This window comes from Ziziphus jujuba, chromosome 10, assembly GCF_031755915.1.
Source record: "Ziziphus jujuba cultivar Dongzao chromosome 10, ASM3175591v1".
NCBI classification, from domain to species: domain Eukaryota; kingdom Viridiplantae; phylum Streptophyta; class Magnoliopsida; order Rosales; family Rhamnaceae; genus Ziziphus; species Ziziphus jujuba.
The window spans coordinates 20,286,318-20,356,428 of record NC_083388.1 but is presented as its reverse complement, the minus strand read 5'-3'; the positions used below and the strand labels follow the sequence as shown (position 1 = coordinate 20,356,428).

General features: G+C 31.5%; 9 protein-coding genes across 11 annotated transcripts; 4 read left to right on the top strand and 5 right to left on the bottom strand.

Moving 5' to 3' along the window:
- Positions 1–1,274: 1,274 nt before the first annotated feature.
- On the bottom strand, positions 1,275–6,089 carry LOC107411770 (pyrophosphate-energized vacuolar membrane proton pump 1). Its single transcript, XM_016019424.4, has 8 exons — positions 5,600–6,089; positions 3,805–4,379; positions 3,226–3,605; positions 3,036–3,122; positions 2,599–2,929; positions 2,048–2,458; positions 1,831–1,890; positions 1,275–1,709 (listed from the first exon to the last, which is right to left on the bottom strand). Exons 1-8 carry the CDS (start codon positions 5,823–5,825, stop codon positions 1,503–1,505), a joined length of 2,277 nt encoding a protein of 758 aa, XP_015874910.1. The 5' UTR covers positions 5,826–6,089; the 3' UTR covers positions 1,275–1,502.
- A 2,350-nt stretch (positions 6,090–8,439) lies between these two features.
- On the bottom strand, positions 8,440–11,013 carry LOC107411778 (RNA pseudouridine synthase 1). Its single transcript, XM_016019435.4, has 2 exons — positions 10,554–11,013; positions 8,440–9,620 (listed from the first exon to the last, which is right to left on the bottom strand). The coding sequence occupies exons 1-2, from the start codon at positions 11,011–11,013 to the stop codon at positions 8,953–8,955; spliced, it is 1,128 nt and encodes a 375-aa protein (XP_015874921.4). The 3' UTR covers positions 8,440–8,952.
- Positions 11,014–11,230: 217 nt separating this feature from the next.
- LOC107411777 (peptide chain release factor PrfB2, chloroplastic) lies at positions 11,231–14,804 on the top strand. Its single transcript, XM_016019434.4, has 7 exons — positions 11,231–11,793; positions 12,099–12,311; positions 12,883–12,984; positions 13,228–13,365; positions 13,702–14,006; positions 14,102–14,255; positions 14,349–14,804. Exons 1-7 carry the CDS (start codon positions 11,251–11,253, stop codon positions 14,478–14,480), a joined length of 1,587 nt encoding a protein of 528 aa, XP_015874920.1. The 5' UTR covers positions 11,231–11,250; the 3' UTR covers positions 14,481–14,804.
- Positions 14,805–15,271: 467 nt separating this feature from the next.
- On the top strand, positions 15,272–18,154 carry LOC107411758 (uncharacterized). 3 transcript variants are annotated; one of them, XM_016019413.4, is made up of 4 exons: positions 15,272–15,430; positions 15,972–16,177; positions 16,864–16,979; positions 17,512–18,154. In XM_016019413.4, exons 2-4 carry the CDS (start codon positions 16,070–16,072, stop codon positions 17,873–17,875), a joined length of 588 nt encoding a protein of 195 aa, XP_015874899.3. In that variant the 5' UTR covers positions 15,272–15,430; positions 15,972–16,069; the 3' UTR covers positions 17,876–18,154. The 3 variants fall into 3 exon arrangements, with proteins under 3 accessions (XP_015874899.3, XP_048325266.2, XP_048325265.2); XM_048469309.2 differs by lacking the exon at positions 15,272–15,430 and adding an exon at positions 15,520–15,543; XM_048469308.2 differs by lacking the exon at positions 15,272–15,430 and adding an exon at positions 15,711–15,733.
- A 1,396-nt stretch (positions 18,155–19,550) lies between these two features.
- Positions 19,551–21,968, bottom strand: LOC112490647 (uncharacterized). Its single transcript, XM_025070845.3, has 6 exons — positions 21,636–21,968; positions 21,318–21,494; positions 21,010–21,183; positions 20,779–20,885; positions 20,350–20,660; positions 19,551–20,234 (listed from the first exon to the last, which is right to left on the bottom strand). Exons 1-6 carry the CDS (start codon positions 21,810–21,812, stop codon positions 19,705–19,707), a joined length of 1,476 nt encoding a protein of 491 aa, XP_024926613.3. The 5' UTR covers positions 21,813–21,968; the 3' UTR covers positions 19,551–19,704.
- Positions 21,969–39,486: 17,518 nt separating this feature from the next.
- On the bottom strand, positions 39,487–48,251 carry LOC107407834 (lon protease homolog 1, mitochondrial). The gene is made up of 20 exons (XM_048468574.2): positions 47,748–48,251; positions 47,206–47,271; positions 46,796–46,987; positions 46,631–46,696; positions 46,475–46,516; positions 46,228–46,350; positions 44,968–45,066; positions 44,702–44,767; positions 44,485–44,571; positions 44,296–44,335; positions 43,786–43,957; positions 43,234–43,358; positions 42,993–43,123; positions 42,791–42,895; positions 42,554–42,667; positions 41,879–42,046; positions 41,627–41,728; positions 41,247–41,495; positions 40,276–40,794; positions 39,487–39,949 (listed from the first exon to the last, which is right to left on the bottom strand). Exons 1-20 carry the CDS (start codon positions 48,045–48,047, stop codon positions 39,764–39,766), a joined length of 2,952 nt encoding a protein of 983 aa, XP_048324531.2. The 5' UTR covers positions 48,048–48,251; the 3' UTR covers positions 39,487–39,763.
- Positions 48,252–49,286: 1,035 nt separating this feature from the next.
- On the bottom strand, positions 49,287–51,370 carry LOC107407411 (uncharacterized). Its single transcript, XM_016014695.4, has 2 exons — positions 50,964–51,370; positions 49,287–50,224 (listed from the first exon to the last, which is right to left on the bottom strand). Exons 1-2 carry the CDS (start codon positions 51,031–51,033, stop codon positions 49,602–49,604), a joined length of 693 nt encoding a protein of 230 aa, XP_015870181.2. The 5' UTR covers positions 51,034–51,370; the 3' UTR covers positions 49,287–49,601.
- Positions 51,371–53,567: 2,197 nt separating this feature from the next.
- Positions 53,568–57,258, top strand: LOC107407413 (pentatricopeptide repeat-containing protein At1g09820). Its single transcript, XM_048468969.2, has 3 exons — positions 53,568–54,060; positions 54,550–54,589; positions 55,310–57,258. Exons 1-3 carry the CDS (start codon positions 53,770–53,772, stop codon positions 57,043–57,045), a joined length of 2,067 nt encoding a protein of 688 aa, XP_048324926.2. The 5' UTR covers positions 53,568–53,769; the 3' UTR covers positions 57,046–57,258.
- Positions 57,259–63,054: 5,796 nt separating this feature from the next.
- LOC125421187 (nicotianamine synthase) lies at positions 63,055–64,472 on the top strand. Its single transcript, XM_048469276.2, has one exon. The coding sequence runs from the start codon at positions 63,172–63,174 to the stop codon at positions 64,138–64,140; it is 969 nt and encodes a 322-aa protein (XP_048325233.2). The 5' UTR covers positions 63,055–63,171; the 3' UTR covers positions 64,141–64,472.
- Positions 64,473–70,111: the final 5,639 nt, after the last annotated feature.

The following is a 70,111-nucleotide window of genomic DNA, read 5'->3' as shown; positions in this document are numbered from 1 at the left end:
CTTAATTATTTCGTTTTGCAATATTGGTTGTATGCAACTATGCATGATAGCAGGCATCAAGTGTGTATATATATATATACATATATATATATTTGCTTAATGCAATATTCTCTTTTGTGGCCAAAAATAAATATATATTATTTTTTCCCAAAATATATATATATATATATATATTATTTATTTAACACACACACACAAGGGAATTTCATTTTGAAGTAACCAAAGATTTTAAGGGGATAGAAAACAAACAAACAAAGACTAGGAGCCATTAAAGTATTTATAGGAATATGCTATCACCATCTATGTTGATGCCGGGCCATAGAATAAGGACAAAATTTAGAACTTTCATATATAATTTTGAATTTTCACAATAACCACACAAATGTAGTAGTGAACTATTTCAATCCCTATTTCATTTATGGGTTTAGTATAAAAAAAAATTATATTTTCACCATTCGACTTAATTGCTCTTAAAAGTAACTTTATATATATATACAAAGATGAGTTGTTATTTAACAAATATAACTTCTTCAAATATATATATATATATATATATATATAACCTCCAACATTCAAGTGAGCCGGATAAATGAAATTCGATTGAAACGGATAAATACTATCCTTATTGATAATTATGCTTAATTAAAAAGCAAAATCTGTTAAAAGCAATTTTATTTTTTATTTTTTTAACTACAAAAAGATTAAAGTAAAATGGGATTTTGGCCCCATCCATTGCTAACCGATAATAAAGATAAGTGTACGAATATCATATTCTTAGGACGAAAACGAATAAAAAATAAAAAAATAAAAAAGCACTTCACTCCATGATAAAAAGATAAAATTGAGGTAGGGTCAAGTATTTGAAATCTCCAAGGTAGGCCGGCACGTATTTCCAATTTCTGCTTGTGATGCTTAGATTGAAAGCCACTCAAAAGCTCTCATTAAAGCAATTGGCAAAGGGCAACCTTGCCTCTTCACATGTCTCTTCAATGCTTCTTCATTATGTTTTTCACCTAATACTATTTTGTAATTATCCCCTTCCACATTACCGTTAGGGCTATTTTTTTTTTTTTTTTTTCCAATGACATTATTGTCAGGGTTGGCATGGTTTTTAAAAGGTTGAAACCGTCAAACTTTATACTTGAAATTTAAATGGGTTTGGATAACTTTGATGATAAATTATGTAACATGTTTTATGGTTCTTGTAACAAGGTCCCAAACATAAAAACTTTTGGGGTCCCATTGCACTGCAATGAAAAAGTACCAGCTCTATGTCACGGGAAGGATTATATATAATGATAGTGAACAAAGTCAAAAGTACATGAAATTTACATGATATTTGCATTACATTATTTAGCCTCATATATATATATATATATATATAGTAAAAATGGTAATTAGCAAAAGCCACGAGGTTCTTCTCTCTGAATGTTGAAATTACTTAGTACAGCAAAAAAACAGACATACAACCCAAGTTAAACGGGCTTATTATTGGCTTAAATTCAAAGCAGTTTGAAGAGTAGGCCTCCATGAGTTGCAAAGAACGGAGCAAAGACCAAGGACTCAACAGCCATGAGCTTGATAAGGATATTGAGTGAAGGACCAGAAGTGTCTTTGAGTGGATCCCCAATTGTATCTCCAATCACAGCTGCTTTATGAGCATCTGACCCTTTAGGACCCAGTGCTTTGGCATGGTCAGAGACTCCAGCCTGCAAGGAAATTGTTGAAACACCAGATTTCAAAACGTCATAAGAAATTTTCTTAAAGCTTAATGACAAAGTAGGAACAAAAAATGTGCAAGAGCAAAAAAAAAAAAAAACAAAACTTTACCTCTATGTATTTCTTTGCATTATCCCATGCCCCACCTGTGTTAGAAGCTGATATGGCAACCTATGGAGAACAAATAAACCGATAGATTAATTGAAAGAAAAAGAAGAACACAACGTAATCTTGATGATGAAAACTAAAAGCTAGCAAAACCTTGTATCAAAGATAAGAATAGAATATGATTTTATTGTAGTTCAAAAAATGGAATTTCACAGCATACCTGCACACCAGAAACAAGTGATCCAGCAAGGACCCCGGCAAGAGTTGCAACGCCAAAGAAAGTGCCAGCAATTAGTGGTGTAAGCAAAACCAAAGCACCAGGTGGGATCATCTCTCTAAGTGAAGCATCAGTAGAAATCTTAACACACGTTGCATAGTCTGGTTTTGCTGTGCCTTCCAGGAGCCCTGGAATCGATTTGAACTGTCGACGGACTTCTTCAACCATTTTGAGAGCTGCACTCCCAACACTCTTCATTGTCATGGCTGAGAACCAGTATGGAAGCATGGCCCCAACAATCAACCCTATGAAAACTTTTGGTGTCAACACATCGACTGTTTCAATGCCTGCTCTGCTCACATAGGCACCAAATAGAGCAAGAGAAACAAGAGCAGCTGATCCAATCGCAAATCCCTGAAAGATTAGGAGGTACAAATGTTATAAATATTGGTTTATGCCCCTGATGTTCATCTTCGTATGTTCAATCTTATACAAGAAAATTCAACGTTCAACGATGTAAATGCAGATTTATAGATCAGAAGATGGATTCTCACCTTGCCAATAGCAGCGGTGGTATTTCCTGCAGCATCTAATGCATCCGTTCTTTCACGAATCTCATGGCTCAATCCAGCCATTTCCGCAATTCCACCGGCATTGTCACTTATTGGACCATAGGCATCAATTGCAAGACCAGTGGCAATGGTGCTTAGCATTCCCAGAGCGGCCACAGCAATTCCATACATAGCAGCAAAGCTAAAGCTCACATAAATAGCAATCGCAATTGCAAATATGGGAATGATGACAGATTTGTATCCCAAAGCCAAACCGAAAATTACATTTGTTGCTGCACCAGTCCTGCAAGAATCTGCCACATCCTGCACCGGGCTGCAATATGGATGTGTCGTTATGCATCAAAATTGTCACTTTAGGGTCACATCAAAGTAACATAATATATATATATATATATACAAGCATAAAAAAGAATATATACCTATAAGCGTTGCTAGTATAATACTCTGTAGTATATCCAATGGCAAGTCCTGCCCACAACCCAATTGAAACACAGAAGAAAAGATGCCTGCAGTCACATGTAATTCATATATAACAAGATTAAATATCTTGGGGAAACAAATCAACCATTCCTAGGGATAGAAGCTAGTGGGGGCTGTGGAAAAACTTACCAGTTCTTTACTGCTTTGTCGGTTCCAAAATTGAAGAGGGTGAATTCTGACGGCAAAGCAAAGAAGGTAACCACGGCGATCCCAACAGTCATCAAGATAGTTGAGATAAGTAGTTGTCGCTTTAAGGAGGGTTCAATCTCACTGACATTCTTGATCTCAAACAAATCGGTTGCAAAAAGAGTTGTTACCAAGCAAACCACAATCCCCATTGAGCTTATAATGAGAGGATAAGACATAGCTGAGTAGTCATGGCCGATACCAAAGGATGATATTGATGCAACAAACAATGCTGCACAAGTCGACTCCGCATAAGATCCAAAAAGGTCAGATCCCATACCTGCTATGTCTCCTACATTGTCACCTACATTGTCTGCAATAACCTGAAAAATAAATATATTACTTAGCCAATCAAACTCCATCACCCACAACATGTGTAAGAGAGACCAGTATATGAGTAAAAAGGAAACAGAAAACGAGTAAAAGTGAAAACAGAATTCTAAAATCAGTTTAGGAAAGAATTCCTTTTATGTGCCATTGATAAAAGCTAAAGAATAAGAATTAAGAAAAGGAGGAAATTACAGCTGGGTTTCGTGGATCATCTTCGGGGATATTTTGTTCAACCTTTCCTACAAGATCAGCACCAACATCAGCTGCTTTAGTGTATATACCTCCCCCAACTCTTCCAAAGAGTGCCATTGAAGAACCTCCAAGTCCATAACCAGTAATTGATTCATAAAGTCCCTCCCAGTCATCTCCATAATACAGCTTAAACAAATTGATGGAAACGTACAGAACTAAAAGTCCATTAGCAGCAAGAAGGAATCCCATCACAGAACCAGACCGGAAAGCTGTAATGAAAGCCTTCCCAACACCCTTCCTTGCTTCAAGAGTGGTTCTAGCATTGGCATAGGTTGCAATCTTCATGCCAAGGAAACCCGAGAGGACGGAGGTAATAGCACCAAGCAAAAAGGCAATCGTAGTAAAGATTGCATTTGCTAAGGCTGGTTTACAAATATTGCCTGTGTTATAGGTGCATGGTTCACTTTTGGTACTAAAGCCATTTACTGAACCAAGGAAGAGGAAAATGATGCCACCAAATACTCCCATGAATATAGTGAGGTATTTATACTCAGTAAACAGAAAAGAGGTTGCCCCTGGAAACAAATCCAGATCAAAGTAAGATAAAATAAAGGTACCATTAATTATGCAAACAAATTTACATTATCAGGTTGAACAAAATCCAATTCAATGCAGTTCTCTACACTGAAGCAAGTTTCTATCACGGCTAAAGTACATCATTTATGATGCATGAAGGTGAAACTGCAGAATTAGATTCATGTACATTAGCACAAGGAGGGTCCAAACTCCAGAGTACACCATAACACAGCAGAGAAAGTTACAAAAGCGAATGAACATCTGGTATAGAATCATAAATTCCTTCTGAATCATAAATAGACTTCTAATGCATATTTCTCATGACCATATAACAAGGAGATGAGAGAAGCCATCAAAATCTGTATGTAACAAGGAAAAAACTTTGTACAACCATTGTTTTTGGAATCATAGACGCTGCGATAAGAGACAAAATAGTGAAGTTTCCTCCTCCTCGTACTGGTTCTAGAAGTTGATAGATCCTCTTTTAAACACTAGATAAGGTAAAAAGGAAAAGCAAAGCCTAGCGAAATTATTCTCTCTTCCAGCCGGGAGAGCAATATTCCAAAGACAAAAAGGTGATGTCTGGAGTCTATCTTCAAAAATAATAACGAAAAATGGTTGAAAAGGAAATTTTGCAAGCGGCTTAACCTTTAAGGTTTAATTACATTAAAAAAAAAAAAAAAGTTTGTGTATATATACACTATATGTTCTTTTAAATTGTGTATATACACACTATATGTTCTTTAAAATCTTAGCTAAAGGGGTCTAAGAGTCATATCCCATGATTTTTTTCAGCTACACAGTGGTGGTTGCATAAACAATTATTGAGGAAGCCTAGCGAAGCATTTTTGTACAGAAAAAAAATAAAATAAGAAAAAGAAGTAAAAAAACAAACATGTAGAAATATAAATTAAACAAAAAACAAGGATTAATAAAAATACAAATAAACATCAAAAGATAACTGCCAAAAAAAAATAAATATACAAAAAGTGAGTAATTATCATTATTATGAATTCCTAATACTCTTTGTTGCGTATGATCACTGAGAACCAAAACCTGATGCTACTAAAAGTGGAAGATTTTACCATGAAAAACAGAACCAAAAGACAAGACCTTTTCAAACACCATCACAACAACAAAGGAAGAGTTCAAAATATGAACATCACAAGAGATCAAAAAAAAAAAAAAAAAAAAAAAAAAGGGAAGGCAGAAATCTCACCAACAGAAATGGCATTCTGAATTTCAGCACACTTTATGGTAACCTCAAGATTGTTAGCACCATCTTCTTCTTCAATCAACCTGTCGTTGTAGCCATTTGCATCACCAGAATCGTAAGACACCCTGACTCTTGAGACTATAAACCACTGAAGCAGAGCAAACCCGATGCCAACCAAGGCAGCAACAGGTATCAGAATCTGTGTTAGTCCCTCACTCAACAAACCCATTTTGCAAAATCTCAATATCCAAATGATTTCTTCAACTCTTAAGGTCAGAAAGCAGAGAAGCAACTTGTGGTTTTTAAATTAGGGGCTCTTTAACCAAAGAGAAATGCATTATCCAGAAGAAAGCTAATTAATAGCTTTGCATGGCCCCTAGAATCTATATTATCTATGAAAACCAGTTGGTTTGAAAGACAGGTTAGACCAGGGAAGATTCTTCTGAGCCTTTGATTTGAGCCAACCGGTTGTTTTGATCAGCTGGTGGGAGGTTTTTTCAGAAAAGTCCTTTTCCTGCTCCTATTGGGCTATTTAACATTTCTCATTGATTGATAAAAGTGGGTCTAATCAATTGGCTATTAGCCAAATGGATGATGACAAAACAAAATAATTACACTTTGTGAATCAAATTGGTGAAAATAAAACAAGAAAAAAGATAATCAAAATCCAAAGTTGCTCTAAAAAGTGGGATTGTATACAAAGTACAATGTATTACTGATACTGTATGATATATATATATACATATATATGTATTAAATAATTAAATGCTTTTTTTTTTCCCTTAATTTAATAATTAAATGCTTTTTTTTCCCTTAATTTAATAATTAAATGCTTTTCACTAATTCAAAAGAAGTATCTTACGTGTAGAGGAACATTATGGATAATTTATGTCTAGGATTTTAGAAAAGTAAGATGAAATTATTTTTTAAAGATAATAACATTAACATCTAAATATAGTCGTTTCTTCTTTTCATAAAAAATAACCCCCCCAAAAAAAAAAAAAGGCAACAACAAAAATTCTGGTTTTTATTTTTTTTTATTTTTTTATGTATATATTTTCCTTAATAATTAAGGAGAATTGCATTAGCCAAATTTTAAATAATAATATAAATCAAGTTGTTATTTTTGTTTGACTTTTAAAAAAAAGTTTAAATTATATTCTGGAGACCATGGAGTGCGGCTGTGGTTATTCAAAGTTCTAATCCTAACCGCGAGGAAGTTTTCAATCAGGCTAAGAAACAGTGTTTTTGTGAACAAATCAAAAAATAGGACCGCCATAACGCTCAACCCCTAGGGAGAAAAAAAAAATTAAAAAAAATAAATTATTATTTGTTAACATGTTCAATTTTTATTTATTTTTTATTAAGAATTGTGTATTTCACCTATTTTAATAGTTGTAAGTGTTAATTAATTGCAATTAAAATTTATTAGATATATTAATTAATTAAAAATGTGAAGAAAAGAAAAAAGAATTAAAACTAAAAGCCAACAAATTTTAGAATGTATTTTACCTTTTATTTATGTTTTTTTAGTTAATAATAAAGATGTTTAACCATAGTTAATTAATCTTAATAAACAAAAAAAATGAACATGTTTATTAAAAAAAAAAACTCATTATTTTTTTCCGTACTTTCCAGAATTTTGACCGCAAAGTTGCTGTAAGGAAAAAAAAAAAAAAAGCAGGAAAAAAAAAATTCAAATAAAACAAGTTGGTAACGTAGGCTAGAAAGGAAGAAATTCTAAATTTTCAATTCTAACATAAAATTAAAATACCATCCACAATTAACCTCTTGTATGATTTACGAATCCGGGATTCATAGTGGTAGGTTCATGTAAAAAGTAGAATATAGTTTATTATTTATTTATTTATTTATTCTAAAAACAATTAAAGAGTAAATACCAAGAAAGTTTAATAAAATGATGACCATTTCTTTTAGAGGTGCTGTTGAAAGAAACACAGAAACCAAAGACAATTTCATTGAGTGCCGTGGAGGTATCGTCCACTTAATTCTTTCTTTTCTATATTTTAAAACAATATCAGGACCATTAGCATTCTTCAATTCACGTGGAATCCAATTACAGTAGAGACTTACTTGACAAGGAAGGCAAACCCGAAAAAAGAGAAAGACCCAGAACAGTCAACATGATTTTCTTCGCAAAACTTAGCCTAGAAGGTTTGTATATTTATACACATATATATATATATATATATATATTAGCCTAGAAGGTTTATATATATATATATATATATATATCATTCAACTTGTAATGCAGTCAGCTTCAACCCTCAAGAATGTAACCCCGCCGTAGGAACATGATGGGCGATGAATATGAATTTGCATAAAATAAAAAAAAGAAAAAAAAATCATATCACCAATTATTGTACTATATTTAGCACTATGGTATATAGTTATTGATGATCATGATTGATGGTGTTGCTCTGATTAGGATAAGAGTTACATTTTTCACCGTAATTAAATTGTATTTAATTATATAGATTGTGATGTTTAAGGTATATTTTTTTTTCTAAACCACCTAGTTAGCAGCAGTTTTGGTCTAAATACAGTATACACCACCTTCAAAGTCTTTGCCTTTTTGGAAGCATATGCTAAAAGGAAAGCCAAATAAAATATGCAACCAAGATAAGATTTCAACGGCTTTCTTTCTCTTCTACATATTTCGAAAGGGCGTTTGAAGCTCAACTGCCACACCAACTGGTTAGAAAATGAATTCCAGTGTCAATGTGTCATTACGTTTTTGGTAGAATTCTTTTGTGAACAATATTTATAGTAAGGTGAAAGTGCAAACTTAACAAATGGATAATCACGGAAAACTTTTAACATTCTTCAAGATGAGGCTAGCTGTTTATCTTCACAATCATGAAATGATTATCCTTACATGAATAAAACAAAAAGTTTAAAATTGCTTGAGGAATTTTAAGCCAAATGACTTGGTTTTCCATAAATTTCTAACAATATATATTGATGTGTATGTTTCTGTCATGCCGTCTCGAAGGATCCCTGTATAATTCTCATTGGATTATAGTATGAAGCCAGTGGTTACAGTAGCTTCGACCAAATACATGATACCAATTTTTTGTGGCAACTTAGCACAAAGAAGCTGAAAGTTTGAAATAGGAACTTGAGGCCTTGGTTGCTCCTAGCATCACAGCTTCTTCAAGGCAATTTCATAACCATCTAAGTGGCAGAAATTTGAAAAGAACAACATCTAGCAACCTGGAGTGAATAACTAAAGCCCCACATAGTAAGGCACCTTGGGCCTGCAACCTGGCCATAGCTATGGCATGTATTGAAGTCCAACAACTATGGATCCAAATCAATTGACAAAACAGTGGCTACAGTTCCTGTTGAGCCCATATAGGCAGAGGTGCCTGAAGCATAAGTGGAAGACCAGTAACAGGGTGCTCTAACGACAAGCTCTCTGCATGAAGTTCATGGCCATCATAAGTTATACCTTTCCACTCATAGGCACCCTCATATTTGACATCCCCTCTTATTGAAATTCCAAGATACTGGCAATGCAATCGGATTTGATGCGTTCTTCCACTTCGAGGTTTAGCTCTTATCAAAATTTCGTCTTTCTTTCCCTCTCTATCTATTACAGCTTTATCTTCAACTACTATAATATTGTCTTCATCTTTTAAAAGTTTAGATGGCTTTTCGATAATCCTGTGTCCATTAATAGATAATACTTCAAATGACGTTTCCATGTCTCTCACTACTGACCCACCCGGAAGTGTCCTGCCCACATCTGAGGCAGCATACACTCGCCAGGCCCCAAACTTTGACCGACCATGACCTGATCTAATGGTGATCCTTTCCCACTTTGGAGCCGATCCTATGCAGAAGGCGACGTATGTTTTGGAAACCTTGTGATCTGTAAATGCCTTCACAAGCTTGGAAGCTACTTTATGTGACTTGGTTATAATCATCAGTCCACTGGTGTCACGATCAAGCCGATTTGCAAGATGGAGCTCTGGCAGGCTGGCTCCAGTCTCTGGAACTGGATATTCAAAATCAGGCAATATAAAGAAAGGCGTAAGTAGCCCCAGAAAAAAAGAAGAGAAAAGGGTTTCTTATTTATGCTCATTATAATGGTGTTAAAATTAATTGAAACCCACAAATATAATTGCATAATGAAACTATTAACTTGTTGCCAATTTGCTTCAACCACCAACCCAACCATTGTCATGATTAAAAAAAAAAAAAAAAAAAAAAGCACTCAACTATTGTCAATTAGTAGTCTTTCCTGCATCCACTGGTGTTCATCCTGATTTGGTTGCAGCCACTACAAGTAATTCAGTCAACACTAAACATCTCACCCTTCTTAATGTGTTTATCCTTCAAAAGGAAAAAAAAAAGAAAAAAAGAAAAAAAGAAAAGAATCATGTTTTTGGCTAAATATAAAATAAACTTTTTATCTGGTAGAAGATCCTTTATCTAGGTTCTCTGTACACTTGAAGTGTAAATTCATCTAATCTGTTAAACACCACCTACAGTTTCTTACATTAGTTACTCATTAGGCACAATTTATAAGTACAGTACAGCCAGCAAGCCCAGTAACACAATTTCTCACACACCAGCTGACAAGCTATCAACTTTGCAACATAAAAACATGTCAAGGGGCCATAGCATAATATTAATATGCGTAGCATTTATCACCAATGCTTAGTTAACAACAACATATAATGGATATACAATTATAAGAACAAAAACATCATTCAATTTTAAAAGCAGAAAAGTGGTGAAAAGGAAACTAAAATTTTCCTTTCGGCAAAATGTTAAACTTTAAACATGCTTAGTAAACAGGCGTTCAAAGTTTCCACCTTTACGGCTTTACCTGTTACTCATTCCCCAGAAGAAGCATATAAAGTAAAATAAAATAAAATAAAATAAAACTAATAAAGAACTAGAATATGGGCTTCACTGAGTTTACCTGGCGCGGGTGAGTCACAGATAACCTCGGGGACCGAGGCCAACACGCTCTCACAATACACTCCCTGAGGCTTGTTGACTGCAACGAGCCACTCATCCTCGTATATCAAGTCGCTTCTCGAGAGAGAAAAGAGGCTGGATCTTGAAGAGGCGGACATGGCTCTGCTGAGCTCTATTTGCTTTGAGATTGGGGGCAAAGGGGGAGACAACGGTACTGGGTAATTCTGAAGGTTCTGGAGGGCGTTTTGGGAAGTGGGTTTCGTTGGGTCAGTTTCGTCAGACATGGTGGAGGAGCAGTTGCACGAAGAATGGAACTTTTCGGGGCATTTAGTAATGGTTTTGGGGGTGAAGAAAAGGGTGGGCTGCGGAGGTAAAAGGAGGGGTCTTTGGCATCGCATTGCGTAATTTGCTCTAGGAAGCAAACGACACCCTTTTAAAATACTAAATTCTAGATACGACATATCCTTTTATTATACTGTCTCCTAACGACACCCTTTTTGGCCCGTTGAGGTAAACAATGCGCCGTTTTTTTTTAGCTTTGGAAAGTAGCTCCGTTAAACCCCAAAGCTAAACCCCCCACTACTCCAATGCACATAAACCATAAGAAAGGAAAACAGCACAATTTTCTTTTTTTTTCTTTTCCTTGCTGCTTTTAAATTTTCATTGATATTTCTCACTTTGCGAACCAGAAATTAAAAATGTCGTCTTTGATATCTAGAAAACGATCGGGAACAATTTTCTGGGTTCTCTCCCAGAATTCTGGGATCACAGCCCAAAGCGTTCCTTTTCTACCCTTTTCTTCTCTATCTGAACCCCAACCCGGAGATCAACAACCCTCCAGATCTTTCGATTTCACAAATCCAGTTCAAAATCACACGGTTCCAGAATCTGCGTTTCTTACAACTTCCCTTGAAACCTCAAAAACCCCATCTGGGTGTCACTGCTATCACACCCTTTCTAGCTGTTTTTCAGGTTCTGGCTCAAAACATGGCGTTTTAAGCTCTGGGCATTCTGTTTCGAGGATAAATATATCTGGGTCTGAACATGGTGGTCGTTTGCCTTTTAGCTTGTTCCGTCGATTTAGCACTGCGACAGCAATTGAGCCTTCAACCTCTGACGGGCTTACTGTCAGCGGAATCATTGCTCACGATTGGACCATTCTCGATGAGAGTGAGAATGATTGGAAGAGTCATGCTGCTGCAATTGCCCAGTCCATTCATGTAATTAAGAAAAGGTTACAGGTATTACTTTAATAAAATCACTTTACTATTCATTAAGTTGGAAGTTCAAAATTGATTTATCTTACGTAGTTAAAGTAAGTAATCACCTTGATCCTGTTTTCTTGTTTTTGCGTTTTATTTGTAATTATAATTTTGTTGCTTAAACTGGAAATAATTAATACTCATTGCATTTCGTCGGGGATATTGTGTTTATATTAAGGTTATTTCAGTACATTTTTGCTGAATGAATCTTTTTATTTTGAGCTCTGTATATGAGCTGTTTCAGCTTATCGTGAAGTATAATTTTATTATGTTAATGATGGCAGTGGAAGAAGATGATGGTTAGGTTGGATGTGTTATCGGCAGAGCTGAATAAGCCTGACCTTTGGAATGACCCTGTGCATGCGGGGAAGGTGAGCCGTGAGCATGGCTCCCTTATGGGTAAAATGAAAGGGGTCAAGGCATTTGAGCAAGAATTGCTCGAGCATATAGACATGATAAAGCTTGCTCGTGAAGAGAATGACCCAGAATTGGAATCGGTGGGCCCTCATATCTTCTTCTCCTAGGCATGTATTTCATTCTCTTTTATGCTCTATGTCATCTGTTTTTAACAATTAGCCTTAATACAATGTTGTTTTCTGATTATTACTGATACCTTTTCTTTGTAGTAATAAAGAACTGTACTTAAATATTTAGTAAATGCATTCATTTGATAAGTGACATTTAATTCAATGTGTTCACATTAGACAGCTCACTTTAACCATGTTTAATAGTGAGTAGTCCACATCTGGAGATTTGTCCTGTTGCCTTTACTAATGTACGAGTTGTTTACATGCATGTGCAAAAACTTATTAAATGTTTCGTGGTTGATTTTTTGTTTTTTTTTTTTTTTTCCCTTTACAGACGCTGCTTTGAGATTGATAACTGTTGGTGTCCATGTTAACCATTCTCTAATTTAACTAACTTTCGTGAAAATGGGCAGAGGTTCATTTTCATGTTGAATAATATTACACCCTTTTCTTTTGACATTTAAGGTATTATTTGGAGATGTTTTCATTTTAGTATGTGCAGTGCTACTTTAACACATGTCAACTATCCTTCCTTTTGCAGGAATCGTTGAAAGCTTTGCTTAAGATGAGAAGAAAATCAAAAGAAAAAGAGCTTGAAGCTTTGTTGTCTGGGGAGCAGGATCCTTGTTCATGTTACATAGAGGTTAGTTTGACATATTTTCCATTGTCACAACTGTCTTTTATTATGTTACAACTTTTTTCTGCATCATATATCCCTATATTCCTTAATTGTCAATTGATTGTCTGTAGATCATGTATCCCTCCATAGTTTACAGATTTATTATTTTTTGCATGCTATTAAAGGTGCTATGCATTAAATGGGAGTGAACCATAACTATATTTGTACTATGCAACCAAATCCATGATGCTTTGTTGCACGATATAGGTTCAAGCTGGAGCTGGGGGTACTGAGAGCATGGACTGGGCAGCGATGGTCATGCAGATGTATAAATTGTGGGCGCAACGACATGGCTATAAGATTACTGTGGTTGATGAAATGTCTGGTGAGATTGCAGGAATCAAGGTTTACCTTCTTACCATCCTCCATTGGTTCTTATCATCAATCCAATTATAGTCTGTAAGAGTTGGCTGATGAATTACGGAATCAGCATACAGAGTGAATGTGCAATGGCACCTTTTCTCAAACTTTATTCAATGGTTAAATGTGCTATAAACTGTCGTCCTTTTCTTCTTCTTCTTCTTTTCCTTTTTTTTTTTTTTTTTTGGGGTCTGAATTTTATTCCTATGAAGCCTCCTGAATCAGAATATGTTGTGCAACTAGCTTTTTGTGGCGTTTTAAGTTGTGGGTATCTTAAGGTTGACGACTAGTTTCCTGACCCTAAATTAATCTAATTTGCAGCGGGCAACAATAAAAGTGGATGGTGAATATGCTTTTGGGTATGCCAAAGCAGAAGTAGGTGTACACAGGCTAGTACGTATCTCTCCATTTGACAGTAATAAGCGCCGACATACTTCATTTGCTGCTGTTGCTGTAATTCCAATTCTGGGCGATGGATCTACCCGTGTACAAATCAATGAATCTGATCTTCGTATTGAACGTTTTCGTGCTGGGGGGGCTGGAGGTCAGCATGTAAATACAACTGAGAGTGCTGTGAGGATAGTTCACATTCCTACAGGAGTTACTGCCACTTGTCAAAATGAAAGGTACAAAGCCTAACACTGCTATGCCCCAATCTTCATCTTCTGCTTTTTCTGTATTTGGAGCTAACAATTCTCATTTTCACCGTTGAGTAATACAGATCTCAACACCAAAATAAGGCATCAGCAATGGCTGTCCTTCAGTCTCGATTAGACCAGCTTGAGATGGCACGGCAGGCTCAGATGAATGCACAGCATACACAATCTCTTACCGATATAACTTGGGGAAGCCAGATACGTAGTTACGTGCTGCATGTATGCTCTTGAACTATGCAACTTCCATTACTATCCTGAATACCATCAACAATCTAAAACCGTCACTAACTTCCATTACTATTTTCAATGCAGCCATATCGCATGGTGAAGGATCTTCGGACTAGTTATGAAGTTTCAGATCCTGATTCTGTGCTTGAGGGAGATTTAGATGGATTCATTATGAGTCATTTATCAGCTTCCTTGGATAAAGATGACAACCTATGAAATGAGTTCATAAGAATCTAAACCTCCACACAATATGAGATATGCCACAGCTGAGGCTGTCCTCATCATGCCCAGATCTCTAATTTGTGAGAAATTCCAGGCCTCTGGACAAGCAAAGCAATCAGCTGCAATGACTATGATTGTCAGGCAACAGCAATTTAGGAAGTGCAGTGCATTTGTATACTAAAGATTAAAGGATAAAGGATGTCAAGTTCTTTTAGTACAACATTCTTTGATATCAAGTTTTGATCACATATTGGTGTTATATAATGGAATGGTGATATAATGGTAATATCTGTATTCCAATTCTTAGTCCCTTGAGAACTTCTGTTGCATTGCTTTATGGCGAATTTGTGGATCTTGTCTGGTAGGTTTTAGGAAATACGATTAGGCAATGAAATTTTATGAAGCTTGACACACTCTAGTTTTCATGGGTCCATGGATGGTATATTACTTTTATAATTAAGATAAAATAAAAACCAAAACGATATATGCTTTCAAACGAAACTGAAACTTTGACCATATTTCTGGTAACATATTTTTTATACTCTTAATTATTGCTATGAAAATAATTTTAAAAAATAATTTAATATTTTTTGTTTCTAATTTTTAAAAATTAATTCTATAATTTCATTTTTTAATAGGTTTTATTTTTTAATAATATATATATATATATATATATTAGAGTATTTTAATATATAAATACGAATCGAATAAAAATAGATACTTTTTAAAAAAATATTAATTTTATTATGTACGCTGCATGCACAGCCGCAGAAAAACCGATGGTGCGGTCCTTGTGCGGCCGTAGAATACCCTATAGATTATATTAAAACCAGACGGTGTCGTTCCGAAACAAAACTTTTCTATTCGTATAAGTCGGTTTCAGACCCAGATTTCAGAATTATCTTTGGTTGTGAAGGCTAGGAGCGAGCTATTCATCGAAACAGGTAAACAAAAATTCTCCAATTTTTTTTTCCTTTTTTTTTTGGTTTCTTTTTCCATTTGGAAATAATAGACAAAGGTTTTTAGTCTGAGCTACTTGTAAATATTTTCTTTAATGGTCTGCCTTCTAAAACTTGTTTGTTTCTACGCATTATATATACCCTTGATTGATATTTGCGGAATCCAAAGCTTTCTTTCGCGCCGAGTACACCTCTCTTTCCTAGCGAATTTAGCTCTGCCCATCTTGGAGTTCGATTGTTTAACCCTATTTGTCAGAAAAATAAACGAATAAATATAAGATTTTTATAGTAAAGCTCACCTTTTTTTTTTTTTTTTTTTTTTTTTTTTTTTTTTTTGGTTTTTCTTTACCCGAAAGATCTTTTAAGCTGACAAATATTTTCTCTTCAAACAAATGGGTTTTATAATGTTCGTCATTGGGCATGTGGATTTCTTTTTTTTTTTTTAAAGGAATAATTTTTATTACGTTTGAACGCTGATTTTGCCAGAGGAACTGCAAACGCTAAAAAATCTGAACTTTTTTTGCAGGCGTAGAATTGAAAAATATTGTAGCTGGATTCCCAAGTTTTTGAACATTTGGAAGTGATAAGTTAGGAAAGTTGAGTTATTTCATTGGGTTGGAATTAATGGCGTCGTCTTCTGTGATAACCCCAGAAGATGTGTTGGAGTCGTTAATGAATGATGGTACCATCGATGCTCTTAGATTGAAGATCATCAACCAGCTTAAAGCTAATGTAAGTCTCTTCTCCAATGTCTTAAGTTTTTCGACTCAAAACAATTATGTTTTTAATCCATAGCTGTTAGCTGCATATTTATGTGGGTTTGGTGGGAGCCTGCATTAGATGATAAGCATTTTATTAGAAAAATATCTTTTTTCATCAAAAGCCAAATGAAGCATCTGTCCCTGTATTGGTGTTTGATTGGCTTTTTTCATATCTATGTTGCTTCTCGATGGGTATATCTTGGTTGGTACGAGTTACTTATTCGTTCTTTTTGGTCTTCAATTGGCTACCAATGCTGAAATTTATGCGGTCTGCATTTAACACTTTGTATGTTCTTTTCTTCTTTTTTAGTTTCTTAAATCTTTAATGGAATTAATAAGAACTGATTTAGTATTTGTTATTATGAAATTAAGTGGCTCGATTTGCATGCTTGTAGGTGAACTTTTGAAGTCTTATTGGTCAATTTGTAATGAAATGAATTTGATGCTACCTATTGAAGTTTTTTCTTAGAGTTTCTTGCCAAGTTCGATATGGAAGTTGCAAGTATAAGTGTGCTGAATAATTAGAAAACCAAAATGTAGAAGAAAAGAAACAATTGTACCTTGAGTATTTTAGCTAAGGATTGTGAAACCCTTAAATGCTTGAGGAATTGCAAATTAAAGAGTGAAATCTTATGTGTACGTTTTTTGTTGTTGCAGGAAGAGCTTAAAAACAATACAATTAAAATGGCAGAACAAAGTAAAGTTCTTAACACTCCTGGGGCAGAAAAACAGACCAAAAGGGAGCTTTTTGATGCGCTCCGGCAGGAACTTGAGTGAGTAATGTGCTTCTTAACTCCTTTAAATCTTCTTTCCAAAGTTGTGAGCGTGGTTATAAAGCATATTACATTTTAGTATTTGTTGCCCTCAAATGTATGTCAAAGTCAATCAATGATTGTGCATGAATTGTGACCTGATTTGGAAAAGCATGCATCCAATTGGTAATTTAGTGCACAGCAAGAGTCGTACAGATATTCTGTATATTGGGCACCCCCTCATCCAGCGAAGATGTTATCTGACCTTTTTTGTAGGTTGTGTAGCATGCATAAATATATCAAGAAATTTACTAGTTGTACTTTTTTCGCTGTCCTCTTTCCCCAGTGCACTTGCAAGCTGTCTTTTCTAAATTTTTTTAACTTATCAATCTGTACATTTTTTGAGAACGGAGCTGCCTAGACTGTTAGAATGTATACTTGTTATACTTTCAATTGAAGGTCAATCTAGTGTTAAAGAACAAATATTTTATGTCACTTATTGACAGGCATCTGGAAATTCAAGATTTTTTTAACATTTGTCATGTGACTGTAGGACTCCCGTGCTTGAGAAGGCGTCAAAGGCTGTCTGGGATTTAATTTTAGATGGTAATGTTCTGGGGAAGGAAATAAGTGATACAGTTGAAAGAGTATTTTGCCGATTGAGTGGCAGGGAACCTCCATTGTTTCCTCTTCCTAATGGTGAAACTCAACCTGGTGGAGAACTTGCTAATGATAAAGGCAAAGGAAAGGAGATTGATAATGAAAGTGAAAAGGATAAATCAAATTCTGCGGCAAAGAAGAGGAATTATACAGAAATGAACGCTGGAGAGGAAAATGAAGTTGCAAGCAAATCTGATGATCCTCCATCTATGCTGGAAGACTCTAGAAAATCACCTCTGACAAGTTCGAAGACTTGAGTTGCTATATCAAATGAGTTAGACACTTTGTATGATTAGGGCAAATGGTGCAAATTCTTTTTCTCATCAGAAAGATTTACCTGTGTAGAATTTTACTTTAAGAAGTTTTTGGCCACCATCTCACAAGTATTGTGAATGTACGTGTGAAGAGTGATTATCCAAGTTGGTTTCTTGTTTGAACTATCTCTCACTTATTGTTGGGTGGAAGATAAAAGAACTTCTTGTACTTGGCCATCTTTTGTGAAATAAATTAGTATGCTTGCAGTTTAGTATTTCTTATGTTCGCCATTTATTTGAACAGAGACCATCTCAGCCACGAACTTTAGAAACAGAAAAATGCTTCTTTTTTTGTATTTTTTTTTGGCTGGCTTGGATCAATGCTAAAGGATAAAATTATTTACTGATTGGAGACTTGTAATCCACTGTTCATAGTGCATCTTACGCAGCGGCCACTGCTTGATGAAATTATATATGCATTCACAAGTCAATCTCACAAGGAATTTCCAATGAAATTTTGAATGGCTTGAAAAGATTGAAAAATGTAAAAATCAACAATAGTAGAGTAACAGAGGAAATTGGGTGTGAACTGTGAACAGTGTTGGGGGTAACAAATCATAGACCAATCATGGCACATATTATAATATTATTATATTTGTTATTGAAAGATTTCATCTCGACTCCTTGGCGCAGTTTTGTGTGCTCTTTTCCACGCGTGGACTTCCCTTTTCACCACTTTCATTCTAAACAATGATAAAAATAAAATACTCTGTTATCTTATTTCATATTGGTTTTTCTTTTTCATTTATTTATTTTATTTTTTTGAGGTAAGATTCGTTTCGGAATTTTTTGTTTTTTTATCTTCATTTTTACTTTTTAATCTTATCTGAAAAATAAAGATTTGAATCCAATAAAATTTTTGTTAGATTTGTATTTTTATTTTTACTTTTTAATCTTATCTTGTATGAAAAATGAAGATTTGAATCCAACGAAATCCTTGTTAGATTTGTGTGCATGTGTTTTTTTTTTTCAGTGAAATCCTTGTTAGATGTTAGTTAAAAAAATGTGGGGAGAAACATAGATATGGTACATTTATTTGCTTAGCCATTAGATGTTAGATCATAAACGTCTTTTTCCTTTTTTTTATTTTTATTTCTTAAATCTTATATATAATAAATCCTTTGAATTGCAATTCAAATTAGGCAGATACTTATGACTAAAGCAGTGCAAATTTCTTTTTCATTAGAAAAATTGACCTGCCTAAAACAGAAAGATGTTCTAGTGTGAAAATTTTCTGTTATCAAAGTCATGAATTTGTTGCTTAGACCTTTTTTTTATTATTATTTTTTTGGGTGAATTGCTTGGACTTCCTTCTACTTGGCTGATACAAGCTTCTTTATGATGTGAGAAATTAATAATCTAGTTTCCATTTTATCTGAAAAAAACACTATCTGTTTAAGAATTTCAGCTTCATGTACTACTCTTGACATATAGCCAAAAACATATGTTTGATTTCAAGAAGAAATATCAGAAAACTTAAATGAATTCGTAAACCCTAGGAATTGCAAGAAAATTATGAAGGGGTCGTGAAAATCTAAAAGTGGAAAATCAACATAAGAAGAAAAGTGATTAACAATGTCACAAGTTTTTACCACCAACATGAACCAAAATGTGCTGAAGGACAATATTCTTTATACTTTATTCATCATTTATTGCTTCTGTTTTTCTCTTTACAAATTAATCTTCAAACTCTAGAAACTAAAAATTTTCAATTTGTTGTAAACAAAAAACCAAGAAAAACCAAAACAGCCCAAAACCCAAAAAAGGAAAAACTATCCAAAATGTGGCAGATTAGGAAAGTTTACATTCATGTCAGATAAATCCCAAACCTCTGCATCAGAAATTTGAGCTCCTTCCCAATTTTTGGACTCCTTATGGATGGGATTTATAGGGAAAGGTGGATATAATGGAATTCTCTCACCAATAGAAGGAATTTGGCTTGGCTGAGCCCAGTTAACGTGATGATCATGGTTAAATTCACTACTTCCAGTACATTCGACTTGCGACTCATTCAACAGCTCGTTTTCGATGTTACTTAGTACTTGACCTTCCGGATTTTGACTCCCTCCTCCTTGGTAAGTAATTAGATTATTATAGTTTTGATTCGAAACCATCGGATATTCTTGCTTTGGTTGATGAAGAGAAAGCTGTTGCTGCTGCTGCAGCCTTTGGATTTGATCTGTCTCTACTGCATGATCTGGAAATGCATTCATTCCTTGACCCCCCCATATTACCATACTTGAATTCTCAACTCCATGGCTGGAGCTTATAACATCATCCAAAGGTGAAGCAAATCCCATCACTATACCATGAAAAAAAAAAGCATTTCAGAAACTTTAGAATTAGTTCTATACTTCCAATGGCAGTGTGTTTTTATTATGAAAGATTAAGAAATTTGAGTGGAGCAAATAAAGTACCTGATGTTGGTGAAGTACTAGAGTAGATATTCATGTGTGGTTGGTTGTTTGGTTCATAAAATTGTGGAGTTGGAAAAGCAGGAGGTAGATTCTTTGTAATAACTTGATGATAATTAGGCAGTGGCAAAGCAGAGTTAATTTCCTGAAGATTTCCGTTAAAACCAAATGGGTATTCTCTAATCTGTGAGAAGAAGGGAGACTCTAATCTTGGGAATGGACTTTTGCTCAATTGATAGAACCGGTTTTCTCGTTGTAAGAGCTTCTCATAGTGTTTGTCTAGAACACCAGAAGGAAATTCAAGATAGTGCCTCCTGAGAATAACAAGAACATTAATAAGGGTCAGATTCTAAGTTAGTCCATACAAGCCACAATGAATTAAAAATCTTCCTATAATTCTCATAACTCTATAATAACGGTTATATAATAAACCTGTAAATGAGAGCTTGACCATCAGTAAAGTCCGGTGAGGCATTCCAAAGTGTGTGCTTTCTTGGTTGTGGATCACTCTCTTTGTAAAATGTTGGCGGTATACTTAACTGCATTAATTATCCCCACCATAAGATTGGACAAAATAAAATCTAGAATCCAAAATCTAAATCCCATCAATAAAAAAATTATGAACAATACGAGAGGAAAAAAAAAAAAAAATGAAAGAAAAACCTCAATTTCAAGAATTCCTGGTCGATTTTCTTCAAGAATAGCTCTCATTCCCACAACATCACTCCATTGTATTTCAATCTTGCTCTTCAATCCTTTTTCCAAGATTTCCCAAACCAATTTTCGTTTCGCATAATAACATTTTGCTACAAGATCTCCTTCATTTCTTGTTATTCTCTGAAATACACACACACATATATTTATATATATATATATATATATGTCAAGGAAATCTTTTTCATATGTCTATAAAAACCATATATTATAATATTCATGCGTACGTAGAGTAAAGTGGTATATAAACACACTACCTGCCATAAGCCAATTCTCAGCAAAGATGCACCAAAATTAACAGCCTTCAACTTTTCCTTCTCCACATCAGAAGCTTGAGGGAAAACCTGACTCTGTATCGTCTCCAATAAAGCTGGTGTTTGATGAAGTGCCAAACCAAGAGGAGGTAAATTCAGTAGGAGGTTTGCCATATTTACCTTTTTCAAATCCAAAAAAAGAAACAGAAAATTAAAAAAAAAAAAAAAAACATAAATAATAAAAACAAAATCCCACAAAATTATATACAACAAAGAACCAAGAAAACAAGAAACTGAAACAAAGAAAAGTTTGTAGTGAACCTGATCAGGATCACGGGGTGTTTGTCTGATCAATTCGTTTGCACCTTTATGAATGTCAGTAACAGAGAAGCTTTCAGGTTTGACAGAGTCGTATAGTGGGTTGTGAAACTGTTGCTTCTCTGGAGAGAAACCATTAAAACCACCATAGAACTCATTGTGGCCTAGTTCTTCAACCATAGCTAATCAAAACTAAGAAAACCCGCTTGGGGTTCAACTATGTGTACTGGTACAATGTGTAATATATATGGATATGGTCGTGTGTATATATATATATATATAGGTTGACTAACCGACCCTTTAAAGAGACATCAGAGAATCTGAAAGCAGAGTGAAAAAATGGGTGTGAAAGGCAATAAGGAAGACAATCGTAAGGCAATGATGGTATATAATTACACAAGGAGTTCTTCTTCACTCAGACTTGCTCGCCTCCTTTTTCTCGCACGTGGACCGCCTTTTTCCCCTTTTTTTAATTTCTTTATTTTTATTATTATTATTATTATTATTATTATTATTATTATTATTTTTTGTTTTTGTTTTTATATTAAACAAACAAAATCAGAACAAATACTCTGTTTTCTTATTTCAGTTTTTGAACAGAACAAATACTCTGTTTTTTTTTTTTTTTTTTGTTTGGGGTGGGAGGGAAGTATGGATGGGGTTCTGTCATTTCACTCATTCCCTCTTTCTTCTTCTATTTGTTGTTTTTGTTTTTTTTTTTAATTTTTCTTTATATTCTGCCAAAATTCAAGATTTGATTCAAACCAAATTCTTTAAGTTGTTAGATTTGTTAGAAGAAAGAAGCTAGATCTGTTAGGTTAAATAATCTAATGCTTTTCATTTTTTCAATATTTCGGTTAATACCTTTTTTTTCGGAGTCTAGTTTTTGGTATATAACTTAGTTAGTCGTACAATTAAAAACTGCTATTTCACGTTTCTCTCTCTTGTAATTTTGCCTTTATTGAAATTTGTAACATGTTATATATTTTTCATATAGTTGAATTGGAACATTATGCTAAGATTATATATATATATATATATGTGCACTCTTTTGAATAATGTTAGTATGATTAATTCATACTATTTTTCTTGACTACCATCAACATTTATTTATCTCACTTACAATGATAATTGTGTTGAAAGTTACATATTGTATTGTAAATTAAAGTTTAACAACCTTCTCTATAGTTTTTAGCTAGAGTTTTAGTAATAATAATAAAAAAAGATAATTTGAGTTTGCAATCAATTAAAATTCCTATAGAGAAGATATGGTTGCTTTCTAATCTAGGAGTTAAATATATATATATATATATATATTTTAACAACAAATCTAGGAGTTAGTTTTTCTAGTTGGTAGTCAAGTGGTCAGGCACTTGCTGAGAACTTCCGTGGAGAAGTTTTTGGATACTGAATTAGTTTTTGTTTTGTGAGTTCTTTGACCTCCAGTCTAACCCTAGAGAATTGGTTGGACGTTTTGTTTCCTCCATTAATTAAAAAACATATTCCTCCATTAATTAAAAAACATATAATAATATTTTCCTTTGGATAAATGTAATGTTTTCAAATTCAAAACCATATAACTGTCTATTTTAATAAAATTGGATTTATCCATATAAATAATGGAGAAATGAAATGATTTTCATTTTCTAAGTTTGCCCAATTAATTATTATATTTTTTCTCAAAAAATTAAAAAAAAACAATTATCAGTATCATATTCAGTTAGAGGATGATTGAAAAAAAAAATGATTAAGAGGTATATAGAAAGGATCCAAAAATAATAATAATAATAATAATAAAAGCAAAGAAAGGTTATCATATTTATATATCTCTAATATGTTCGTTTAGTTATATAAATTTATTTTGCAAATATAGATTTCAAAGGACCTCAGACACTCATATGGAAAACTCCAACACAATATTAGAACTAAGATACTTTTAATACAAGAAAAAAAAAACCTTGTTTATACAATTTTATAATTGTTGCTGTTATCCTTGTATATCATTTTTAGTAGTTCTGATATTTTATACTTATCACTATCATTATTATAATTTGGTTTATTATTATTATTTTTTTGTTGGATAAATCTAAAGTGACCAAATTTTTTTATCACAATTTTGATATTTATGATTTGGCAACTGTTAAATGATTTATCTACCTATATATATAAGACAATATCAATTTAACACTATTAAAAAACTACTATATAATTTATTATCAAAATTTTGATAAGAAAATTTAATACCTGTTTTTGTTATAGTTATTATTAGGGTAGGTGTGTAAAGTTGTAAAGGTAGCATGATGTTATTATATTAAGTGCGCTTTTTTATTTATTATTCTTTCAAATTTCATTTCAAAGTTAAAGTATGAATAATAAAGGAAACCAGGCATATATAGCATATTAAAGCTTATTAATCCACTTCCTAATAAGGAAAAATCTTGACTGTTATAATATATTTACATAGCAGTCTCAATTTAAAATAAAAGCACGCATCACTTTGGGTTGGGTCCCACAAAAGACTATTTTTTCTGTTTTGTATGGCTAAGCAGTGGCCCACTCAAACATCACATTGGATATTTTGTTGATTTCTAATTCTGCAATTAGAGACCATACACTTAGCTTCACCTTCATCAGCCACACCCTATAGGCTGCATTCATATTCTCTCCACTATCTTTCTAAATTCAAAAAGTTTTAATTTTTTTTTGAAATCATCAATTTACTATGATTATCCTAATACAATAATATTATGATTTGTCAAATGAAATTAACTATATTCTATGCAATCCATATTCATAAAGTAATAGATTCGAAACAAACCTATTTATTTTTATATTAGAAATTATTATAATAATTAACCAAAAAAAAATAATATTATGACTTCATAGGACTATATATATATATATATATATATGCATGAGAATATTTTGACTGAACATGTGGGCATTTGCCCTTGTGCCTGAGCATGCATGCACCCAAAAAATATTTGAATTAACAAAGAGGTTTATACACATGTTTAGGTAAGGAAACTTCACAAGATTTTGTATATTGATATGGTTTATATAATATTTAGGATTATTGCTTCATTATGTCAGCATAAAAGATGCAAGAGGATGCCTTCTTAATTTCATGTATTCTATCTCAATCTGCAATTCAAAAAATATATATATTCATGATTAACAATTGGAGTTACAACTAACTGGTGTGCCTAACTAGAATTGGGAATGGTTTTAATTAGCAATATAAAATATGATATGCCTACTTGTTTCTCGTGTTTTTTTTTAATTAATTAATTATTAGAAAGAAACAAAATGGAGCAATTTATTACATGTAAAATATAGAAAACAATTAGCAAGTTGACCTAGAAGAGGCTAGTGAGATTGCCATTATGATGCTAGTACAAAGGTTTTATAATTGAAATTTTATTTCAACTTGACGGTCTCAGCAACATTTGGGTTTTAGTGATTTATGCATCCGCAAATTTGATCTAATTAATTATATTGGATCCCATTTGTTTTGAGACACAAGAAAAATTATAAAAAAAAAAAAAAGCGTAAACAAAAACAATGCACTACAAATAAAAGACCAACTAATTTGAGACTATAAATAAGCTTAATTGTTTGGGAAAAAATTGAAAGTTTATTGATGGCCCAATCATGAGTTTTTTTTTTTTTTTTTTTTTTGGTAAAAATGGCTCGATCATGAGTTGCCAAGTTGGGGTGAAGAGGTAAATATTTCAGTGGTTCAGTGTGTTACGCACAAATACAAGTTGAATTGAAATGTGGTTTTGCTGCTATGATTGGAAGAAGAAGACCAAAGTTGACTTTTTTTTTTAGTGGGATGAGAATTCTAACTACAAATCCAATTGTGGATACAAGAAGCGTGACACTTTAATGTCAATAGCTTCTTTATTTTGTATTAATTTCAACAATTCTATGACATTATTAATGTTGGTAATTTACAATTATTAACATAGTGGACGCTATATAACCATATATATGCTAAGCTTACATAATTTATTTTTGCTACATAACTATATTGTATTTTCATAATTAGACAATCCTTTGTATATAATATGACATATATATCATTATGAGTAACTTAAATTGTTAGCATTATATTAATTATTTTAACAAATTCCCGGCTATTGGTTGTCACAGCTGACTGCTAATGTGATCTTATCAATAAGCATATGGTATTGTTCGACAAAATCTAAATATAAAAACACCTTCCAAAGCGGAATACGGAAAAGTAAAAAAGCTATTTGAAGATGATGTATATGTGATGTGGAAGATTTCATAATTTTCATTGGGGAAAAAAAAAAAAAAAAATAGGCACACATGTTTTTTGGATTGGTTGGCTGCTAAAAGTTTCTGATTGGATAATGGTAGTTAGGCGCCTGCTATTCCCGATTTTCTCACTTTTGTTTGGATTCCATGTAAACGATCCAATAATAATGGGAAGGAGTTTCTAATTTTAAAAAACAAAAGAGACCCTTTTTGACTATATATGCTCATGACCCAATCATGACATCTTCAAGCAGCACAAGTTTTTGATAGTGATTGTTCCATGCTTTTCCATCTAGTTTTCATTTTTTTGTTTTTTTTTTTTGGGTATTATTTCCAACTAGTTTTCATCTACTTGAAAGACCTTAACATTCTCCTGTAGGCTTCTTGGTGGAAAATAAGACCCACATAATACCCCACCCTTTCTCACTCTTATTTCTATCTAATCTGAAGGTTCATGCATAAAATCTCAAGTGGGTCCACCAAAATTGGCCTTTTTTTTGCCCCTTCTTGTAATTTATTTTATTGTATTTTATTATTATTTTTTCCAATGGGAGTCAAAAGAAGCTGGCTAAGAAGTGTAAATTTAGCATAAGAATTTGAAGACGAATCATAGTAATTAGTAATTATTAATATAGTTTTTAATCATATCAATGTATCATCAATCATATAAAGTTGATGTGCACGCGTGATGGTATATACATATGATGTGCAAAAGTATGATCAAATTATTAATACTAAAGATTAGAGAGGTTATAATATTAATTAGTAGTACTAAAGATTAGAGAGGTTATAATATTATATCTTCTTCTCTTTTTTTTCTTTTTTTTCCTTTTAGGCATAATATTATTTTCATAGTTTTGGAGGAACAAATTTAAGTTTCCTAATATGGGAGTTGATTTTCCTCCATGGATTTCCCTAATTATTATCCAATTGATGAAGGTGGCTAGACTGAGAAAAAGGAGGTCTTCTTAAGGACCCATTTCTTTGTGGATAAAAGAGTCAATGACAATGAATACAAGATGTGTCCACCAAAAAATGGCATTGTCATGTGTCACTCAGGAATTTAAAGAAGACTTGTGCGTAGAACTTTACAATATTATACCACTTTAACGGTTTTAGATTTTAGCACGTGTTACAAACTCTCACACTCATCTCTAACACCCCCAGAAAAATAAATAAACAAGAAAAAGATAGAAAACAAACAAAGATTCAGTTCTATATATTAAATAACGATGATGTACATGGCGGTTTTGGAACATATATTATAATTTATATTATATATGCTTATTTTTGTTATCTATATTCATGATTCCACAACATCCTTTTTAGCATCCGTATCAACATCTTTTTTAGCATCTATATCGTTCGTGGTTATCACTATGTTATGGTTAGATCACAAAAAAGATGAGAAAAAAAGAATATTAATTATTTAAATTAGAAAATTAATTAATTTTTTCAATTTTTAAATATTTCATTAATAAAATTTGAAAATCAATTTGAAAATTAAACTAATGTAAAACAAATTGTAAATTGATGATACAATATGAAATATTTTAAATTTAAAGATCCAATATATAATTTGATCAAAATATAAAGTACTAAAATGTAATTAATTCAATATTGGAAATATATATACTCATTAATATAATGGAAATATTTTCGATTTTCCAATTTCTCATTCCATTTTCGATCTGTTCAATAATTTTGCTTTCAAAGAACATGATTTTACATATGCAGATTAAAAGTGTAGAGTTTTCTTTTGCATCCATATATAGCTGAATTTTGATCAATTGGAAGACGCACTTGATGAGCAACCATATGTAGTCTGATTGTCCCTGGCGACCATTGTTTGGCTCCAATTCTTGCATATATGCTACTTTAGCTTCATTAGGCTTCACAGCTGCATGTTCATATCCACTATCCTTACATGCCGAAGGCCTACAATACATGAAGAAATTATTGTTGGATTTATGCTCTTAAAACAAGATAATCCATGATCAAGAGCCTTGATTAATAATGGATCGTAGGATTTCCAAACTAGCTTATTATATGACAAAACCTATTTAATTGATTATTAAAATATAAAAAAGAGCCCATTAAATAGTCCCAAGGTGTTATGCAATTCTAAAAGAATTAGGATTAGCAATCTTATTAAATGTCAGAACCCATTTAACTGATTATTAAATTATAAAAAAGAGTCCATTAAATAGGTCTACAATGTTATAAAATTCTAAAAGGATTACCGTTAGTAGTCTATAAATACAGGATTATGGCATTTAAATTGTGTCATTATTTTCTTAGATAGAAACTCAAAAACTGTGAGTTTCAATTCTTATTTATTTTGTGATCAAATGCACTCTGTCATTTAGAAAATAATTAATTTAATAGATAATAATATAATTTATTATATACTTTATTCAATATCGATCACGCTTCTGCTGTATATATGATTCTAACAATTATTTCTTGTCAAATAGAAAAATCATATATATATATATATATATATAATTCAAACTTGGAAAATATTGGTTATGCAATATGGAAACATATACCTTCCCTATGTGCTTCACTGAAATATATAATTTTGCACATAAGAGCATTCAGAGCTTCATTTCACTTCAAGCTGAAATAATATAGTAATTTCCACGGTTCAAAAACAAGTCAAATGAGATCTATCTGATGATGGGAAAGCACCAGCTGTGCTTGGTCAATTGTTAATATTAGAAGTTTAGAACCACATCATGAAGCACCAGTCGATGTCTGATCCCAACTCACTTTTTTGCCCTCTTTTTTTATTTTTTTTATTTTATACATCAAATAATGAACAAATTTGTCATAAAAAAATATAAGATAATGTACGTTTGAAAAAAAAATGGCACAAATAAGCAGTGAATTAGAAACAAAATATGCAAATGGAATGTTGGATGTCAATTTCCTTATTTCCAGAATTCACGAAAGAAAAGAAAAATCCAACTGCTTTTTAAGGATTTTAATAAACCCACTGTAATTGTCCAATCAATCGCTAATCGAACAAAAGGAGATGTGATATAAAAAGAAGATATCATGTCGACCGACATTTTTCTTTTGGATCAAAAGTGTCCAGGATAATTATTCAAAAAAAAAAAAAAAAAAAGTGTCAATGATAAAATTAAAGGGTAATTTCAATAGCTGCTCTTGAAATTCATCATAATTTAATTTTGGTTTTCTAATATTAAAAGTTGCAGTAGAAATTAATTCTATAAATTAATTAGAAATGTACAAGGTTTCTGTGAGAAAGTGACCTTGAATTTAAACTAAGATTTGCGCATGCAAAAGCACTCTACTCGATTTACATTTCTTGACGTGTTATAGGTTCCGCTTGTGACTTTAAAATCCAAAACTAATTTTTTTTCTATTTTAAAAGAGGGAATTAATTAAGATATACATGAAGCATCATGGTAGGATTTTGATTCCAATTTTGTTATCCATTCAAGAATTACATCCAAAACAAAAACCAAAAAAAAAAAAAAAAATGCTTAATGTACCAAATTTTCAGTAATTTTGTTGCGAATAATATTATATTTGTTATAAATAAGGGTTTTTTTTTTTCGTGTTACAAGAATCAAATAATAAAATGTTTCATTATATCTTGAACCCAAAATATATTTATCTCAGCTAAAATTCCAGCGTCCTGATCATTGTAATAAAAAACTAAGCATTGCTTCCTTAATTCTTGGCTTGACTTCAAATTAAGACAATAAAAATTAAAGTTACACAGAGATTAAAGTTGGGGCCAGAGTGGCCTATTTTTGTTTATCTTGTTCATAAGTGAAAGCTGAATCGAATTTCTCACCGTAGCTGTCTACAAAATGAACATCAAGTCCTTCTTCCACGTTAGGTGAGAGCTCATCATAATCCCTCCTGTTGGCTGAAGGAAATATGATGGTCTTCACTTCAATCCTCCATGCTGCTATAGTTTTCTCGTTCACCTGATTTTGTTCACAATGATGAAACTTCAATGAGTTCTAAGAAGACAACAAAGTAATTAACCCAAAAAACAGATTCTTATAAAATAGAAAACATTACTTAAAACAGAAATGTATGCCCCGGAATTTTATTTCTTCTTCTAAATTTCCAGTTTTTCACAGCATCTAAAGCCAAAGAATTTCAAGGAGGCTGGGAATATCGGGCAAAATTGTAATAAAAAAGAATAAGTATGCCATAACCGTAAGGCATGCGACATTGCATTTACAGATGCACAACATTTAATGAGTGAAGATGCAGGATGGTTATATGAAATACCTACCACCACAAGTATGCCTAATAGGTTAACACAACTAAGTGGAAACGATGAGATGCTCATGTCATTTGAATATGCATTTACTATTGAATGAAAACAACATATATTTAGTGATAAATATAAATTGTTGTCTATGTGACATAGAAATTAATATTGTCTAAATTTATATTTATATAGTATAGATTTATAGATAATTTTAAAATCATTCTTCAATAATAATGTCGAGAAAACTATTTATAATTATTTATTAATTACATATATTTTATTAAATTTTTATTTTTTTTAAATTAACTTTTAAAAAAAAAATTGTTTATAAGAAAATTTCACAAGACAAACTTTTTAGAAATAGAGGATAATCTAAACCGTGTTTATTATTATTATTATTATTTTACCATATTAACTTGGTATAAGGTTTAAAATTTCCGATATTTCTTCGATATTTTTATTTTTTGGAGGGGTCAAAATAAAATTTAAGTTTGACATGGAAATGACTAGAATTTCCATAATATCCATTGAAATTTTTGAAATTTCGACCAAATTTCTATGGAAATTTTCATAAAATATCTACATCAAATCTTTAACGATTTGATCAAAAAATCTATAATTTCCATAGAAATTTCTCAAATTTCCATGAAATTTCAAAAATATCCGATATTTTTTAAATTTTTTTAAGAAAATTCATAAATATTATTGATATTTGATAAAACTTTTTATCAAATTAACTTCATTGATAATTTTTTTTATCCTTTAATTGCGTTTTAGACATTTAATGATATAAAAAAAAATAGAATGAACTGAATTAAATAACATTAATAACTTTTACTTATTTATTGAATATCGATAAAGCAAAAATACAAAAATTGTAAATTATATTTTTGAACCTTGGAAATCTTAATATTTGAAACTATAATGAAAGATGATGATGAAGAGGGCAATCAAATATACTAATGGATTAGAGATGTTTATTTAGATGATCATGAAGGAAATCATGATCCAAAATTGCTCAATAAGCTGAAAAAGAAGGAATAAATGTTCAAAAAGTGATTGCTGAACAAATAAATTATAGTAGTGGTGATTCATTTCAAAGGCTTATGAGAGAGCCAACCAGATTTACTAGTGTTTCAACTCCATCAGGTGGAACACATTCACAATTTGAGACTTTTAGTAGTCACTCTAGCTCCAGTGGTGATGAAGATAACTTCAATAAATTATCTAAATTAGAAGTTAGAAGAGGTAGTGGCCAAAGGGAATCACCAAGTCAAGAAGTTGGATTAAACCTATTTATTGGTCAACAATATTACACACATGCAACACAAGATAAAGATCATAGGAGTAGAGATGTAGGAAAAGGATTCAGTGCTGTTGGAAAAGACTATATACGTAAATAAAAATCTATAATCGAGATATCACAAGAAGAAGAAGACTCAATTTCTACGAATTTTGGATCTTTGAAGGTTGGAAGTCATTTTCAGAATCCTTATTCAAAGGATATGTATGGAATGTCATCAAGTAGCAACTCATGGGTACCATCTCAAACTCAACCATCAGAAAGTAGTAGTTATGCATATAGTCAACTAATAATACAAGATCCATATCGTAGGCATATTAATAATTATGTGCAAAATTATCATAGAGATACATATTTTCATAACTATTTCTCACATTTTACATCTCAAAATGAAAATGAGGAAGAAACCGATGATTTTTAACCACCAAGAAGTTCTATGTGGTATTAAGATGACATTTATGAACTACAATATAACTATAATAATCGTTTTATATATTTTAGTTGATAAATAATTTTATCATATATGTATTTTTTTATATATTTTTATTAATAATAATATATCTATGGTCATTATGCTTATTATAAATAAATTCACTAAGAAGAATAAAACATCCATTCAATATTTTAGTAAGTTTTATAATCAATTTGATAAATTAAATATGCTAATTCTAAAATTTTAATAAAAATTTCCACTTTTTAAAATAAACTTCCATAATTTTTTATAACATTTTATCGATATTTGATATTTCCATGGAAATTTTCGTATTTTAAATTTTCGATATTTTCATCGATATCGATTTTTTGAATCTTAACTTGGTAGATTATTTAAGCAAAACCACTAAAAATATTTTTTTAATAATTATTATTTTTTTTTAATGCAACAAAAATAATTTAACAATACAAAAACTATTAGACTCTTACAACATGTTTGGGTAAAGATAAAGTTAGTAGTGGATACTTATTGTGAAGTGGAAAAGTGTAGATCCAGAGAATTAGATTTCCACCAATATAAAAAAATATATAGGAAAATTGTTCTTATCTATATAGGTATCATTTTGAAAAATCCAGATAAAATAATTTAAATTTTTTTTAAATACATATTTATTCTTAATTTATTATACAATATTAAATTTAATTACTTATCAATCCCAAATTTTCCATTACTCACCCAAACAAATCAAGAAAAAAAATAATTCTCAAAAAATTAAATCCTAAAAAACTAAATATTAAAAATTAATTTTCTTTTCAATTTTGATATTTTCCAAACACTCCATTAATATGTCATAAGTAGACGTGGAGAAATTAATTCCTCCTTACTTTTACAAGTGGGTTATAATAAATGCATTTCTTTTATAAATATGGTGGGACCCATAAACATAGTTTTTTTTTTTTTTTCCTCTAAAAAAGTACTTGTAATTTTATATAATAATATTATAAATTTTAACATTTTATAGGATTTTATGATAGACCTAGCGTCTTTTTCTCTATCCATTTTAGATATTCTTTTTTTTTTTTTTAAATCATATGTATGGCTAATTATTATAATATTTCTCCATCAAATTTGTAGTAAATGCTTAGTTAGCAATCTTGTAACCAAAAAAAAAAACAAAAAATTAATTTTCTTATAAGTTAGACAATTTGTTTATTTTCATGCCAAAATCAAACTTGGGGAACATGACTTTTTTTTACTCCATTGTTTATTTTATTTTCTCCTTTTATCCTTTTCTTCCTGGCTTATTGTTTGAATCGAGCAATGGCAATCTTCCATTGTTTTTCATCCTTGTAATGCCCTTCTTTTGCTTTGGAGCTGATTTTGCAATTTATATTTTTGCTAATTATCTATGGATGAGAAAAAAAAAATCGAAATGGATTGAGAAGAAGAAACTAGGCTTTTTTTTTTTTTTCCCTTTCCTATAAAAAATTAGAATCTCATAATATTATTGAAAAAATGAAATTAATTATGGAAAATCAAATTAATTATAGGGTCCATAATATGAAAGAAAGAATCTTCATTGATAGGGTCCCATTGCACCATCTTTCCACGCAAAACACCGATACATGTTCCACGGTGCCCTTGCAGCATCAGCTAATCCTCTGACAGAAAATCAAAAGAAGTCACGATTCAAGTTACGTGCAATTGAATGACCAATATGCTGGTTTTGTCCAACTTCAGGTGGAGCCAGAAAGAAAGAGATGATTTTTCCTGCGATTAGAAGGGAGAAAAAATCATGTTAATTGTAGAAAATACAATATTAGAGAGCAAAAATGTAAATTATGAGCTAAATAGGAGAAATTTCTATGGCATGCCATTTGTACAATATCCAAGAAAACTAAGTAGGCAAGCATCACACAAGAAACTTTATCAAACTTGTGAGGTTCCTCTAAGTTTTCCAACAACAACAAATTCCAATATCCATCAAATAATCTACAATGGTCTTCATCGATGATTTTTTGTGCTCGAAGGACATCAAAATTCTCATCACTGCATTTATAATTTAAAAAATAAAACCATAAAAAATAAAATAAAAAAAGACCACATAAACTCACAATTATAATAAGGGTAAGGCGCAATTAGCTAGAAAATCCATCCCATGCATTACACACTTACTATACATACTCCTCAGATGTTATACGACTATGGTCTATTAGAAGTCCTTTTAATCAAAATCAGTTTTTATCCTACATTCTCGCACATTCAAACATTAAGACAAAAAATTCCTACTATCATCCTAAATCACAAGTACTACATAACTTTAACAGAGAGTGATTTATTCTCATTAGAAAATTCTTAATGGCAGCAACACAACTTTGAACGCTAAGAGATACAACCTATATATAAGCATGAAATTATAACACTTCAATTTAGTAGTACAAGAACATGTAATTTCTCCAAGGAAGTGCAGTCAACAAATTCTGATAATTTCGAGTCACATTAAATTCACTTGAACTTGCATTTAAGGAGATTCAATCTTTTTCTAAACTAAACCCCAATATACAACTTTAATACTTGTTAATACTATTTTATAATTGTTTATTATTAAAAACAAAATTATAATTGTTATTCATATTCTTATATATTATGTTAGTGTTATAATTATCACTATTACCTTTCTTCTTCTTCTTCTTCTTCTTATTATTATTGTCTTTATTGTTAGGTTACTTATTTATATTGTAGATAGGTGGGCAAGCTATAATGATTATTATTAACTGTATTTATGTTTCAAATTTCATATCAAATATACATACTCAAAGTTAAAGCATCAAATAATAAATACAACTCAAACAATAGCTATTAAAGCTTATAACCATTTCCAAATAAGGAAAGATCTTAACAACTATATATACAAGAAACCTCTCCATTGTTTTAAGGGAGGCGGATCACAATTGTGCATTGTTCATAAATTTAATTCAAAGGCTACATTTGTGCCATGTCTTAAATTGGAAATAAGTCAATTAGTCATTAATTAGTGGTAATTAGCACTTTTGGTTTAAAATTAAAAAAAAAATATGACAATCCAAAATAGAGTTGCTACTTGATCACTTTAAAAAAAAAAAAAATCTTAAAATATAAGCAAGTAAATTATTCAATTATATCAAATGAGGTGGGTTCAATTGGCAAGCCATTTATATCTACAATGCTGAGTGTTCATGACACTCAATGGAAGGAAATGTTTGCAAATGTGTGTGGGTATTATTGTATATGATAAAATAAAAATAAATAAATAAAAACCTTGAAAATGGAGAGCAATTTATCACAAATTAGTAGCTAATAGAAATGAGATTTCACCACCCAACCTTGAATCCAAAATCTAAGTTTATTACTAATGATCATTGCCACCTAGAATATCTGAAAATGACAATGGCTAACAGAGTTGTTTCCAATTTGACAACAATGACGTGGCATAAATGTATTTTTTGTTAAGTTAAAAACTTGCATCCTTTTCGGTCCTACAAACACAATTTTTTTTTTTTTTTATTAGGGTTGCTGATATAGAGGTTCACTTTCATCATTTAGAGGTAATTAATTAATCATTAGCACCACCTTTTCTCATGATCTTTCACAACCACACCCTATAGGCTACATTCCTATTCTCTCCATTATCGTTCTAAGTTTCAAAATTCCAAAAGTTTTAATTTTCCTTCTAAAATCATCAATTTAGTACAGTTATACTAATACAAACAATATTCAAACGTCAGAGGGTGTATATATATATATATATATATATAAATTTTTTGATCGGACATATAATAATTATTTTGGGTATTTGCCACCTGTGGCTGAGCATAAATGAATAAATAATGAGGTTTTATACGCATGTTTAGTGCAACAAAACTTTAAAAGATTTTGTTTATTGAGTAATGCATATATAATATTTAGGACTAATGCTATATTATGTAAGCAAAAAAGATATAGGAGGGTATATGACTTCTTAATTTCATGTACTCTATAATATGACATATCATTAATTCATTATGACTAACCTGTTATAACTATATATTAATTATTTAAAAATCATGCCAAGCTATTGGTTGCCGCAACTCTCAACTAATGTATAATCTTATCAATTTGCATATATATGGTATTGTTCGGCAAGATCTAAATCTAAAATAAAAATAAACAAATTAATTAATTAATTAAAAAAAAAGAAATATAACCTTTAGAAGTGGAATATATATGCAAGGGAAAATAAAAGGTATTTCAATTGAGATGATATATATATATATATATATATAATCGGAGATTTCATTAAGGGAAAAAAAATACATATATATATATATTCGTACATGAGGTTTGGATTATGCGGGGTTGGCTGCTAAAAGTTTTTGATTGGATAATGTAGTTAGGTGCCTGCTATATTCCTATAAAGGAAAAGGAAACCACATAGGTTTCATAATCATGATTTTCTCACTTTTGTTTGGATTCCATGGCAAGGATATTCTAATTTAAAATAATAATAACCTTATTAATTTTACCCACATATTACAAAGATTTCCCCCATTCTGGTAATTTAAAATAATAATAATAATAATAGTCCACTTTTGACTATATGTATATGCTCATGACCCAATCGTAATATCTTTATCAGCATAAAGTTTTAATAGTGTTTGTTCCAGGCTTTTCCAACCAGTTCAAATGGTAACCTTACTTGAAATACCTTGGCATTCTCTTCTAGTTTTCTTGGTGGAAGATCAGATCCACATGAGTAGCCCACTTTCTCTCACTGTTACTTAACCTATATAATCTTGAAGATTCATGCATAAAATCTCAAGTGGGTCCCCCAAAATTGAACCTTTTTTTTTCCCCCGATATTGTAACTTTTTTTGTTCACAATGGGAGTCAAAAGAAGCTTGCTAAAAAGTTTAAATTTAGCAATAAGAATTTGAGATGAATCATAGTAGTTATTAAATGGTTTTTAATCATATCGATTACTTCTTTTTTTTCCTTGGTTGAAATCTTCAATCATATAAAGTTGATATGCACTCTTGATGGCATATATGATGCAAAATAAAGTAAGATCGATCAAATTATTAATATCAAAGATTAGAGAGGTGATAAATATTCAATCTTCTTCTTCTTCTTTTTTCTTCTTTTTTTTTTTGTTTTTTTTGTTTTTTTGCCCTTTTTGCCATAAATTAAGTATATAGTAATATTATTTCCATGGTTTGAAGGAACAAATTTAGGTTTCCTAGTATGGGAGTTGATTTTCCTCCATGGATTTTACTAATAATTACTACCCAATTGATGAAGGTGACTAGACACAGAAAGGGTCTGCATGAGTACTCATTCTTTGTGGATCAAAGGGTCAATGACAATGAATGCAAGTTCTCCACCAAAAAATGGCCTTGTCATGTATCACTCAGGAATTTAAAGAAGGCTTGTGCATAGAACTTTACAACATTATACCACTTTAAGGGACTCAGGTTTTAGCACGTACTAATTATCACATTCATCTCTAACACACCAGAAAAATAAATAAATAAGAAAAAGATATAGAAAAGAAAACAGGATTCACTTCTATTACTTAACGATGATGCATGGGGGTTTTGGAACAAATATTTTAATTAATATTATACGTGCTGGTCTTTGTTATTCATATTTCATGATTCCACAACATTCTTCATGAACATCCATATCTTTATCCCAAATTTCAGTCTGTTCAATAATGTTGTTGAGAAAGAACATAATTTCATGCAAGTGATGATTAAAAAGCTAGAGCTTTGCATCCACAGTCAATTGCCCCCTCCCAAGAGAAACTCATTTTTCTTATTAATAGGTGGAGCAGAAGAAACTTGAATTTCGATCCATTGGAAGAACCACTTGACGAGCAACCATCGTTAGTCTGCTTGTCCTTAGCAAACCACGTTTTTTGGGCCCAGTTATTGCATATATATGTGCTACATTAGCTTCATTAGGCTTAACAGCTGCATGTTCATATCCGGTGATCCTTGTCTAAGGCCCTATAAAAAGAAATTCAAACAATGCCAGCATAAAGAAGTTCTTGTCAAAAAGAAGTACACATGTTTCAACCTTGGAAAATATGGGTTATAGGTTATGGCTCTCTAGACTTAGACACTTCAGCCAACCTTTCAAAATATATACCTTCTCTATGCCCCATTCTTAAAATATAGGATTAACTACCCTTTTGTAACTTTAATTTTCATAGTTTTATCATTTAAGTTTTTGATTTTTTGGCTCAACAATTTAAACTTTTAAATTTTCAATTTGTTATAATTTGATCTTTATTTGATTTTTTATTATAGCATTTAATTACTATCTCACATTATTAGAATTTAACTATATCAATTTTCAAACTACAAAAACTGTAAAATAATAAAATTATTTAGGAATTTTACACTTTGGTATTTATTTTTTTAAAAAAAAATTAATATAAATTAGTTGACTGTATTAAATTATATTAAATTTCAAACTAGAATTATACTAAATTTTATAATTAGTTTCATAATTTTACATTTTTAACATTTTTTAGATCAAAATTTAATACGATTTAATATCAACTATATGATATGGCTTTTAAGCTTCATCAATAAAAAAAAAATTTTAAAAAAAACTCAAATTATAACAAATTGAAAAATCTAATACCTAAATTATTGAAAGAAAAAAAATTAGAAACCTAAATTCTAAAATAAATTTAAAAAAAAGCTTCATTAATTATTTACGTCAACATGAGAGATATAGTAATTTCCATGATCCATAAGTCAAATGAGAGATGATGATAGGAAAGCATCAATTGTACTGGGTCAAATGTTGACATCAATTAGAAGTGTAGAACCACGTCATGAAGCAGCAATTCATGTCTGATCCCAGCTCGCTTTTTTGCTTTTTTTATTTTTATTTTTATTTTTTTGTTTTGTTTTTTTTTTTTTTTTCTCTTTACGTCTAGTAATGAAATCTGTTCAATAATAATAATGAACAAATTTATTATAAAAAATACATATATATATATATATATATATATATATATAAGATAGTGTTTTGAATCAAATAGACAACCGAATGAGCAAATAAGCAGTGAATCAGAAACAAAATTTACAAATGGAACGTGGGATATTTCTTTCCTCATTACCAGAATTCCCAAAAGAAAAGAAAAATCCAACTGTGTCGATTTTACTAATCCCACAGCAATTGTCCAATATGATCACACAAAAGGTGATGTGATATGTGAAAAGAAGATGCAATGTAGGTCCTGCGAGAAAGTGACTTTGTTGGGCATGCCATATTAGCACTCACTCAATTTAGATTTCACCACTTGTTTTACATATTCAAAGAAAATAAATAAATACATAAATATTTAGAAAACTAGATTAATCTCAATAGAATCTCTTCTTTTTTTTCCTTTTTTTCTTTTTTTTTTTATTTCCCTCTAAAAGAGGTGTGTGTGTATGTGTGTGTATATATATATATATATATATGAAGCATCATGGTAGAATTTCGAAGAAATATTCTAATTCCAATTTGTTATCCGTTGAAGAATTACATCGAAAACAAAAACAAAGCTAATTTTTAATTTCATTTTCAGCATGTTTGGTAATTTTGTTGAGAATGACAATGTACTTGTTACAAATGAGAGTGTATTTTTCATATTACAAGAATGAATAATAAATGTTCCCTTATTTCTCGAACCCAAAATGTTTATCTCAGCTCCAATTCGACCGTCCTCATAAAAATCATCGTTAAAAAGAAAGAAAAAAAAAAAAAAAACTAACTACCCCGGGCTAGACTTCAAAGACAATAAAAATGAAGTTACGGAGAGTGGCTTATTTTTGTTTATCTGGGCCATAATTGAAAGCTAAATCGAATATCTGACTGTAGCTGTCTACAAAATGAACATCAAGACCTTCTTTCACGTTGGGTGTCAGCTCATCAAAATCCCTCCTGTTGGCTGAAGGAAATATAATGGTCTTCACTTCACTCCTCCTTGCTGCTATAGTTTTCTCCTTAACCTGATTTTGTTTCACAAGAATGAAACTTGAATGAGTTCTAAGAAGCACCACAATATAACTTACCCAATACGTATAGGTTCCTATAAAATAGAGAACGTTACTTTTTATAAATTTCAGTATTTCACAGAATCTAAATCCAAAGAATTCCAAGGAAGCTGGGAAAAATGCGGCAAAAGTGTAATGAAAAACCAAAGCATGCCATACCCTTAAGGCATGCCACATTGCATTTAATAGGCTTGCATTCATTTTAATTGTTAATGAAAAAGAGTAGTAACCACATGATTTATAAGAACAGTGATTCATATTTTATAGTTTATTCAACTTACCCCACCAATTGGAAGAATCCTCCCGGTAAGAGTTACTTCCCCGGTCATTGCTAGATCCTTCTTGACAGGCTTCTTCATAGCAAGGGAAAGCAAGGATGTGATCATGGTGCAGCCAGCACTTGGTCCATCTTTTGGGGTGGATCCTGCTGGAACATGAAGATGGAGTTTGGAATTGGCAAAGAAAGGGTTATCTGGCTCTTTTTCAGCCAAGATCGCTCTACAAACAGTGTGAGCAATCTGTGCACTTTCTTTCATAACATCTCCAAGTTGACCGGTCAGATGAAGAGCTCCTTTACCCTCTCCTTCCTCAATCTGAGTGGTCTCTATGTACAAGGTGGAACCACCCATGGCAGTCCAAGCAAGACCCATCACAACTCCAATTGGAGTTTCATCATAGATGCGCTCTGCATGGAAAACAGGTTTGCCAACAAAATCAGCGAGGTTTGATGTATCAACCGACACCTTTTCAACTGTCTTCACTGCTTCTCCTTCCTCAATCTTTTCAGCTTCATTTTCAACCTGTAGAAGGGATCAACCATCATAATACTCAATGCTTCAATACACTAAATTTAGAATGACAGAAGAAGCTGGATTAAATAATGGCTTCAAACTGAAACTGTGATGCAAAGTAAACTCAGAAAAAGCAGTTTAAACTCTATGTTTTAATAATTGTGGAACTTGCACACCTTCCACAAGATCTCCTATTTGTTTTTTTTTTCTTACTAAAATATCTTTTGTGCCAGAATCAAGTAATAAGCATCCATTATTTTCCCTTATATATAAAAGAAGAATCTTTGTAACCTCTCAATTTGGAAGTGTGCAACGTTTCTCAATTGTTGCACTATATTCAAGAGAGAACAATCAGTTTAGTTTTGCAAATAAATAATAAACAAACGACCAAGGGAAAAAATAATATATATATATAGAAGAAAATTCCTAATGGTACCTCGTTTGTCAGAACTTTATAATACCTTTACAACAGTAGCTTGATCAGAAGAAGATTGAATTTGGCCAACTGGAGAAGTCTGAACTGTCTCAGTCTCTATAGAAGACTCAGTACTTCGTTCTTGACTGCTGCCCTCTACTGATTCTTCAGCAGTCTGATTCTCACTAGCAAGCACATTTTGGCCCACTTCTTCAACGTGTTCTGCTTTAGCTTCATTAGGTTCAGCGATTGCAACTTCGTCCACAGCACCTTGTCTAACAAGTTGCAGAGCTATCTGTCAGGCCAAATAAAAGGAGGTTCAACAATGCACAAGGAGAAACAGTTCTTAAAAAAATATATAAACATCATTCAACTTCGAAAAATGTGGTATGATACGACTCTTTAAAACTTGATATTTAAACAAACCTTGCGGTATATCTTTTCTATGTGTTTTTGGAGATTTCGAACACCTGCTTCTCGGCAATAATTTTCTATAAGAGCGAGAAGAGCTTCATCGGTCACTTCAACCTGAGTGCATAGTAATTTCCACTAAGAAAAAATCCTACAAATATATTTCATATAATATATATATATATATATAGAGAGAGAGAGAGAGAGATCAAATGCATAAAAGATGGAGAGGGACAGAGAAAGAGCAAGTGAGAGTGAGATGTCCACCTGTTCAGGTTTGATGCCACATGCTTCTCGAGTGGCCTTCTCCAAATAGTCTCTTGCAATATGCATTTTTTCATCAGTAATATATCCAGCAATGGCAATGACCTCCATTCTGTCCAGGAGAGGATTAGGTATCATCTCTACAACATTAGCTGTGCAAACAAAAAGAACCTGCATAGAAATTTTTCAAAGCATGAGGCATCGAGTCTTCACGACTGCTTTCCCTCCTCCCAGCAAAAACCCATCCTACCCAATTAAGGGAAGGAAAGGAAAAACGACAAAATTAAAAACCAAAATAAAGATAACTAGATAAAGCAGCTGAATTAAAAATATACTAATAAAAACTGGCATACATCATTTATGCCATAACTTTAAGCACTTGAAACATTTTATGCACAACATTGAATGGATGCAGATACAGGATGCTTGTCTTGTGCCTAACAGGTTAACACCAATAAGTATAAAGAATAAGATGCTCATATCCTAAAACCAAAATAGGTGTATGATTAACTTTCACTAATCAGCTTATTGATACATGCATGTTATGTAATGTGCCACTAGATTGAGAACATACTCACTAGTCCACCATCTGCATATAGAAAAACAATTAGACAAACCAAAGTGCATCATATAATGTAAACTACCACTAAACAGGACCATGCCACCATTGCCACTAACCTTTGATAAATCAATTGAAACATCAAGATAATGGTCTAGAAAATTAGCATTTTGCTCTGGATCAAGAAGCTCCAACAAAGCACTTGCTGGATCACCAGCATGTCCTCTTCCCAGCTAACATCAAAAAATAAATAAATAATAATGCATAAAATTAAATGAAAATCAACATATTTAAGGTCACATTAAATAAGCATTTATTATCAGCACATTATAAGGCATCGTCCAGCAATACATTACCTTGTCAATCTCATCAATCAAAACAAGAGGATTAGCTGTTCCAACATTTTTAAGGCACTGTACCATCTTTCCTGGCATAGCACCAATATACGTTCGACGATGCCCCTGATAGTTATTTAGAGAGTTAATTTACAAGATATAACTGTGTGATATGAGTGAATGTCTGTATTAATGTTATTCAATACAAAAAGGTTCTAACTACCTTTATTTCAGCAACGTCAGCTAATCCTCCAACAGAAAATCGAAAGAACTTACGGTTCAAGGCACGTGCAATTGAACGGCCAATGCTGGTTTTGCCCACTCCAGGTGGACCAGAGAGACAGATGATTTTTCCTGTGATTAGAAGGGATAAAACCATGTTACTTGTAGAAAACTCTATAGCACGCCATGTATGATATCCCAGAAACTAGTAAGGCAAGCATCAAAGAAGAAACGTTACTAACCTTGTGAGGTTCCTCTAAGTTTTCCAACAGCAATAAATTCCAATATCCTTTCCTTTACATCAGATAATCCATAATGATCTTCATCAAGGATTTTTTGTGCTCGAAGGACATCAAAATTCTCATCACTGCATTTGTAATTGAAAAAAAAGAAAAAAGAAAAATACATCAGATATGACTCAGAACCATAATAATAAGGGTATAAAGCAATCAGAGAATCCATTACATGTATTATTTACCCACTAGAGATATTCCTACTCCATAATAAGGGTATAAAGCAATCAGAGAATCCATTACATGTATTATTTACCCACTAGAGATATTCCTACTCCATATTTAAATGTTACATTATTTCTATGACCATAGAAATATCAAAATCAGTTTTATCCTACACTAAGAAGACCATGACAAGATAAATTCCTATTATCATCCTAAATAGTGCAACAAAGATCATTTATTCTCATTAGCGAGTACTTAAACCCTCTGTCATAGGTACAACCATGAAATTATAACAACTATAAGCATGAAATTATAACAATTAAGTAGTACAATAACCTGTAATTTCCCCAAGGAAGTGCAGTCAACCAATCCAAATAGTTGCGGGTGACATTAAATTCACTTGAACTTGCCTCCAAAAGCTGCAATTTTGTAAGTTCTTCTTCTATAACTTGAAGAACATGTGGTGGGCATTTATCCCTATTTGGTTCAAGTCTTTCCCTAAACTTTGCTGCAGTAGCAAGAATCACGAGTATTTCGTATACAATCAGTATATATACAAAGATACCAATGTATCTACTTAAATACTAAATTGCGATCTGATGACAGGAAAGCAACAACAGTAGGTCAAATATTAACATCCACATCATATAGTGGTAATGTCTGATCCAACATTTTTTTTTTTCCTTCATTTTTTCTAACATCCAATCATGAAAAAATGGTCCTAAGATATAAAATCATGAGACTGAATCGATAAGATCACTATCGCAGTAAATAAAAAACAATGCATAAAAGAAAAAAAACCTCATATTTCATAATTTTAACAAGGGCAGTCTTTGAAGGACTTACCAGAAAGTGCTGTTTTGTCATCTGTTTCCAGTCCAAGCTCCTGCATAAGTCAAGCCAAGTAAATTCCAATACAAGTTGAAATAAAGAAAACTGATTTCAAAACCAGATTAAAGATACATAATTATTTAGAAAATAATCATACTGCTTGCATAGAGGCAGTGATGACCGATGACAGTTGGAGATAGATACCTTCTTTATGGCCTTGAGCTGCTCATTCAACAGGTAGCGGCGTTGTTCACCACTTATCTTCTCTTCAATTGCTTTTGCAATAGATTCCTAAGTACAACCGACAGAAGAAAGGGGGGAAAAAAAAAAAAGTTAAAAGTAAAATTCAAACATTAAAATTTAACCCACCCGCACCATACCTCCCCAAGAAAAACAAAACACCAACAACAACATCACATACCTGAATCTTGCTTATTTCCATTTCTTTCTTCACCAATTCCAGTGTGAGTTTTAAACGTTTATACACCTGATCAAATATCGTAGTTAAAAATATATTCTAAATTTTTATAAATATGAATGTGAAGGCTGATGCCAGATGGAAAGCAGGCATGGAGATTAATTTACTCCAAAATATAATTCTTTTTGGAATGATCTCAAAGCACAAGCCAGAAAACTGAACGATTCAAGATTAGTCATAATACTAGAGATATGTGAAGTGATACTTACATCCAGCTCTTCAAGAACTTGCTGGCATTGCAATTTGTTTGCACCAGATATTGCAGCTCCAAAATCTGCTAACCTTGGAAAATTAAAATCACCTATGTGCTGCACATATTAAAAAGAAAAATAGAAATAACTATAATGAATAATTTTAAAAGCCAAGCCATAAAAGTAAATGGATTTACGGACATTTAAAGAGATGTTGACTAATAGATTACATAAAATAACAGTTCACATTATGGCTAAATTTTCCATTTTGGTTCCATTGTCAACAAAAAGTCACATATATATGAGCTATAAAAAAATTGGACTTGAATTCCTCAATTAATCATGTGTTTCCTCCCCAAAAAACCACCATGTAGAATCCTTTTTTACATCACTTATCTGTGTTACATCCTTCAAATTTCATGTGATTTAGTAAACAGAATATCAATTCCATCATTGCTATATTGATCCATATGATTTGATGAAGAATGAGCAAATAATGGGATTTTTTTTTTTTTCTATAAACGAGAAATAAAAAAAATGCTTGGGGGTGGACCTGAGGAAATGTCTACAATACCTGGATTTAATCAGATACAATTTGAAGGACCCATGAGCAACGCAAGATTGAAAGATATGGCAGCCAAAAGGAATTGAAAATGTGACATTTTGAAGTCCTAGAAGGAAAATGCCGAAACTAACCAGATTTTTTATTCAATGTCTGATGGAAGATATGGTTTTTAGCTCAACTTTATCTTCATCCAAGAGGTTAGCGATGAAGTTGTCTTTATATTCATGTAATAGTAATACCAATGCATTGTCTTTATATTCATGTAATAGTAATACCAATGCATTTTTGTTATTTTGATGAATATTGATGAGCAGTCCACCTTGCAACTTACCCAATCTTTTCCTACATATATCCCTTCCCTACTCTTCTTCTTCTTCCATTTCTTCCTTCTTCCTCTATGAGTTGACTGGTCATTAGAATTATTAAAGATTCAAATTAACCACCAATGGTGGATCCAATGAAGCCAAACTCAACCATGTCAAATAGACATTTTGACCCAAGTTCTATATTCTGAATCATTAGCAAGAAATCACAAATTAGACCCATATACCTAGTGCATGACACAATCCCAAATGCTTTATCCAAATACTTAGAAGTATGCCAATAACAAATACAAGTCAACAAACTTGGGGACAAACAAGGTTCCCAGAGAGGTCTGGTAAAAAACAAGCAAATGCCATATATACCCCAAAATCTTGAAAAACAAAACACACCTGAGTGTATGTTTGGACATGATCTCTCCAAAGGGAACTGGTCTTTAGAACATCTCTTAAGGTTGAAATAACCTCAAAGGACGTTGCCTTAATGACATCATCATCCTTGTTGTATGGTTTATCCTGGAATATAGATTACCGAACAACAAAAGAGAGAGGGGGGTGAGTAAGAAATTGATCTAACATGTTGCACATCCTAAATTTCATAAATAGAATTGAGGAAAAAATAGAGATATGAACAACAAACCTTGAGATGATCAACTTTTACAGTAAGGGGATCCTCACTAACCTGTAGAGAGGGGGGAAAAAAAAGAAGTTATCTTTCTCTTTTCAGAAAAAGGAAAATATAAATGACATTAAGACAGAAATCCAAAATTTATGCTTACTGATCTATTCTACCCACCATCTCTGTAATTCGAAGCCGCCTATGACCAATAAGGACTACCTGGTCTCCTTGGATACTTGAAATCTGGTGCATAATGATATGATTGAAACAATATCACTCCTGATCAGCAAAATTAATACATGCATTTCACCACAGTACACAAGTGAAGAAACGTCAACCTACCTGTGCAAGTGTACCAACTTCATGAAGACGGTTAAATAACTCTTTTCCTTTTAAGTCATAAATGTTCTTCTCAGTTTCAGAACCAGATACCAAACTAGGATCTGTCCCTGGCTCATCCTTAAGAAGGAAAGCACCTGCATATGGAGCTTGCCGCTTTCGGCTTTCCTGTAATGCTGCTAACAGTTTAGGATCCTGCAAGGGAAAACATCAATTAGAGACACCAAAGAATCAAGCCTCCTCACTATTGAAGGGTTAATGGTACTAATGCAGAGGTCATAAAACACTACTATGACATGCTTTTGGTAATATAATTTGCAAAGTTGGATGAAACAGAATAAGCACGAAATATGCCAGCATTTAAAGTCTAACCCGAACTAGAAAATTTGAATATACGCGAGAAGCTACCATACCTTGACATAAATTGGCATGTAGAATCCTGGAAATAATGGTCTATGTGGCAATGGTAACGCTAAAACCTGTGACAACAATGTATGAAAGAAAACTTAAAATCTGATCAATGTATGTAATTGCCATATGCTAAAAAAACAAATTTTACTCGCTGTAAATACATAGCAGAAGGCAATGACAATAACAATTAACAAATTCTGCCACAAAATTTGTTTAATTTATGTGTATACACATATCTACAATTCAAGTTTGCATTTTTACTTCTTTTTCGTTTCCTCTACTTCCCACAGAATATCATAAACACCAAGAGGAAACATTAAAAGAGTTAAAACGACATAAATACTATGGTTTTTTTTTTTTCCAATACCAAAACTAAAAATACAATGATTATTATCCTTTTTTTTTTTTTTCCATACCAAAACTAAAAATACAATGATTATTATCCAACCAAATTATTATACAACCACTCTATCTTCGTGCAAACTTAAATTCACGAAGCAAAATACAAAGAAGAACAAAACTTTAAAACAGCCAACCAACCAACCGTTAGATAATCTTCGGGTCTAGGATTCGTGGGCACGATAGCAGAGGAAGATTTCGACTCGGCTCCCGATTCGGACCCCTTCACATCGACTTCCACTACCTGCTCGGACCCATCACTGGACTCCGAACAGAAAAACGCTCGGCGACCCAGATTAGGGCTTTTCCGAGTGAACCCAGTAAGCGAGTTCAGAACTCGGAGCAACGGCGTAGTTGACTCGGACGACCCTATGCGCGTAGCAAACGGAGCTAGACTGTGCACCCGGGTCGGAAGGCATGAAGACGATGAGAGGAGCTTCAACATTTTTTGGTGTGAAAAGTAGACAGATTGCAGGGACAACAACGGTATTTGGAAAAGTTAGGTTTTCATTTAGCTAATGAGTTTGGTGGTTTGGTTGGTGAAGAACCTCCATTGATGAAGCTTGTATGAAGAAGAAATAAAAAAAATAAAAAAAAGAGGGGCTGTTTTCATTTGTTAAAGCCCTTCAAAAACCCTTGTACTTTTTTTCAGTTGACGAATCTATCCCTGTTGTTTGGATAAAACTACGGATTCAGTTCGAATTTGCGAGTGTACAACTAAACTGAACTAAACTAAACTACTTGCACTTTTTTTTATTGTGTGATTAATTTGTTGTTCTTATTTTATGAACAATAATGCAAAATAGTTTTTTTCTTATGCATATATACACATTTATGTTTTCAGCAAAATATATATATAAATATATATATGTGTGTGTGTATATACATTTATGTTGCAAAATTTATATTTCACGTCATATATGTAAGAATTTCTTCTCTATTAGTGATTTTTAAAAAAAAATAAACAAAATATTTTAAATTTTTCAGTTGTCTTGTAGTTTATTCAGGGAAAAAAAAAAAAAAAGGCCAATATGCATAACTTATTGTTTCTATTAAATATTATTTATTTTCAAAAAATTTTGTTTCAACCACATTTGATAACAACTCGTTTCCCTATTTCTTAAACTTTCACAATTTTGATAAATATTTTAAAGTAGCAATATAGCGTGCCCAAGAATTATCATGCATATGGAATTTGTGAACTGTAACATAAACTTTATGTTACTTGCTTTCATTTAACAATATTACACTATATTTGTTAGACTTTATTATTATTATTAGTAAGCTATTTTATTTATTCATCCAAAAAAAAAGCTTTTTTTTATTCTTGAGATCTTTCTGAATTATTTAGTAAATATATTATAATTATGGACTAACAAATTAAGGTGTACTCCACATTTATAAAAACAAAATTCCAGCTTCAACAACGAATTAACTTGTAATTTGCATTTAATTAATATCGACGAAAAATTCATATTACTATATATCTTCTTTTCATCTTTTCTGGGTCAGACTGTGTACCCCATTGTAACCAATCCATTGACTTAAACTTGGGCTCAACGCCTGAATAAATGAAAATGAAGCTTTTCAAATGATTCATAAAGATAGGCAATCAGCTACAAGTGACCCGCGCAGGGAAGATGAACCAACAGCACAAATAAATACAACAAAGATCAGTGGGATCTAACCAATGCATAACTCAGAAGACGAGCATGTTTCATTCTTTTTCCTAAAAGAAAATTAGAGAAAGCAATAACATTTACAATCATCCACGATATATTTGCAAACTCTACTATAAAAGCAAATGCATCTCGTCTAATGTCAACACTATCCACGAACAAGGAGTTATATCACACAAATTTGAAAGTCAATGAATTTATAGTCCATCTAATGTACAGTAAAATCTCAAGTATAGAATCCAAAACCTCATCTGTTTTACCCTAAGTTCATAATCGACATTTCTTCCAGGGGGTTCTCATTTCTCACATATGCAGAGGAGCTAGTAAGAATAGGATTCCTCAGAAGCTTCAGAACTTTCATAAACAGGACTTTCATGAACTTCATCTTCTACAGCTTGAAGAAATTGAAACATGTAATGGACTCCATTAACAACATCATATACCATTAGTCCTATCCTACCTCCAACCCAACTACCCAGATGACTTCCCACAAGATAACCAAATCTCCCAAGTCTTTCCTCCCCCAGAAAGCCTCCAGCATAGGCGCCAACTAAGGTGCCACTACCCCTGAGGAAACCTTCAGTCATTGTACCACCATAGTATATAGCTTCGAAGAAGTCCCACCCAGAAGAGATAATGGGACCTATTATTCGCTTGGCTTGCCGTTTTGCCAGCTTTGCTGCCTTTGCTCCTTCTTTCAGTGCTCGTTTTTCTGCCTCTACAGCAGAAATTCCCTGGACCAATGCATCGGCCTTTGCACTTTCGAATGCATGCAGCCTCACTCTCTCAACGTGCGCAGACCTAATGTTGTAGAAATATAACTTCACTCCTTCCTTTACACCACATGCTAGTGTTCCACTGCCCATGTCAAAACAGTTCAAGAATGTAAACTTCCCACTCTGAGATGAAGCCTCTTCCCCAACTAGCTGCCGACATTTTTCAGCTATGAATACAGAACAAACATACAAAAATAAGAGCCAATTCTTAATGATTAGCAAGAATCACAAAATGGTTCTATGTGATAGTGTGAAACTCTAACAACTGAATGAATAATAAATCATGGTAATAAGATTTACAAAAAGCTTAGCCTGAGACAATTTCAGAGTAATAAAACTCCAAAACAGAACACTTACTAAATTACAAGGACTAAAATAAAAAGTAAATAAAATCAACACAGAATCTAACAAAATCACAATAGTATTGAATCCATAATACTTTTTTTTTTTTTGGGTAAAAAACTAATAATAAAAATAATAAATAAAAAGTAATTGTTTTAGCATTCGACGAGATATTTTCCAAATAAATCCGCAAAGCCATTAAATTTTTCCCCGTATACAAGCAGGATCTCACAACTCTAACAACTACCCACAACGGTGAAGCATAAACTCTTAAGTTTCAAACCCGAATATTCCAGTTCTTTTCCTCATCTTATATTCTTTCTCACAAACCAAACAGACCATAATCAGAGAACCACTAAATCAAAACCAAAAATCCAGATTCAGCTAAAATCTCAATTTCCCCAAGATTCAAAGCAAGAAACCACACACAAATCCACTATTCCAATTCTCTTTTTCTCACTGCCATAAATTTCGGTTTTTCTCAGAAAACAAATTGGGGCTAAAGCAAAGCATTCCATCCTCCAACCCAACCCCCCCGAAAAACACCATAAATAAACAACGTACCTGTGATGCTGAGAACTACGACGCCAATTGTGAATAGCAGAAATTGGACCCTTTTCTTCTGATAATCCATTCTTCAAAATTACTTCTGAGAAAATGGAAATCAAAAAAAGCAAAACAAAAAAAAAAAAAAAAAAAAATTCCAAACTTTAACCCTAATTTTGGGTCATGTATAGTAAAGCAAAAATGAGATCAACAACACTTTTAATATGCTTTGAAACGAAGGAAGAATCTAAAAAGTCCCTCGTGATTTTTGTTCTACTAGAATGTTTAACCCCTTTATTTTTCTTCACGCTTTATGAAAAATTATAATAATTAAATTAAATTAAATTCGAATCCCAGATCAGTGACCACGCATCGTTTGTTTCCCTCTTGAAAAGTACAGCGAAGTCGGTCAAAACAAAACAAATAAAATATGGATAATATTTTTCTAATAAATAATGTTTTGATTTTCAGTTGTCTTTTATAAATTATTATTTTTAAATATTTTTTTCAATCGCCACGCCTAAGTATTTGGAAGTTTGTCATATTTGACTTGTCTATTTTTATGAAACTTTGAACGAAAATGCTGAAAAAAAAAAAATTACAACTTGATATTACTTGTGGGAAACCAAAAATAAAATAAAATATGTGATTTGGATTTTATGATTTTCCCATTTAAAAAACTGATAATTTTATTATTGTATTCCGAAATTTTATATATATATATATATATATATATATATTTCTATAATTTTTATTGTAATATTATTTTTTTAATAATTTAACTAAATATAAACTATTTATTTCCACTGTCATATAATACATATGATTGATTCGAATTTATATTTTCATAGATATGATTAGAGATGTTCTACTACTGGATATAATCAATTTCATTTTTTATTGCAATATCATTAAAAAATATTATTTATTATTATTAAACAATGATTGTTAATAGAATTTGTATTTAACATCACAATTTAAATAATTATTTTTAAAATTTTTACATAAATTAAAGATTATTATCCATAGTAATAAATATCAAAATTTATTATTAAATATTAAATAAAATAAGGAATAGTTCTATACTATTTGTATATGGGTTAAATATATTTTACCTTTATAAAACTTTAGTTTATTTGTCATTTTATTATCCAAATTAAAAATTTTGATACATTACCATATGAATAATTGCTTCCATATTATTTCAATACAATTTGAAACATTTATTTGGAGAAAATGCTCTCATGTGTGTTGCTCATGACTAAAATCAAATTAGGGACATTGATTAGGACTCGGTGCATGTTTCCTTTTCACTTTCCTCCAAGGTCTTTTAAACCATGAGAAGGATTTGGAGAAGCTTATAAGATTCCAAGCTTCAACATGGTTCCACTACCCCCTTCTCCATTTGGGTTTTATCGAGTTTAAAGGTTTGCTTGGTGTAATTTATATAGATAAAAGCTTTTAATTGTAGTATTTTTTCCAATAAAACTTATATATATATATATATATATAAAAGCTTTTATTAAAAAATTAATGGATAATTAATTGATAAAGTATTTTTACTGTTTATTTTATTTATTTTTTATTATTTTCCTATAAATTCAAAATAGAGTTTTTTTAGATTTTAAAATTTTTGTTTTTTCATTTAGTTTATAAAATTTATTTTTTGATCAACAAGTATTTATTGATTTATAATCAAATATTTATTTTTTTAAATAAAAAAGCTTATGATTATCTATAAGTGCTTTTTGCTATAAAAATAAAAAATAAAAAATCATACAAAACGAAACTTTAGTTATAGTTACATAAAACTATACTAAGGTAGCTTGAAGAAATACCAAGGTTAGAAAAAATTATATTAGGGCAGCTTGAAAAAATAGTAGCAAAAAAATATATGATGAAAATGAAAGAGATCTTCATCTCAATTGTGTTCCTCATCTACATCTGCATCTTTGATTGAATTTTCTTCACCATTTTTTTTCTCATTCATCTTCATCTTAACCATCTATAAGCAAGGAGGCTAGTGGTAAGGAGGAAACATACTTTTAACAAAAAGCCTTTTTTCTTTTTTCAATCAAATGCTCCTGATTTTGGTCACAAGCAACACATACGAGGGCATTGCATATTTCAAATGGCTAAAAAATTTACATTCTAATAATAATAATAATAATAGTAGTTTGATAGAACATTTAAATATGTATTTTTATTTTTATTAGTTTTGAGCTTGGAGAATTCTAGATTTTGAAACATTTTCATATTTCATTAGTCACTGAACCAATTTACAGAAAGATCAACTAAATTAACCACTATTCACCCAAAATAAAAAAGAGTACTAAATTAAGCACTATAATCTTATGACGTGGTGTGGCAATATACTTTTGAATTAACATTTAATTTTGAACATAATAATATATGATATGCACAATAGTAAAATAATAATAATAATAATAATAATAATAATATATTTATAAAATAAATCAAAAAACAAGAAAACAAATGAAAAGCACACTGAAAAAACATGTAAAATAATTTTTTCCAGCTAAACAGGAGTTCAGCAAATCGACAACCAAAAAAAAAAAAACAAAGAGCCGAATCAATAGTTTTATGCAAACAAGAGGGGCAAATCCGTCAACTGAAAATTAGAAAAGGGTTAGAATGCCCGTCTTCAAATTTTTTTTTTTTTTTATTTTTTCAAATCTTTCAAGCTTTTATCAATGGCGGAAACCCCCAAAACCCACCAGGCAATCAAGACCTAAAAATTTACAGTAACCAATTTTTTCCCTAGCAATGTGAAAGCGCCTCCATATTTATTTTCTACCTAAAAATGTTGAAGCTCCTCTCCTTCTCTTCATGCCGAATCCACAGTATATTTCCTTCGGGTATCCGAACTGGGTCATCCGTGTCCAACGCTACATTTCTCCAAGTTTCGAACTCGTTCTCTGTGTTCAGTCGAAAAACCCAAAATCTGGTTCGCCGAGCTCTGTTTTGCTCGGACACGAGTGATGGGTCCGAGCAGGTTATGAAATTCGAGGTCAAGGAGTCAGAATCAGGAACCCAATCGAAGTGTTCCTCTGCTTTCTTGCCCACCGACCCGAGAACTGAAGATTATCCAAAGGTTGGTTGCTTGGTTGCCTTTAAATTTAACTTCTTCTTTTTTAGTATATATATATATATATATATATATATATTTTTAATGGCGCTGGTGTCTATTGCGTTCTTAGTGGAAAGTAGATAGCTGAAAAGAAAAAGAAATGACCTTGAATGTTAGAAACGAGTACAGACATGTAACAAGAACGTGGCACATTGTGTTAATACTAAAATTGATTTTGGTCGTGTTCTTAATGCTTTATAATATCAACTGTTAAAGAGTGCTTACTTATTAGTGGTAAGGGTCGTATGCATGTGCTTGAGGCCTTAGAATAAGGTATCCAGCTCCAGCCATCACTATATAGGTTTATGCCCTCTTATAACTTCCTATGTAATGGTGACATTGATTATTTTCTGGTTGATGCGTTTATTTGATCTTGGTTCAGAATCTTTTTTTTTTTTTTTTTTTGTGAAACAACACTTATTGGAATTTTTCTTTGTAACAACGCTTATGCAGGAGCTTGGATGGGAGGCAGATGACAGAACAGAACTTTCTGGTTAGTGTGTTGAAAGTTGTTTTTTGTTAGTATAAAATAAAGTAGTAGATTTTTTTTTGTTGCTGTTGTTTTTACTAGTATTATTATTATTATAATTATTTTTCACCTCCTGCCCTCTTCAAGAAAGTGTATTTGGAGAATTGGGTACTTTGGAAAGGAGGTCTATTTGAAAGCCAGAACTTTACTGTCAATGTTTTGGCCTTCTTTCTGATTTACTGCTTATAGATAGTTGAAAGTGATTATATTGGTTGATTCTCAATTCTCATAGACATTGTTGCTTATTATGTGGTTCTAATGTTAATATTTGACAATCTGTTGTGTTCAATCTGTTTTCCTGTTATCATATATCATTTAAGTAGAAAACATTGATATTTGGGCTATATACTAATCATAAAGGAAAATGACATTGGAATTAATTACTAATGGAAAACTTAGAGGAAACTCACAAGGTTGGTGGAGTTTCTTTTTTGATAATCTCTTACCCAGTTTCTATTACATTGCACCCATGACATGTTCTTCAGATTGTAATGTTTACACTGGAAAATTTTCGTGGGAAGCAGACCAAACAGACTGCAGGCTTCTCTCTTTTTCTCATTAAACCCCTTCTAGGGGAAGTAAAACCTTGATACATCTAAATTTCAAAAACTTGTTCATGAATATGTTTATGCTGAAAAATTTTCATGAGAAGCAAACTGATCTTTTGGCCTGTCTTTTCTTCAGTGTCCATTCTTACAAGTCCAACATCAAACTCATTTGGGATTCCACTTGCCATAGAACTCATCGAAAAGCAACACTGGTTGGAACTCAAAACCCATATAACTGACTCGAATGCCACCACACTTCTTCAGCAATTGTTTGACTCAGAAGCAGATCCTATAATCATTCTCAGGTACTTCAACTGGTCACAGAAACAGTTTAATATTTCATACACTCTTGAACTCACTTGTAGACTCTTACACTCATTAGCCAGTGTCAAAAAGTACTCAAAGATTAGATCTTTCTTAGATGGGTTTGTTAAGAAGAATGAGAATCATTCAAATTCTTCATTTTTTCACATGCTTTCGATGTGTAGCAACCACTTTTGCTCAAATTCTATAATTATTGATATGTTGCTGTTGGCATACGTACAAAATTCGAAAATCCATATGGCAATTGAAGTATTTGACCGAGCTGGTGATTATGGGTTTAAGCTGTCTGCATTATCATGTAATCCTTTGCTATATGCTTTGGTAAAGGTGAAAAAAGTTGAGCGTGTAGAATATTTGTACAAGGAGATGATTAAGAGGAGGATTGAGGTTAACTTGTTCACCTTCAACATTGTGATTAATGGGTTGTGTAAGGTTGGGAAATTGAATAAGGCAAGGGATGTTATTGAAGACTTGAAAGCATGGGGTATCTCACCAAATGTAGTTACATATAATACTCTGATTGATGGGTATTGCAAAATGGGCAAGGTGGGAAAAATGAATAAAGCTAATGCCATTTTGAAGGAAATGGTTGAAAGTAAGATTTGTCCGAATGAGATTACTTATAACATATTAATTGATGGCTTTTGTAAAGATGAGAATGTGTCAGCTGCAATGAAGGTGTTTCAGGAAATGCGGAGGCAGGATCTAAAACCCAGTGTGATTACATATAATACATTGGTTAATGGGTTATGCAATGACGGGAAGCTTGATGAGGCTTGTGGCTTGCGAGATGAAATGCTTAGCTTGGGTTTGAAGCCAGACATTGTAACTTACAATGCCCTTATAAATGGATTTTGTAAGAAGAAGAAAGTAAGGGAAACTAGAGAACTGGTTGATGATATTAGAAATCGAGGTTTAGTTCCCAATGTTATTACATATAATACTCTTATTGATGCATACTGTAAGGATCAAATGATGGAGAAAGCATTCGATTTGCATCGTGTAATGTTGGAAAGTGGAATTTCCCCTACAGGTTCAACCTATAACTGCTTAATTGCTGGCCTGTGCAGACAGGGGAACATGGAAGGGGCTCGAAAGCTTTTGGAAGAAATGCAAGATAAAGGCTTGAGAGCTGACGTTGTAACTTATAATATATTAATAGATGCATTATGCAGGAAAGGGGAGTCAAGAAAGGCAACAAGACTCTTGAATGCAATGTTCAGTATGGGTTTGAGTCCAACTCACCTGACATACAATACATTGATGGATGGCTACTGCAGGGAAGGAAACTTAAGGGCCGCACTGAATGTTAGATCACAGATGGAAAAAGATAGGAAAGTTGCAAATATAGTGACATATAATGTTTTGATCAACGGATATTGTAAGAAAGGCAAGCTCGAAGAAGCAAATAGGCTTCTTAATGAGTTGTTGGAAAGAGGCTTGGTCCCAAATCAAAATACTTACCAGGTTGTAAGAGAGGAAATGGTGGAGAAGGGTTTCCTTCCTGATATTGAAGGACACCTCTATAATGTCCCAGGCAGCTCGTAGCCATTGAAATATGAAATTGAAGTGGTCTTTGTATTACCGCGATGAATTTTCCTTTGTAAAATATGAAGATTATGAACTGATGTAAAAAAATATTCATAAGGTTCTTTACTTGAAATATGAGTATATACAATATAGTATTGACTTACAATTTTGTATGTAACTCCAGGATTTTGGATGGGATTTTAATACAATTGGATTTATTTGTTTTTACAATGAAGTTCTTAAAAGCTCTTTTCCATCATGTAAATGTTATTGTTTTTACCTTTATTTAGTTGGGGTGAGATTAGAAGTAAAGAAACAGACTTAACTAAACAGGAACTAGGATCTCATCTTGAATAACATGCTTCATCTATATCCCATTATATACAGTAGTTTGCTCACCCCATGAAATAACTGTTACATCTTGTGGCTTTTAGAGACAAAGAAAGCAAGTGGCCTATGGGCTTTTGAATTGGTTAAATGAGAGATATAGAATGTCAATGAAATGTACATAAAAACCCATTTCTTTTAAAGTCTTTATTAAATTCTGAAAGTTCTGAAATCAATCAAGTGGTCCTCAAATTGAAGAAAATCAAATCAAAACTATGTAGCAGCCTATATAGTTGGTAAAGAGATGAGTAGCATCTATTTATTGGAATGGGACGCAAGAATTTGACCTTGAAAAAAAGATTGGAAAGCTGCTGTAGAGGCCAAGTTGCATGGACCAGATAAAGGAAAATCTAGAAAAGGTGTGAATGGAATAAGCTCCATCGTTCTCAATAACAAGCATACGGCACATGGAGTCGTGTGGCTGTCACACACCTCTTGCTTAAATGGCCACGGTGAATGAAATTGACTTCATTTGTAGCCAAACAACATGGCTTCGATTATGATGGTTTTGTTTTTTTAAAATATTAGAGTTTCGCTTTCTAGGTCATGGCGTATGGGGCATGCCTCAGCTAACTCCACCTTTCTTTCAATTTCAAAGATAATGTGGAAATTTATTTTTCTATTTATTTATCACTTTCAATGAAAAAAGGGCAAATCGCAGAACTCAAAGAAAATTCAGGCATATTTCTATGAAAAAGATCATTTGGATACCATTTTCCTCAAAGTTCTTTTTTTACAAAAGCCTGCAAATAAAATTTCAGTATAAAACACAGAATATTATTTATATATATATATATATATATTATGGTTCTTTTGAGCAATTTCCATAAAATTCAACCCCACATTCGGAAAAGAGCCTCCACAAAAAGGAACACCTAAATTCAATGTCGAGTAGTCGCATTACTACTGTTTTCCTGGTGGTGAAAGTAGCCCAAGGGGGGGGGGGCAGAAAAGTAGCAATTCCATTTATTATACAAACAAAAATGTATCTTCCTCTTCTTCCATCCAAAAGGGGGTGAAATTATTGTCATACCAATATCATATTAAAAGTTTGCATTCTATATTGTCTAAATCTATATCAACTCCTTTCGTAGATTCTCTTTGAAAAGCATAATGATAAAAAGAAAAAGAAAAAAGTCATATGGATTGTAAATGGTGTTTGGATTTTTATTGCAGAATGAAAATTGTTTCTGAACTTTTTATCTTAATTCGGATGTAAAATTCGTTTTTTCTAAAGATTTGTATAAAATACTATTTCAAAAACTTCAACTTGCAAGTATTCTTTTACTATTTATTCACATGATAAAAAGGTCAAAGATAAGATATGATACATATACGCAAAGCTTTACGTGAAGAGAGGACACACACACACACACAGAGCACGAAAAATTTTCTATGTTGTAGTTCTCTTTCCATTTGTCACACAAGACTATATTCTAGAGATATTTCAAGCACTAGTTTGAAGTCTTATTGGCTTCAGAAGCTAATTTAAGTTAAAAATGAGGTAAAAGAAAGAGAATTTCTAAAGGCAGAGAAAGCATCCAATTGATAACATGCACTAACTCGAGGGAATGATGGTATCTCATATGAACCATTGAAGTTGAAGAAAAAAGGGGAAAAATAGAAATAATTAAATATACAGACCTTAATTATTTTTGTATATACCTTTTCTTAGAAAGTTTGCATTTGAAATAGTAAAAGAACTTAAAGATGGTAGATGTCAACACCTAGGAAGTTATGGTGGCTATTCATTTTATGTAAGGCCACCTCTATGTGGCCAAAAAAGAACAGAAAAATAATAATAATAATAATTATAATAGCGTAGAAAAAAAATATATAGGAACTTTATTTTTATTACAGCTAATAAAATTATTATTAATTATTAATGAAATTCTTGATGTGATAATAATTAATTGGATTTTAAAATTTTTTTATAGAAAAATAAATCCATAATATTGCCAATTAAATTATTAGTTGCGACCGAACCTATTAATAATGAATCAGTAGAATTCAAATAATATTTTTCAAACATATTACATCTTACTAGAAAAAATAAAATAAAATAGTGGAAACTTATGGGGCACTTCGAAGAAGTCTAACATTCAAGCGGATGTGCGACCACTTCGTGAAGATACAGACATGAAGGCCCACATATGACTTGTTGTGGAAATAGTTTATTAATTATTTTGTTTCACAAACGATGAGTGATGATGGAAAAATATACATATATATATATATATATATATATATAAACATAGGAATGATTGAATAGATTATTTAGTTATTCTTATCATTGGTTATTTAAGATAATATCGGTAAATTATAAATAATAAAATTAATTTAAAATATTTTTATTTTTATTTTTTAATATTAAAAATTTAATAAGAAAAAATGAATCATTTAATATAAATCAATTAAATTCTTATATAGTATTTAAATAACATTAGAATTTTTTTAAAAAAAAAAAATTATATATTTTTTTATTCTATTTAATTTTATATCATATCAATATGTGGTATTATAAGATGAATTAGATAGTCTATTAGACCAAATATTTATTTTCTTATAAAAAACAAATTAATCACTTTTTCTTTCTTCAAACATTAAAAAAAAAAAAAAAACACTTGAAAATTTTTTAAGTTTTCCTTAAGAATTTTCAAAGTTTTCCCTATACAAAACAAAGACTAAAAATGGGTCCTATTTACTCTATATGTAGAGAATTAAGTGAAAATAATTGAATCATTTGCCAAAATGTTTGCTCCAAAAATATGTAAGAATTAAGTTCCTCATTAAGAAGTAAAACAAAACGTATAACAAATAACAGAATTGAAAAATGGAGGAACAGAGTAATGGCCAAGAAACCAAAGCTAAATTTGGCGATCAAATTGAACTCCAATGGAATGATCAATCAGGGTGATGACCTTTGGATGTGAAATGTTACATTTGGTGGACCCAAACTCAATGTTTGAGATGTAATAGGATAAGACAGGTGGGGTAGATGTTGAATTGGCTGGCAAGCTAGTGTGAACTGAATGATGCTGATAATATAGCATAATCTTTATATATATAAGAATATTGACGAAGATAATTAATGTATAGTTTACATTATCATTTGTGTATGGTATATATATATTTTTTTTAATAGTTCTTAAAAGTAATCATATACAGGTTTTCCAAATACACATATATAAGGGTTAACAATTAGACAGGTGTGAAATCACTAACCAGATAATCTTACAAAAACTCTAAACTAAATGAATGAATAAAAATTGCAATAGGGTTTTTTATGAGTTTTCCTCAAAGCTTTTATTATTATTATTATTATTTTACGCAATGTAACATTCAAACATTCACAACCCAAAGCCAATTCGATGTGTGGTCGCTTTTGCCATTGGGTTACTTCAACTTTGACAAGTGAACTATTTGTTATATATATTGTTTGATTTCTTTTTAATTTTTTTTTTTTAATCCCCATGGTCGTTTATTTCACAGTAGGATTGCGTCAATGGCGTAGATCTCTCTTTTTTTTTTTTGTTTTTTTTGGGTGAAAATGGCATAGATGGGTGGGTATGGAATATTGGAATTTACATAAGGTAATATTTAGTCAATGAGTTTATCACTTTTATCTTTTCCATCTGATCGAAGATTACCTACCCAATTAACAAAAGGAAGAGAAATGGGCTTTTTAATTTCTAGTTCAAATTCATAAAAAAAAATTATTCGATACATTCAATTTATTTAGACCCCTCGTACAACAGTATTTTATTTTTATCTTTTTTCATGACACGATCTTATAAGATTGACCCATAAATAGTAACTTTTTAATGTTAAATTCTTTAAATTAAGAAATGTGAAGTGTGTCGTCATTTTCCAACATTACTGCATGATACAGTTCTGCAACAACCAACTTCTCTCCTCCTGCAGAACTTCGCTCTTCCCAATGAAATTCATATTCACCACCCCCAGGCCAGTTTACTTTCTGCAACTTTCAATGTTTCCAAGGCCTAAAATAAGACCATACTAGGTACTGCTTCTATTGCATCCACTTTTACTGGTTTTATTTGACCTCTAATAATTAATTGGTTTTTTTTTTGTTAATATTAATAATTAATTGGTTATATACTACCATTTGATTTTTATGAAAATTTTATTTTATTTTGTATGTAATTTATTTATTTAAAATAAATTTTTAGTGATATTTATAATTTATTAAATGTTTTAAAAAAATTTAAATTTTAAAATAAAAAATAAAAAAATCAATACAATTTAAAATTATATATAACTTAAAATTATGTTCAATTTGATAATTTTATCCTTTTCGTTAATTTTATAATCATTTAGATGACTAATAATCTTTAATTCACATTTAAAATAAGTAAATTAAACATCATTAGATGAAAAAAACTAAAATTAAAAGCCTATACAGTTTCATTTTTTAAATTTATTTTGATAGGGTTATTGGCTTTATTATTTCCTAAATATTTTCAACGATTTATTAACATTTTTTTTCAATTTTCACATTTGGTTTCTAAATTTTATTGTTTGGAACAATTTGCTTTTTAAACTATTTTTAATATACTTTTAAGCAGTTTTAAAATATACAGTACACTACCAAGAAATCCTTTCTTTATTCACATAAAAAAAAGAAAAAAAAAAGGGTACATTAAACATATTAAAACGGTTAAAAAGTAAATAAAATAGTTTAAAAATCAAATTGCCTTAAAAGTCAAAGTTTAAATACAGTTGTGTATGGATAGAATTGAAGGAGCTACTGGGATAATAATTTTATTTTTTAAAACTAAAATATTAATAAAAAAAAGGGTAAATTCTTAATGGTAGTCAATTAAAATATGAGGGTTTTTATTTTTTTGGTAAAAAATGTTGATATATGGTTTCATTAATAATAATAACCAGTAAATGCTCCTATATGGGCTAGTTCATGTTATGCTGAAAAAAATAAACCAGTCCGTCCAAGAAATTCGACTTAGCAAATTGATTACATTTCTTTTCAAGGACGAATCGTGTCCCATTAATTAACCAGCTGCGATAAAATTGCCAACACTCACCACTGCTCAATATGAGTTTTTTGGGAACAAGTTTTGTTACCTATCATAAGTTACAGATTCTTTTTATGTTTGAATGATTCAAAATTTTAAGTGTTCATTTGGTTACTTTTATGTTTTAATTTTTTTTTTAACTTTTTTTTTTAAATTGTGCATAACCAGTTTATGTTTTATAGTACAATTAGAATATTTAGCAACATAATTAAAAGAAGAAAAAAAGTATAAAACACAAAATTAAAATCAACTTATAAAATGAAATTCAGTTTCATAAACCTTTTTCTTTTTTGCCATTATAAATATTTAACATAGCACTCATTTATGCTAAAATATAAACATTAACCAAAGGGAAGATTATTTGTAATTAGTTAAAAAATAAAAAAAGAGAGAAAACAAGTGACTTTACTTTAGATATTCACTGTTCCAATTCGAATGGCAAGATGTGCTCATTTCAACCCTAGCTAATATCATTTATGTCAAGTGTGGGCCCCTATAAATGCACTCAATGGCAAACCAAGTTAAACACCAAGGCAAGAAGTGGGTCCCAGATATGGCCATTAAATATTGACCCCTCTAGAGAGGAGCTGAAGCAATTGCCACAAGGGTTTGCTCTGAAAGAGTATCTGTTGTGTATTTTGTATAATTTTTTTCTTTTTTTCCTTGGTTTCCAAGTCTTCCATAACCTCATAGTATCGACATGGTTTGCCAGGAAGAGGCTTTGGTAGAAAAGATCTGTGATTTGTATGAGCAAATCTCAAGCCTTGAAAGTCTCAAACCTTCCAAAGATGTCGACATGCTCTTCACCCAACTTGTTCACACATGTATCCCACCAAGTCCTATTGACGTTACAAAGCTTTGCAAAAGGGTTCAAGAAATTAGGTCCAAACTCATTAGGCTCTGTGGTGAAGCTGAGGGTCATTTGGAGTCCCATTTCTCAACAATCCTAGCCTCTTTCCAAAACCCACTTCAGAATTTCAACATTTTCCCTTACTATTCCAATTACCTCAAGCTTGGCCAACTCGAATTCAACATTCTTAAACAACACTATACCCATGAACCCAAAAAAATTGCCTTTGTGGGCTCAGGTCCTCTGCCTCTCACCTCTATTGTCTTGGCCTCCAATCACCTTTTAAAAACCGTTTTCTACAACTTTGACATTGACCCATCTGCCAATTCAAAAGCTCTTGCTTTGCTGCCCTGTGATTCTGACCTATCGAAAAGGTTGTTTTTCCACACCACCAATATTATGGATGTCACAAACGCTTTGAGAGACTTTGATGTTGTATTTTTGGCAGCTCTTGTTGGTATGGACAAGGAAGAGAAGCTCAGAGTTATTGATCATTTGGCCAAGTATATGTCTCCTGGAGCTCTCTTGATGCTGAGGAGTGCTCATGGTGCTCGAGCTTTTCTGTATCCGGTTGTTGATCCTTGTGATCTTAGAGGGTTTGAGGTTCTCTCTGTGTTTCATCCAACCGATGAAGTAATTAATTCGGTTGTCATAGCACGTAAATACCCATTGCCTACACACCCTTCACTACTTGATCATCAACAGGGACTTGGAAATATTATACTAGTTCCTAATAAGTGCTCTGACATTGAAACTTTCAATCCCCTCAATATCCATGGCAATATGATAGAGGAATTGGCCTTTGACGAGCAGCTTTAGGGAACTCTATTCTCGATGTGGTGATTCCTCTCGTGCCCATATGGAAATTGTTCCCTCTCCTAGTTGTTTGCCTTGTGTTCATGTCAATCTAACTTATAATATATATCTTCCTAGCTTTGTGTATGGTCATGGGTTTCTTATGTTTTTACTAAAATAATATGGAACAGAAAATGGGATTCTTAGGGTGGTTGCTATATGTTTATGTCATGCAAGCCCAACTTAAAATGTTTGTCCTAGTACTAGCTAGCTAGCATTATGTTTTCGGGTCAGCTTTTGCTTTTGGATTTTGTACTTCAAGAAATAAAAGAGACCATCTTGAAATTCGTATGTTCCATATGTGATCGATTGATGCTGCCTGAAAGGCATGACTTTGCATATTTGTGCTGTGTTGTCCTTTGGAGGGACTTGGGGGGCATAGGCTTTGAATCATAAGCCTTTTAAAGACACTTTCTATTTGCTAAGGAAAAAAACTGCCTTGAACGGTTTTCTGTTTCTACTTCAAATAAGTAACTCCAAATATGCAGTTAAAGAATCTAAAAAGGTCCATGATGCTGACATTGTGAGACTTCTTTTTTGGCTGATTTTACGGTGTGAGCTTTTAACATCTGATTTTTCTTGTCGTGCTTTTATTTTTCTTGTTATCTTCAATGTTGGATAACTTGCGTTGAAATTTAGAAGAGAGTATAAGCAATGCACAGGGGGAAAACAGAGAAAAAAGATCAAATGAGTGTAAGACCATTATTCTGTTTGGTTATTCAATTCTTGCTTTTGGTCAGAGACTGCAAATTGCAATGGTGCAACATCAGGTGGAATGGATAATTCCAATATTAGTGACTACTATCTTATCATAGCAAAGCAAGTTGTTTGGGAAAACAACAATCATATATATAGTCCTTTTTTTCGTCAAAAGCTTATATATCATGGATGGTTATAATTAGTTTGTGTGAGAGCCTCAAATTCTGATCTTATCCTTGTTAGTTACTTTTTCTGTCTTTCCGGTCACATCATTCAGGAGATTGGGTGATGGTTTTGGATTTCTTGTTCATATTTCCCTATGAGAATATGCTACAGATCTAAAATATTCCCTTGCACTTGCTACGTTATACGTGAGAGATTTTCAAATTTTGGGATGTTTGGCATTTTATATACATAAATATATAATTCCAGCACTTACGCATATGATTGTTCAATCTGTATAGAAAAAAATAATATGGTAGGTCATATTATTGATTTTCTTATAAATGGTAGAAAGCTCATTTAGGCATGTAAAAGTCTAAATTTAGGACTTTCAGATCATGACGAAATAGGTTGAGTAGTTAGGGAGATTTTAGAATCTAGGTAAGGCAGTTTGAAGAGGTCTACTAGAAAGTTGTACTTTCCTGTTCTTTGGTGTTCCTAATTTTATCAAGGCTCTCCATAGTTTTGATACAACTGTGGCTTTTGGCATTTAATCTTAGTTATGTTTCATTGGTAATATTAGTATTTCTGAAGCTCAGAAGAATCAATGTATTTAGGACCTTCTTCTTCTTCTTCTTCTTCTTCTTGACTTGATAGTCTTAACTAAATAAAACATAATCAAGTGAAAAAAACAAGTAAACAAAGAGGAGGAGTCTCCCTCTCCCTTACTCCCCAACACCCAACCTTTTGATCGTTGTTATTTGTTTCGCTTTAAAGAGAGTTATTATTATTATTGTTATTATATTGCGATGGCTGCTGGATTTTTGAAGAGACACAATTACTAATGAATAGATCCAATCAGTTGAATTTAATGCATTAATGTTGATCATCCATTGCGTTTTGAACAAGTGTTTTGGTGTATATATATATATATGTATGTATATATTTGCATATATATGTAGTCCAATCAGTTGTTATCAAAATTTATATTTAGTTGTATGGTTAAAAAAAAAAAAAAATGATATCTTATTGTCATCAACGTTATCCATATGAAAAGCATCAAAAAGCTTTATAATACTACTTCACCCCCTAGAAATATTCAATGAGGCTGGTACAAAAATTCCAAGAGGAAGGTGTAGAATTTCAAATTTCTTGTTCTTCAAACCATTTTATAAATCTTTCTGATAATCAGTAAAATATAAAATATAGTTTAGTGTAGTTATCGATAAATTAATATATAATAGGAAGACTTTTAAGCTTAGTGTGTGTTCGTATAATATTGTTGTACAAGAATTTGATCAATTATTAGTGTTGCAATCAGAGAGAAGTATTTATGGCTTGTTTCTATATAATAATACCAATACTAATGCATTCTTATATATACTTAGCTCTTGTCTTCTACTTTATTAGTTTTCTTCGACACATACGAAAAAGGCTCAAGAAGAAAGACACTTGAAAACGCCAAAGACTAAAATTATATTTCAATACATATAATGTAAAATGAAACTTGTAGGGATTTGTAATCTTTGACTTGTTAGCTGTCTATATATATATATATATATATAAATATATGAACTTCAATTTGTCTACTTCAATATATACATTTCTTCTTGCATAATTAATTATTTATGTGTGGATATAACTTTTTTTTTTTTTTTTGGATTTCTTGGTTCTTATTTTTTTTTTTTTTTTTTTTGGGGGATTTAATGGTCAATAGAAGCTCAAAATTTCTGAGAATCCTTGGTTTTATCAAGTCAATATTAGAAATTGCAAAATAACGGGTAAGTCCAAATTGGTTTTTGGAAAACTTGAAATAGAGCTTAATATATAAGGTCGGTTTGTCTGTATTATATATTCGATTGGTTCAAGGAACGATAAGAGATATTAATGGATGCATATATGGTTATAACTATTTTGTCCGACCCTGATCATCTCTTACCTCCTTCACCAAAAAAAGAGCTTCTCTGATTGTTTGATCTCCCTATCACTTCAACATTATCTGGTTTTTTTATATTACTTCAAAAATGGAATACTATATTTATCTTTCATATTTCTGGTTCCTGATGCTCCAATTTGAGACTTTAATTAATGGATGCATATTGTCCTGCCTTTCAATATATAAATAAATAAATATTTTTTATGGGCTAAAAATTTCCTTTTAATCATACAAAAATTATATTTGGTCTAAAAATAATACTAAAATTACCAAATTTGTTTGTCAAATGTTGATACCAACCATTTTTTTTTTTTTCTTTTTTGGAGATCAAGGTCCCAAGCATTATTCTTTTGGTTTTTGTTATAATGTATGAACTAAATCCCACAATGTTACGTTAGAAAGTTTGATTTATTTTTTTTTCCCACTTTTGCCCTTCTTTTAAAATTTTGGTGTCTCTTTTTCTCACCATTTTATTCTTTTATTTATTTATTTGTTTTTATTTTTTATTTCTCACTTTGTCCTTCTTTTAAAAGTTTGATAGTTCTTTTTCTCGTCCTCTATTTGTCTCATTTTTTCTGCTTCAACCAATAAAATGAAAAACAAACAAAGAGCCGCGGCCCGTGAGTTCTGCAGCCTGACGAACAAGAACAGGTGCAATTGTACGATGGACGTTAATAAAAAAGGCCAAACTTACGAAAACAATTAACAGATTTGATTTGTTAGAACTTTTAGAAGGATTATTTTAGTGCATTTAATGGAACTTTGTTATCTATATTAATCTTATTAATAGAAAAAAATATATATATTACAAATTTGTCTTTTGAAGTTCATTTTTTTTTTTAAATACTCATATATTCATATGGTGATTTGATAGGCTTCCACATAAAAAAAAAAAAAATTTAAAACAATGATTGTATATAATCAATGACGCTTGCTATTTGTTATTATTGGTAATTGTTATTTTGTGTAATAAATTTTAATTATGATATTTAATTTTATTATTTTTTATTTAAAATTTTAAAAATAAATATTTAATGATAATCATTTAAATTACTATTTAATATATAAATTTTACTAATGATCATTTAACAATAATAATCACTAATAATGATAAATAATAATTTTAGTAATAAATATTGAAAGTGACGAATAATAGCTTGCATTAAATTAGTGTAATCAATAAATCACTATATTTTTAAAAAAAAAAAACATTCAAACTTTGAAATCTTCATTTTTAATATTAAAAAAATGGTAACAAATAGGAATGTAACAAATCGGTTTTTAATAAAAGCATTTAAAAAAAAGACAAATTTCATGAGACTTTTTCAATTTTGCAATAATTATACTTAAATTTATGCTATTGGAAAATTATTAATTACTCTTTAGTTTTTTCATACATATAAAAACAAATTATCTATCAATTTTTATAAATTAAAACTTAATATTTTATAATTGATTAACATTTTGGAAATATAGTTATGTTATTTAATTACTAGAATTAACATATAAGAACTAACATACAGATTTTAGTGATAATTTTTAAAAGATATGTATTTAATTACATTTAAAACAAAAGTGAAAATAGTATAAATGATTATTCCCTTGAATACATATATATATATATATATATATATATATATATATGCAGATAAGAGCACTCCCTCTTCTCTTCTCACCCATCCACACGTCTACCACGGTCTTCCCTAGCCACCTCACCCAATTTTTCTGTTTCCTCGAGCGCTCTCTCACGATTAAAAACGGACTACGAATTTACCTTTTCATATTCAATAAAAATAACGAAAATTGTTTTTGGATAAAAATCTCGACAACAAAGGTTTTCGCTTCATTCCCAATTAAGCCCTGGTATTAAGTTTTTGGTTCTTAATATATATATATATATATACATGCATATATATGTATGTATATATAGATATATGTATGTCTCTTACGCATTGGCAAGTACAAACACATTGTGTGATATGAAATTGTAGTAATTGTTTTTGGATAAATTATATCTCCATCATTAGTAATGTTACCTTATTATCCATAGTACTATAGTACTTAATGTCTGTCTATTGATCAAAAGTATACCATATGCAAATAAAATTTAATAAATAGAGCTAGGGATACACAGTGAAAAGAAAATTAAATTAAAGCGAGCATGAGGAAAGTATGCAAATATATTATGGGATTCCATGCATTCATATAAAATTTTGGATTCGAAAAAATAGTACATATAGATGTACCTTAATAAGCCATGGTTTAAGCTAATCCCATTTATTTAATTATAAAGTTGCATCCAAATTTGAGCATAGATCGATCATGATATATAAAACGCTTTTAGTCACGGAACCTGGTGTGACCAAAGATCATCTCTTTATGTAGTAGCTGAGAGATATTGAAAGAGGACATGAGGAATAGTCCTGGAGGAGAGGGAAATGAAATACAAGAGGCACAGTTACCAAGAGTGGTGAAGTTTGCAGTTGACCATTGGATTTCCATACTTAGCAATACAGAATCTGACCTGGTACGACTGAATTGTTCGATTTTGGTCTGAGTTACATTCAATAATTGGTTGGTACAAACTTTGTTCCTTGTATTACTGCATTCCTAGTTTGCTCGACTGCATACATATTGCCAGCTTCAAAAGCTAAAAAAACCCTCAAAAAAAAAAAATAAAAAAAAAATAAACACAGCAATTTTTTTTTTTTTTTTTTTTTTGGGTGAACACATAGCATATACATAATACAGACATAGAGCTAGCTATGGGCCTATGGCTAATCGAATTATTAAGAGAATTAATGATGGAATAGTAATATAGAAACATCTCTTTTGAAGTGCTCCATGAAGATCGCGTACTTTGAGTTTACAACAGCCCCATAAAAGTAATTAGCTTCGCCTAGCACACCAGCTATCCATGTTTATTCCATTCGTGCTCCCACCCAGATATTGCATGTCTTTTTTTCTTCTTATGAACCATGGGATAAGATTTGCCATATTATGTACAATATAGTATTATTCATATATAAGTTAGTCCTAAATTAATTTGATTTATTCAAACACTTGGTTCATGTCGGTGTTAAGATGTACCAATTGTGTTGTATGACTGAATTAAATTGCATTGGACTATTTGAATAT

What these genes read in the sequence shown, in the direction of transcription:
- LOC107411770 (XM_016019424.4), bottom strand. Translation starts at nt 5,825, where the DNA reads ATGGGTTTGTTGAGTGAGGGACTAACACAGATTCTGATACCTGTTGCT. An exon ending in TCAGAATGCCATTTCTGTTG is followed by an intron (nt 4,380 to 5,599) that starts GTGAGATTTCTG and finishes ATTTGTTTCCAG; the next exon opens with GGGCAACCTCTTTTCTGTTT. An exon ending in GACAAAGCAGTAAAGAACTG is followed by an intron (nt 3,123 to 3,225) that starts GTAAGTTTTTCC and finishes ATGTGACTGCAG; the next exon opens with GCATCTTTTCTTCTGTGTTT.
- LOC107411778 (XM_016019435.4), bottom strand. Translation starts at nt 11,013, where the DNA reads ATGTCGTATCTAGAATTTAGTATTTTAAAAGGGTGTCGTTTGCTTCCT. An exon ending in CTGTGACTCACCCGCGCCAG is followed by an intron (nt 9,621 to 10,553) that starts GTAAACTCAGTG and finishes TTGAATATCCAG; the next exon opens with TTCCAGAGACTGGAGCCAGC.
- LOC107411777 (XM_016019434.4), top strand. Translation starts at nt 11,251, where the DNA reads ATGTCGTCTTTGATATCTAGAAAACGATCGGGAACAATTTTCTGGGTT. An exon ending in CTTGTTCATGTTACATAGAG is followed by an intron (nt 12,985 to 13,227) that starts GTTAGTTTGACA and finishes TGCACGATATAG; the next exon opens with GTTCAAGCTGGAGCTGGGGG. An exon ending in GCCACTTGTCAAAATGAAAG is followed by an intron (nt 14,007 to 14,101) that starts GTACAAAGCCTA and finishes TGAGTAATACAG; the next exon opens with ATCTCAACACCAAAATAAGG.
- LOC107411758 (XM_016019413.4), top strand. Translation starts at nt 16,070, where the DNA reads ATGGCGTCGTCTTCTGTGATAACCCCAGAAGATGTGTTGGAGTCGTTA. An exon ending in TCAACCAGCTTAAAGCTAAT is followed by an intron (nt 16,178 to 16,863) that starts GTAAGTCTCTTC and finishes TTGTTGTTGCAG; the next exon opens with GAAGAGCTTAAAAACAATAC. An exon ending in GCGCTCCGGCAGGAACTTGA is followed by an intron (nt 16,980 to 17,511) that starts GTGAGTAATGTG and finishes ATGTGACTGTAG; the next exon opens with GACTCCCGTGCTTGAGAAGG.
- LOC112490647 (XM_025070845.3), bottom strand. Translation starts at nt 21,812, where the DNA reads ATGGTTGAAGAACTAGGCCACAATGAGTTCTATGGTGGTTTTAATGGT. An exon ending in TGAGAATTGGCTTATGGCAG is followed by an intron (nt 21,184 to 21,317) that starts GTAGTGTGTTTA and finishes TGTGTATTTCAG; the next exon opens with AGAATAACAAGAAATGAAGG. An exon ending in CAGGAATTCTTGAAATTGAG is followed by an intron (nt 20,886 to 21,009) that starts GTTTTTCTTTCA and finishes TAATTAATGCAG; the next exon opens with TTAAGTATACCGCCAACATT.
- LOC107407834 (XM_048468574.2), bottom strand. Translation starts at nt 48,047, where the DNA reads ATGTTGAAGCTCCTCTCATCGTCTTCATGCCTTCCGACCCGGGTGCAC. An exon ending in TGACAAAACAGCACTTTCTG is followed by an intron (nt 43,958 to 44,295) that starts GTAAGTCCTTCA and finishes TTGCTACTGCAG; the next exon opens with CAAAGTTTAGGGAAAGACTT. An exon ending in TAGAAAAGATATACCGCAAG is followed by an intron (nt 41,496 to 41,626) that starts GTTTGTTTAAAT and finishes TTGGCCTGACAG; the next exon opens with ATAGCTCTGCAACTTGTTAG.
- LOC107407411 (XM_016014695.4), bottom strand. Translation starts at nt 51,033, where the DNA reads ATGGATTATCAGAAGAAAAGGGTCCAATTTCTGCTATTCACAATTGGC. An exon ending in CGTAGTTCTCAGCATCACAG is followed by an intron (nt 50,225 to 50,963) that starts GTACGTTGTTTA and finishes CTGTATTCATAG; the next exon opens with CTGAAAAATGTCGGCAGCTA.
- LOC107407413 (XM_048468969.2), top strand. Translation starts at nt 53,770, where the DNA reads ATGTTGAAGCTCCTCTCCTTCTCTTCATGCCGAATCCACAGTATATTT. An exon ending in GAACTGAAGATTATCCAAAG is followed by an intron (nt 54,061 to 54,549) that starts GTTGGTTGCTTG and finishes ACGCTTATGCAG; the next exon opens with GAGCTTGGATGGGAGGCAGA. An exon ending in TGACAGAACAGAACTTTCTG is followed by an intron (nt 54,590 to 55,309) that starts GTTAGTGTGTTG and finishes TCTTTTCTTCAG; the next exon opens with TGTCCATTCTTACAAGTCCA.
- LOC125421187 (XM_048469276.2), top strand. Translation starts at nt 63,172, where the DNA reads ATGGTTTGCCAGGAAGAGGCTTTGGTAGAAAAGATCTGTGATTTGTAT.